Source organism: Cynocephalus volans, chromosome 12 (genome assembly GCF_027409185.1).
Source record: "Cynocephalus volans isolate mCynVol1 chromosome 12, mCynVol1.pri, whole genome shotgun sequence".
Taxonomy (NCBI): domain Eukaryota; kingdom Metazoa; phylum Chordata; class Mammalia; order Dermoptera; family Cynocephalidae; genus Cynocephalus; species Cynocephalus volans.
Window position 1 is genome coordinate 37,186,278 of NC_084471.1, and position 72,089 is coordinate 37,258,366.

The following is a 72,089-nucleotide window of genomic DNA, read 5'->3' on the forward strand; positions in this document are numbered from 1 at the left end:
TCAAACGAAAGAACTTTCTTTTTCTCTAGGTATACAAATTTATATAATTGCTAAATATCTTCTGAAACTATAGGGCATTTCCCTTTATAATTTACAGGTTTCTATTCCCAATTCACAAATTGCATGAGATAAAAGATTTCAGGGATAAATTCCATACTCTTCTAATGTTTTGTCTTTAACACTAAGATATATTAGTTAACAAAATTCCTTAATGAGGTTTACTCTGTCTCTATTTCTTCACTTTCCATTTTCTAATTTACTGCAATCTGATCTTGCCAAATTGCAAGTGTCCTTAATAAGAAGGCCTGAAACTGTCTTATCTAACAAACACACTTATTCCTTATCTTCAATGACTTCTCTGCTAAATTCAACTACACAGGCAATTTCCTGGCCTTATAACTCTCTTCTGTGCACATCTTTGAGACACCAGACTTCCAGTGCCCCCTCTCAGGCTCCTTTACGGATTCCTTTAGATGCTGGAGCTCCCAATTATACAAGTTTCTACAAGCCTCTACTCTCTGCCTGGTACTGTGCTGGCTTCTTATCATAGTCTAATAGATAAACACAGTTTCTTACCTCATGAGGATAGCAGCCTAGAAGACTAGGTATCATAACTTATCTTTACCATCTTCATCCTACTAAAGTCTCTTCCTCCTCCTGAATTCCTAAGTCACCCAGATGACATTGTGACCTGATCTTGACATTCAGTTAAATTTGGCTACTTATTTCCTAAGTACCAATATCTAATCAGAAGCTAGATCTAGTCCACCTCCTGCATATCTCCTTAATGTAGTTCCTCCTTTTCATCCCCATTGCAAACATTTTTCTTCACCCTCCATTTTGAACAGGAATAAGCAGACTTGAACGGAGTGACATACGTGCAAGATATCTTTGTCACCTGCCACAAGAGAAGAGGCACCTCCTAAACTCAACACCATTAACTGTGCTCCAAATCCCAACCCTTCCAAAGAATCTCTTGCCATCAGTTTTTCCTTTTCTACTGTATTTTCAGTACCTCTCAAAAATGAATTTTTACATTCCCCTCCAGCTACTTCTCTCTCTCCTTCTCTAATCAAATAAGCTTCTTGAACTAGTGGACAAAGCTCGGTCTCTGTTGACATACTTGCCATTCATGCATTAGCCCTTTGCAATATGACTTCCTCCTGATATCATTTCACAGGAACTGTGCACACCAAGATCATCACACGTCTAAATTTGGGGGACATTTTGAAGTTCTTATCTTACTAAGTCCTCTGCAGTATTATATACTGTTGTCCACTCCTTCCTTCTTGAAAGGCTTGCTTCCTCTGGATTTTGTTTCATTATACTCTGTTTTTTCCCAAACTTTGGACTAAATCCAATCTCTTTTAAGGGGTCCTATTCCAATATTAGAATTCTTGTCAGGGGTTATATCTTGGCCCCATCTTCTTCTTAGTCTATAATCTCTCTCTGTGATATCCATGTAAATTCCTCAATCACCAACTTTATCTCCTTCTGAGACATGTATCCAAAGCCTCTCCGCTTACATATCCCCCAGACACCTCAAACCAAGCATGACAAAAAGTTGAACTCATGTTTATTCTTCAACCATTCCTAGGTTTTCTATAATGCTATCACCGTCGTTAATGTATAACTCAGAAACTACAATGTTGTACTGAACCAGCATTTTTCCTGACCTTCCAATTGCATATTTACCTCCTAAAATCTTTTGAATATGTCAAATCTCCTCCATTCCTACTGCCACTATTCTAATTCAGGTTAATATTTTTTTTTCTTGTGAATTACCATAACAGCCTTCTCACTGGCCGTTTTGCTTTTGTTCTTGCTTCTAAATACACACACGTGCACACATGCACACACATATATATTGCAAATGATCTTGCTAAAGTACAAATCAAATTGTGCTACTTTTTAGGTTAAACTCCTGGTTCTCCACCGCCTTTAGATATTGTTCAATGTTTCTGGCATACCATGCAGACTTTGGTTTATACCTTCAGATATATCTGTTAGGTTTCTGCTTCAATCTTCCAGATATTGTAGTTACCGAAAATGTACTCTTTTGCCTGCAGACCTTTGCCCATACTGTTTTCTATGCTTGGGATTATCCACTTCACTCACGGTATTACTGTTTCTGGTCTTCAGGTCTCAGTTTAGAAATTCAGTGATTTGGGAGTAATCTCCCTGATCTTCCAGTACTGCCTAATTTAAATTAGATTAGGGATGCTCATTCCAAACAACCCTATAGAAACTCCGCAAGAGCATACATTACATTATATTTCACTTTCCTATTTGTGGGTCTGCTTTGCTTACTACAATATAAGCTCTTTAAGTGGTACACAGTAGGATGACAATCAACAAAGATTGGTGAAATAAAAGAATAATATTTATAATTGACTAATGTTCTCTGAGTGACCTGAGAAATGTAAAGCTGGAATGTAGAAATTTTTAGTTTAAAGACAAACTTGTACATTGTGGATGATAACACATGTCTAAACATGATTAACTTAATTATTGAAATAGAAACTTTAGCTTTGAAAGTCAGAATTAGATTGGAATAAAAATTTACAACTAAAGGTAGCAAATTAAAACACAAAACCAAAAAAAAAAAAAAAAAAAAGCTACGCCTTCATATATGGCTGCTTTATAAAATCACAACGTATGCAATCCAAGAGGAAAGAAGTTTAGCTTTAGGAAGTTCACCAAAAGAGATGAAGTACTTTTTTTTTTTTTTTTTTTTTAAGAAAATGTAATTTTATTAATATTATTTTTTACATTCTTGGATGTTGTTTCAGAGCAATTGGGAGGGAGAGGTAGAGGGGAAAAGGGAAGGAAATAGGATTGAAGAAGGAGGAAGGAATAGGAGCAGGATTGAGGCCGGTGGCACCCCCTTCATTTCCACAGGGGAGACCGGGGGGCTTCCAGTGGTGACTTGGTCATTGCCGGGCTGGGTGCAGATGTCAGGGGTAGGTGGCAAAACCTCTTGCCCCCCACCATCCCAGCTTGGGAACCCAGGGCCCTTCTTGCTGTGCCTTGGTGGTCATTGCTTGGCTGGCTGCAGCTGTCAGGGTGGGGCGTGACCAAGGCCCAAGGCCCCCATGACCCTGGTTCTGTACAGCAGCTTGGTGGTTGCCACTGGGCTGGCTGCATATGTCGGGGGGAGGGGGGCATGGCTGAGGGCCAAGATCCCCTCCACCCCAGCTCAGGAGGCCTGGAGTGCTTCCTGCAGCAGCTTGGTGGTCACCACTGGGCTGGCTGTGGGTGTTGGTGGGCACTGCTGAGGCCCCCAGCCCTTCCCCCTTTCTGTCCTGGTAGCCCAGGGACTTGTTCTTCTAGGTGTTATAGGTGCACTTTGGTAAAATGAGACCTTTACTAGTTAACATGAAGCTTTGTCTCTGGTTGGGGGTACTTTGTTTCTTCTTTCATTTCTGTGTTGAATTATTTGCTGTTCCCACCATTTAAGCTCTGTGCTGGAACTAATTTGTTGTCCTTTGCTTACTTCTAAAATGGGGGAACTTCTTGTGGGGACCAGTACATGAGCTCCGTGTTTGAGCTAAATTGCTGCTTTGTTGCTGATTCCCTAGGGAAATCTTTTTTATACAGGTCAGGTGTTTTTTTGTTTGTTTGTTTGTTTGTTTTTCTGTGACTAGTAAGGGGATCGTAACCCTTGGCTTGGTGTTGTCCGCACCGGGCTCAGCCAGTGAGTGCACCCCGGCCATCCCTATATAGGAGCACGAACCTGTGGCCCCGGCGCCCCCAGCCGCTGCGCTCCCAGCGCCGCACTCTCTTGAGTGAGCCCCGGGGTCGACCCTATAGGTCAGGTTTTAGTGGTTGACTTTATAGGTACTTCCGGCTCATGAGAGATCCGGTGCACCAGGGTTGTGTAGAAACTCTGGTCTGGGCCAGAGTTTTCTCATCAAACCTCACCCCACGCAATTCTATATTCCTGCCAGTCTCCTCTGAGTGGTCCTGTGCTGATTGGGGGGCAGATCAGCTGACCTTGCTGTGCCCCAGTGTTCTCCTGGTGGGTCCGTCTCCCGCACCACCCATGCTGCAAGCACTTCCCATGGGATGGGCCATATGCTGGTCCCTTGCTATGACTCACCAGCCTCTGAGTGGCTCCTTTTTTCACTTGTTCTGGCTCCTCACTCCTATGTGGGTCCACAGGAACCCTATTAGCGATCTTGCTGGCCTGGGGGCCACCATGGCCCTGTTCTCCCCTGCCACTTCCAAGCAACATCATCTGAAGATCACAGCTACGCTTTTTTCCGGCTCCTGCTCTGTGTGCTCAGCAGCTCCAACCTGGAAGTGGCCAGGGCTCCAAATGGTCAGAGCAGTTTTTTCTTTCTCTCGTCATGGCTTCTCCTGCCTTCATGCACTCTGTAGGTCTCTCCTCCTCTTCCCCTGAGCTCTAGCGGCCCTAGCTTCGCTGTTGTTGCTTTTTTTATAGTTGTAAATTAGTTGATTTGTGGGAGAGAGTGACACTGGGGACCGTCTATTCCATCATCTTTACCAGAAGCCAAAATTTGTTTTTAAAATAACTTATGCATACTGGCAGTGCACTTCTCCACTCCAGATCTCATGGGCGCTGGGGCCTTGAGGCACACAGAAGGGAGTACTTTTAAAATTAATAGGAATATTATTATTTTCTTCATGAAAAGCAAAATAAAAGTGTTCATTATATCTATATGCTTTAAATAAGTCACTTTTCTAAATTTTTAATATAGCATAATATCCTATACTGAGGGAGATAGAGATTCAATTATCATTTAGGGCAAACAAAAATAAGCTAAATATTTATATTCTAAATACATATGGCAACTTTCCCGTGACTATTTTCTTTTCGCTTAATGGCTTTTCTCAGTAATATAATAAAATACTCTTAGTTTCAGGTATAGAGATGAGTTCACTTCTTTACCAAAAGCTTTTGGAGAACATGGTTGCAGCTGAGAAAAACCCTGCCTCATGCTATGGAAATATTTTTGATAACTTTGATAAATGGCTAATTCTATGTATTTTATGCTGGAAATACTAAAAGTATACTTTACCTTATAAAGTACGAATGACTTGTACATGTTTATTAAAAGAAGTTATTGCATAATATCTCATAAATAAAGCACAAACAAAATTGGAATTTGGCATAAATGTTACACTAACAGAATTTTAATGTTATTAACATCTGTAAAAACACTTGCTGATAGGCTGGATTTAGCTTCTTCCTTAACCATCTAATCTGTTGTTGAAAAGCTGACAGCACTGGCATGAAACCAATAACTCTCTAAGAGCCATTTGTGTGTGACAAGCAACATCTCTATTCTTTAAAAATATATTTGAATGTATATGTAATTGATCACCAAGAAAAAATGACTTCATGTATAAAGAAGAGGATTGTTTGTACAAAAATTGAAAAACAGAAATTTTGGGAAAACAGCCAAAGATATATGTAAAGTCAAAGGCTAACCACAGCATTAATCATTCCTTTACATATTTCAGTATATTTTATGGCAGGTAGGGTTAAAAAAAAAAAAAGTACTAGAATGAAAGATACTTGCTAGTTTCTGACATTTAAGTTAACTGTCAAATATTGTTTGGGGGATGGGGCAGTACATAAAGTGAATGAATGACCTTTATGAAAACAAAGGAAAATAAAAGTGACTTATGAAAATATATCTTTTAAAATAGTTGGATTTTGCAAGACACAGTTTTCTATATAATGGAATTGCTAGACTTAAGCAAATCCCTCTGGAATAACAGAAACATCTTTTAACAAATTGGATGCAATTGTGCTTATTAATCAGTTATAGTAAGAATTCGGTATTCAATTTATACATAATCCCCTGAAAGAAAATGTTTTGCCATTTGTATTGTTTAGTTGAGCTGTATGTCCTCATTAATACCTTTATAGTGTAGTAGCAAATACTATATAAAGGATGATTATTCAGTTTCTTCCATGAGAGCCACATAACTCAGGAAAATCCTAGGTTATGTAAGTCATATTTACATTAACGTGTAATGTGTCTCTAAGCTTTTACCAGGGCTAGGACTACTGTAAGGTGAGTGGGACAAGGGATATACTTGCCTTAGGCACAAAATTTAAGGGAGTGCCAAAAAACTCCCTAATCAAGATGAATAATATTTTACTGTCATATTTTAAAATCAAAATTAATGCAAAAATCCATGATGAACAAAATACCGAAATTTGAAATGACAAGATCAGTAACAGTGCTGTGCCAAGCTGTATTGGAGCCTGAGGCAAAAGGGAAAATCATTAATACTGATCCTGTCTCTCCCCTGGTATTTGTACATTTCTAAGTAACATCATTTTTAGAACTACCCAGTAGCCATGGGGTTTAAGATTGTTTTCTATTGTTTCCTATGAATCCGGTACACCACATCATTTTCTATTAGAAGAGGTCCTAGAATTGTGACATGTAGGAAATTAATTATAGAATAAATTAATTCAGTCTATAAAAGTACAGGATATACATAATCCATTTTTGTATCTACCTACTAAGTTGCCTATAGTAAATTTGCTTTTTCATTTTATAGCTGGGTGATATTGGACAAATTATTCTCTTCTCTCTGCCTCAGTTATCTTCTCTTAAAATGCATATAATAATGATTGAACACTTATAGTTGCTAACATAGTATAAATATTTAGTAACTGCAGCCATATTGTTATTGTTTCTGAAAAATAAGTGAAGCGAATCCAGTATGCATGGCCTTAGTGGTATGCCAATTGTCACAGGCCAGAACTTACCTATCCTGGAAGTGAAGCTACCTGTATGAATCTCTAAATTCAGGTCAGCTTCAAGATTCTAGGGGGTCACTGGCAGAAGGGAAAGATTACATAATTAACCACAAAACTAGACAGAAACATTTTCAGGAGGTAAGTCCAGGAAGTCTTCCTTACCAGAATTTTAAATCTATAAAAGGTATTTTTAAAATGTATTTTATTTTATAACATATGAGGATTTTGGTGTGTCTTTTCTAAAGAAAAAAATCAATTTCCAAAAGATAAGAAGGGTCAATAGTCCTAACTGATTTTAAGTTATTTCAAATAATTTTTAGCAATTGCTTAGTAATAATGGCTACGAAAGGAGGCTCCACTGACATGACTCTCTCCTGTTTCACCCTCTCAATTTAATTATCCTTGGAAAATATTCCTCTATCCAACCTAGACTCCCTCAGGAAGTGTTAATACAGTAGGTCATCCAAACTTGGGCCCACCCAATAAAATAATGGAGAGTCTGGTGATGTGAGTAGGTTGGTTTCAGAATAATATGGTCATACTGGCCACATAAATATTACTGCCACTTATAATTCTGTTTAGTTTTAAACTTCAGGACCCTCCCTCTCTAAATGTTTTCACTCTTTGATCGAAAGACATCTCTAATTCCACCCATTCATGTGTATTTATTGAGGACCATGTAGGTGGTTTTATTTCTTTTACTAGTTTTATTTCTAAAGAAGCCTGTAAGTGGTGTTATATTGATACACTAAAAAAGTAGAGGCTTGAAGGACTCAATTAAAATTTTTTATATCATTGTAATCATAGTCTTTTATATAGCTATACAAAAAATGCTCATAGCACATATGTCTATACATTCAAAATGCATTTCCCATTATGTCTATTTATATTATATTATTGTTTTATTTATTTCTTTTATGATGATTTTTATATTTGTCAAACTGAAGTACACAAATATTCTTCTGTGACAGAGATAACATATGAAATACTGAATACATATTACCATATTGCTTGAATTATAAAAAACAATATGTGAAAATAACTTTCTTTTGCAATTTGAGTGATAACATACTAGGGACTAATAAACATGGCCCCAAACTTATTCTTTTCCATAAGTAAAAATATTAAGTAAGTATCCCCAGATCCTGCTGAAAATTTAAGTTTTCGAAGTGGATACCTCGTAATGCAAAAATTTTACCTTTTGTTATATTATCTTTAGAAAGACAAATTTTTATTTTTTATAGCAGAACTTCATTTGTAAATGAACCAGGTCCTTTATTCATGGATTTCACTTTTAATTTAAAGATAGATAAAAGCATTCCTGATCTACTAACACCTAGTAGAGTAAGAAGTCAATATAGAAATCATAGGTCCTCCATACAAAATTAATTTTTACCTTTTAACTACTACTTATGTAAATATTAATTTGTTGAAGCTCTTTCTAATAATTTTTATTTTATAGTGAGATATACCACATATACAAAATATTGCATATAGTACGTGTAGACAATTTTAAGATTTATAAATATATTTAAAAATATAATTATATAAATTATACATTGAGTAAATTATATATAAATTAAAATTGTAATTACATAAATAAAAATACAATAAATTAATATTCCCTGTTACCTCTGATCATTTCAAAAAATAGAACACTGACACTGCCTGCACAGCAGAAGTCCTGATCAAAAATCCCTTACTTCCCTCAGGGTTAACCACTATGCCGAAGTTTTATAACTTTCTTGATTTCCTTTATATTATCACCTATGTATTTAAGCAACACAGTGTCGCTTTGTTTTTGAATTATACATAAATAGGACAATTATGTTGGTATTCTTTTGTCTTCATTTGTTCAATATTGTTTGTGAGATTGTTCTGTTGCTGTGTGTAGATATATTCATTATTTTTTATGGCTATACTGTATTCCACTCATTCCATTGTTAAACAAGTAGGTTGTTTCCAGTTTTTAGCTATTGAGAACAAAATTGCTCTGACTATCCTTGTACAAAAGTTCCTACAGAATATCTGGGAGCTTATTCGAGCGATCGTAGGGTATGCATACCCTCAACTCTACTGAAACAATAAATTGTTTTCCAAATTTGGTTGTACAAATTATTTTCCAATCAGCAAAATATGAATTCCATTCATGAATATTCTAACACATAGTTCTGTTATGCTTTGTTTGTTTTTAAATTTGCAGTTGTAATTTTCATTTCTCTGCTTGCAAATGAGATTCAGCACCTGTTTATATGTTCATGAGTTATTAGGACTTCCTTTGTGAAATGTATGTTAAAACTTCTTGTTTTGTTTATTTTTGTCTCGGGATGTTTGTATTTTAATGATTTTTAGGAATTACTTATATATGATGGAAATGAGCCATTCGTTGGTTGTATGTGTGGCAAATACCTTCTCTCTGTGGGTTGTTGTTTCACTACTATTACATTATGGAATGTACAGAGGATCTTAATTTTAATGTAAATATAATTACCAGCATGGCCAGTACTGCTTGCATATTTTTCATGAAATAATTCCATATCCAAGGTTATTAATATATTCTTTCATTTTATCTTCTATAAGTTTTATATTTTTGCTTCTTACATTTAGGTCTTTAACAAAGCCAGAATTATTTAAGTAAGAATTATTAATTATGTTTAAGTAAGATTTATTGAAAAGCCTACCTATTTCTCATTGATTTGAAATGCAACCTCTATTATAATATTAACTAATCATATATGCATGGACCTCTATCTTGGCTCTCCAATTGCCATTTTCTTTCTCTCTCTCTCTTTCTCTCTTTCTCTCTTTCTTTCTTTCTTTCTTTCTTTCTTTCTTTCTTTCTTTCTTTCTTTCTTTCTTTCTTTCTTTCTTTCTTTCTTTCTTTCTTTCTTTTTTATTATTATGAATATTCATGAGATACAAATTACCAGAAATTGCTTTTTCTGTGCTATTATACTACACACCCTACCCCTCTCTACCCTACCTATCCAACATACAATTATCACCATACCATACCATTCTATATTCACTATCTTGTTTACTGCAGTTCTGTAATAAGTTCCAGTGTTGGGTAGGGCAAGTTCTCCCACTTCATTCATTTTTGTTGAGTGTGTTTTGCTATTTGTAGATTTTGACTTTCTACACAAATTTTAGTTTCTCCTTGCTAACTTCCATATACAAGCACCTTTTAGGATCTAATTCAAATTTCATTATATCCATAAGTTAATTTAGGAAGACTTTAAGTCTATGAAATTTAGTCTTCGAATTCATAAATATAACTAAAGCATTTTAAATAAACTTTTATAATTTCCTTCATAAGGTCTTGCATATCTCTTGCTTAAAAAATATTGTAGTTGGCATTTTTTTTTTTTTTTTTTTTTCCTGATTGCTTACTCATAGGGTTAGGTTTAAGAATAGAATTAGGGTCCGTTTTGGTAAGTTATATTTTTCTGGGGATTTTTTTTTCTTCTTCTAAATTTTCAAATGTATTGCCATAAAGTTGTTCACAATATTCTCTTATAACAGCTTTAAAGTCTGTATCATCTATCACTCTGATTCTTTTTCATTCCTGATTCTACTGGTTATCTGTGCTATCTCTTATATTTCCTTTTCTTTTTTTCTTTTTTCTTTCTTTCATTTATTTATTTATTTATTTTTGCTGCTTGCCCATACAGGTTCAAACATTTGATCTTGGTGTTATCAGCACCACACTCTACTGAGTGAGCAAACTGGCTAGCCCCTTTCTCTCATATTTTCATGATCAGGATTGCCAGAGGTGCATCGAATTTATAATTATTATCAAAATAATTTTTGCTTTATTGATGCACTGTATTACCTTTTTCTATTTTATTAACTATAATATGTAGTGTTTTTGTTATTGTTCAGTTAATTTTTAAAAAAATTATAATTTCTTCTCATGAATTTTTGTGTTTCTTAATTTTCAATCAAATAAAGATTTTCTAGTTATCTTAGTATCTTATTCATTTATGGTTTAATAGCAATTTTTCAAAAAAGGCACTGCACAAGATTTTAATTGTTAAGATTAAAATTTTAAGAAAATTTTTAGACCTGATTTAAGCACAATATACGTTCAAGTCCTGGTAGATGTTCTGTGTGGGCTTGAGGATAATGTGCATTCTTCAGTTGTTGAAAGTTTTGTATATGCCCTCTGGGAAAATATTTTTAAACCAGTTTATCAAAGGATGTCCTTAATTATTTTTGAGCACTTGATCTACACATTAACTGACAGAAATACATTAAAAAATCTCCCAAGAGTGTTGTGGAATTTTCTACTTCTTGGTACTTCTTTAATTTTTGTCATATTATTTTTGAGCCCATGTTATACTAGTTAATTAAAAATAAAAGTATCACATGTTCCTGAAAAATTGAATTTTTTCCTATTGTAAAATGATGATCTTTATGTTTAGTAATGCTTTTTAAATTTTTTGCCCTAACATCTATTTTATCTTATATAAGAACATCAGCTTTCTTTTAATCAGTACTTTTTGTTTTACATTTTCTTCCTCCTTTTACTTTCAAACTTACTGCACCTTTATAATTTGTCTCTTAGATTTTTTTTAACCTGAAAACAAAAATCTATTTTCTAGCTGGATTATTTAACAATTTACATGTAGTGTAAGTACCAATATATTTTAAATATACTGTCTTATTTTGTGCTTTCTATTTGCCCTGCCTGCGCTATGTTCTTTTTCTTTACTTTCTTGGCTATATATTGGATTGAGTACTTCTTTTTTCTATCATTTTGTTTCTTCTAGTGTGGAAATAATATTGGTTACACCTATTCATTTAGCTTTTACCTTATAAATCATAACATACATAATTGAACTTAACAGAATCTACAAATAATCTTTTTTCCCTCCTCAGAGGAAATATAAGAATCAGAGAATATTTTGACTCAGTTTAGCTCCATTCTGATTTATATATCAATATTTATCTGTACTTTTTTGTAATGTATTTAATTTCACAAGACATTATTATTGTTATTCATAATGTTAATTTAGGTTTGATTTTATTTATATAATTTCTTGTTTATAAACTTTTCTACCATCTTGCACTTTGGGTCATTCATATGGGATTTTTTGGTTGAAAAAAAAAAACTGTCAATTTTTAAAAATTTCTTTAATAAAGTTGTGCTGGTAGAAAATTCAATTTTTGTTTATTTGACAATGTCTATAATTTGTCCTTATTCTGAAAAGATATTTTCATGGTATACAGTTACAGTTTGGCAGTAAACTTCAATGATTTGTACAACTCTCAGATCATTGACAATCTTCTCCTCTCTTCTGTTGATTTTAAGACAGCTCTTAGTCCAATGGCCACTTCTTTGAAAATAACCTGACTCTTCCTCATTACTTTAAGATTTGGTTTTCTGCTGTACAAAGTTTTACTCTGGTGAAAGTTTTACTCAGCTTCTTGAATCTAGGGATTGATGTATTTCACCCAGTTCAGGAATTTTTTTAGCCATCATGTTATTAGGTATTACCTTTGCCTCATCCTGTCTTGCCTCTCCTCCTAGAACTCTAGTTGGACATAATTTAAACCATCTCTACTTTTCTCTATATTTTTTACCTCTTAAAGAGTCTAGATAAAGTTCTCCTTACATATTTTCAAATTCATTATTTCTTTAGCTTCGTGTAATCTGCAGTTAAACCCATATAATAAGATTTTAATTTCAATTATATTTTTCATTTACATTCAATTTTTCTTAAATCTGCTTCTCCCTGCACATATTTCTAAGAAAGCTTTTATTTGTTAAACAAATTATACATATATATCTTATATTCTGTGCTTAATAATTCTAATATTTAAAATATTTGTACCTCTGGGAAGATGGTGGACTAGAGGTGCCCAGGGCATGTTCCTCTAGAAGATTGAAATGGATCCACTGCCACCACCACACCTCAGTCGCCAGAGGCATTGTCTGGTCCTAGAAATGTTGCCCATCACAGAGCAGCTTCCTGCCAGGAGCTACAGCGGCAGACACCACAGACCCAGGGGGATGGCTGCAACCACTGCTGCTGCTGCCACCACCATTAGTAATCTTGCTGCCACCAAGGATACCACAGATGCAAGGGAGACAGTTGAAGCCACCAGCACCACTAGGTAACCCCATTGCCACTGCAGACACCGCAGAAGCAAGGGAGGCAGTTGCACCCAACAGTCCACTGCCACTATCACAAGGTAACCTCACTGCCTCTGTGGACACCATACTTGCATGGGCCACTGTTGCAGACTCCGCAGCCAAGCAGGCGGCCATTTTAACTGCCATTGTTGCAGTTGCCACCACCACTACTACCATCAGGCAGCCATCATTGTCATGTGAGCAGTCTGCCACTGCTGGAGCCATGCTGCCACACAGGAAGCCCACTAAAGCCACTGTCACAGCCACAACTGCTGCAGTGTTGGCTGCAATACCACTTGTGGTAATGTTAATGGGCATGCTGCCAGTATGGATCTGGCCTTCACATTTGGGGCATGAGGGGTGACAATCAGCTTTGTATTTCATGAATATTCACAATAAATAAAAAAAGAACAGAAAGATTTCAAATAAACAACCTAATGCTACAACTCAGAGAACAAGAAAAACAAGAACAACCCAATCCCAAAATTAGTAGATGGAAAGAAATAATTAAGATCGGAGAAAAACTAAATGAAATAAAGACTAAAAAGGTAACACAAAATATCAAAGAAACAAAAAATTGGTTTTTCAAGAGGGGAAACAAAATATACAAACCATTTGCTAGGCTAACTACAAAAAGGAGAGAGAAGGCAGAAATAACAAAAATTAGAAATGAAAAACAGAGATATTACAAGTGATGACATCGAAATACAAAGACTTCATTAAAGACTACTAACCTCAGGTATACGTCAACAAATTTGAAAACCTGGAGGAAAATTGATAAATTTTTGGACAGATACAAACCACTATGACTGAACCAAGAAGAAATAGAAAACCTAAACAGACCACTAACAAGAAATGAGATTGAAGCAGTAATCAGCAGTCTCCCAATAAAGAAAAGCCCAGGACTGGGTGGCTTTACTGATGAATTCTACCAAACCTTTAAAAAGGAATTAATACCAATTCTCTTCAAATTATTCCAAAAAATTGAAACAGAGGGCATTCTCCCAAATTCATTTTATAAGGCCAGCATTGTCCTGATACTAAAACCAGGCAAAGATACAACAAAAAAAGAAAACCATAGGGCAATATCTTTGGTGAACATAGACACGAAAATCCTCCACAAAATATTAGCAAACAGAATACAGCAACACATAAAAAAATTATACACCACAATCAAATGGGATTCATCCCAGAGATGCAAGGATGGTTCAACATACACGAGTCAGTAACTGTGATGTGTGTGTTGATGCACTACATCAGCAAATTCAAGAATAAAACAATATGATTACCTCAATAGATGCAGGAAAGGCATTTGACAAAATTCAACGTCACCTTATGATAAAGACTCGGCAAATTTGGTATAGAAGGAAAGTATCTCAACGCAATAAAAGCCATGTATGACAAACCACCACCAATATCATTCTCAATGGGGAAGAGCTGAAAGCTCTTCTCTTAAGAACAGGAACAAGACAAAGATGCCCACTCTCGCAACTCCTATTTAAAATTGTATTGGAAGTACTAGCCAGAACAATCAGTCCAGAGAAAGAAATAAAGACAATCAAGATTGGAAAAGACAAAGTCAAATTGTCCTGGTTTGCAGATCATATGATCCTATATATAGAAAAGCTTAAAGATTCTACAAAAAAAACTCTTAGAGTTGATAAATGATTTCAGTAAATTTACAGTATACAAAATCAACATGCAAAAATCAGTAGTGTTTTAATAGTGTAAAAATGAACAAGCAAAAAAGGAAATCAAGAAAACTAGCCTATTTACAATAGTTTCCAAAAAATAAAATACATAGGAATCAATTTAACCAAGGAGGTAAAAGATCTCTACAACAAGAAATAAAAATTAGTGTTGAAAGATGGAAAGACATTCCACGCTCTCAGATTGGAAGAATTAACAATGTGAACATGTCCATAATATCCAAAGTGATCTACAGATTCAATGCAATCCCCATCAAAATACCAATGACATTATTCACAGAAATGGAAAAAACAATCTTACCTTTCATATGGAAAAAGAAAAGACCCCAAATAGCCAAAGAAATCCTAAGCAAAAAAAAAATAAAGCTGGTGGCATGACCCTACTTGAATTCAAATTATACTACAAAAACATAGTAACAAAAACAGAACAGTACTGGCATAAAAACAGACACTCACTCCAATGGAACAGAATAGAGAACCCAGAAATCAACCCACATCTTACAATCAACTGATCTTTAACCAAGGCTCCAAGAACATACATTGAGGGAAAGACAGCCTTTTCAGTAAATGATGCTGGGAAAACTGGATATCCATGTGTAGAAGAATGAAACTAGACCCGTACCTCTCACCATAGATCAAAATCAACTCAAAATGGATTAAAAACTTAAGTATAAGACATGTAACTATAAATTCCTAAATGAAAACATAAGGGAAGTAGGACTGGCCAAAGACTTTGTGAATATGACCTCAAAAGCACAAGCAACAAAAGGAAAAACAAAATGGGATTATAACAAACTAAAAATCCTCTGCACAGCAAAAGAAACAGAGTGAAAAGACAACTTATAGGGTGGGAGAAAATATTGCAAATTATTCATCTGACAAAGGATTAATATCCAGAATATACAAGGGACTCAAACTACTTAGTAAAAAAAAAAGTAACCCAATTAACAAATGGGAAAAAGAGCTGAATAGGCATTTCTTTTAAGAAAGATAATACAAACGGCCAACGGACACATGTAAAAGTACTCAGCATCACTCAGCATCAGGGAAATGAAAATCAAAACCACATTGAGATATTATCTCACCCCTGTTAGACTGGCGATTATCAAAAAGACAGATAATAACAAATGCTGGCAAGGATGTGGAGAAAGGGGAACCCTCCTACACTATTAGTGGGACCATTAATTGGTGCAGCCATTATGGAAAGTGGTATGGAGGTTCCTCAAACAACTTCAGATGGAACTTTCATATAATCCAGCAATTCCACTACTGTGGATATACCCAAAGGAATGTAAATCATCATGTTGAAGGGATACCTGCATTTCTATTTTTATTGCAGTTCTAGTTACAATAGCCAAGAGTTGGAACCCACCTAAATGTCCATTGATGGATGACAGGATAAGGAAAATGTGGTATATATACACAATGGAACACTACTCTGCCATAAGAAAGAATGAAATTGTGCCATTTGAAGCAACATGGATGCACTTAAAGAAAATTATGTGAAGTGAAATAAGTGAGGCACTGAAAAAGAAATACCACATGTCCTCAATCAAAGTGAGAGTTAAAAAAATAAATAAAAAGGGAAAGAAAGGTACAACTACCAATAATATATCAAACTTCTGAAAAGAAATGTCAGAATTGAGGCCATCAGAGGTGGGAAAGGTGGAGGGGGAGGAAGATAAGGGAGGAATTGGTAAAGGGCCATGAAAAACTATTGCATTGTATAATGTTGATTATACTAATTATCCTGATTTGAGCATTACATATTGCACACAGGTATTGATAATCAACTTTGTGCCCCACAGATATGTAAAATCAACTGGGTAAAAATAAATAAATACATAATATTATCTTTTTTTTCTAAAAAAAAATTATTTGTATAGTTTTTCTGATATCTGTTGTTTCTGCTGGTCTCTACTCATAACACCTTATTTTTTTATACATTAAAATATAATTTTTACAGAAATGATATATTTCCAATTCTGCAGGTACAATGACGTGCTATCAGACTGGGATCATGTTATAATAAATTCACACTGTGAGTGAGACTATTTTTAAATTATATTCTGCATCTTTGTTTCAGCAGAGGATTAATATATCTTTGTTTATTTCCTCAAAATGGAAGTTCTGTATCATTTTTTAGACTTCCAGTTCTTTCAGTTTTTTTCTGTCCAAAATTTTTTCAGTATATTATAAAACTCATACAGCCTTCCTTTGCCCAGAATTATTTCTGCATTTTTAGTTTTACTTTTTTTTTTTTTTAACTTCTGCTTTCCTTCTAGGTATTCACTATGAGCATATTATCTGAAGCCAAGACATCACGTACAACTAAAAGGTTCTCCATCTATGTAGAAGAAACAACAACAAGAGTTGGCTTCCCATAAATTTCACTATATGGAAAAATATATTATTAAAATATTGCCCATATTTTAATAATAATCTAAATTTAACATAGCTTTGTATGGTGGAGAGAGAACTGAACTAAGAAGCAGAAAAATTGACTATCACTACTTTAAACCTTAGTTTTATCAAATGCAAAACAGGAATATAAGGGGAATTCAAAAAGTTCATGGAAAAATGGAATTAAGAGATAAAAATAAAAATATAAACTTTATTTCTCGACATAAGCTCCATCAAATTCAAGACACTTTTGTAAACAATGATAGCAGCCATTTAATCCATCCCTAAAGACCAAGGGTCACGCAAATATAACCATGTCAATGCAGCCATTTTTACATTATTAACTTAAGAAAATGAGTGCCTTTTAAATATATTTGAAAGTTAGAAAAAAGAAGTCAGAAGGTGCCAAATCAGGACTATGATGATTTTCAGGAAGCCTAATGATTTTCCATTGAAGCTCTTACCAAATTGCCCTTGTTTGATAAGAAATATGAGCAGAAGCATTGTTGTGGTGGAGAAGGACTCTCTGGTGAAGCTTTCATTAGTGTTTCTCTGCTAAAGATTTGGCTAACTTTCTCAAAACATGATCATAATAAGCAAATGTTATTGTTCTTTGGCCCTCCAGAAAGTCAACAAGCAAAATGCCTTGAGCATCCCAAAAATCTATTGCCATGACCTTTGTTCTTGACTGTTCCACTTTGCCTTGACTGAACTACTTCCACCTCTTGGTAGCTATTGCTTTGATTGTGCTTTGTCTTCAGGTTAGTACTGGTAAAGCCATGTTTCATCTCCTACAATTCTTCACAGAAATCCAACAGGATTTTGATATCATTTGTTTAAAATTTCCATTGAAAGCTCTGCTTTTGTCTGCAGTAGTTCTGGGCACAACAGTTTTGGCACCTATGCAGTGGAAAGTTTGCATAACTATACTTTTTCAGTTAAAATTGTGCAAGCTGAATCACTTGAGATGTCTATGGTGTTGTCTATTGATTCTGCTGTTAATTGTTGATCCCTTTCAACTAGGACACAGATAAGATTAAGGCTTTCTTTATGGATGATGTGGATGGTCTGCCACTTTGGGCTTCATCTTCAACATCGTCTTGTTCCTTCTTAAAACGAGTTTCCATTTATAAACTGCTGATTTCACTGGGGCATTCTTCCCACAAAATTTTCAGTAAGCATTAATGATTTCATCTTTCTTCCACCCAAGTGAGTCCATAAATTTGATGTTTGTTCTTGCTTCAATTTTAGCAGAATTCACTGATAGGGGCTCCTTTTAAACTCATGTCTTATCATTCTTAGTTAATATAAGTTTATTTTGGTGCAAAAATTTTTGCAATCGATGCATATTTTTTCACAATAGGCATTTTACATGAATTATTTGAAGACCCCTCATGTCTAGCTTATGTGTGAGGCAAAAATATAAAATAATTTGAGCACTATAAATATAAAGACTACCATCACTTTCTTATTTCTGGTGGATACAAACTTTGGATACAGCAATTTTTAGTTTTGAGCCAAGATCTGTGTGATTCCAGGATTTTCTCTCTCTCCACTATAGAAAATGGCATGTTTTCTCAGATGAGATTTGTTTGCACTAATTCATATAACACCTGTCTTAAAATCACATCAACAGCCAGATAAATATCACACATTAAAACTGTCCTTAGACAGAATACGAAGATGGCGGCGGCTGCGGCGGCTGGCGCGGAGTAGCTGAGGTGGAAAAGGTGGCCACTGGGCCTCAGGCAGCCAGGAAACTTGTGGTCCTTCCTCTGGCCATCTCTTAAGGGAGGACTGCTGCTGCTGGCCGGTCGCGGGGGCTCAACGCCACTTTGCCCCCGGCAGGAGAGGCTGCCTCATTTACCGGCAACAGCTTTGAAGTGTGGAGCAGGAAAAGAACTGATTCTTAGCTGCAAAAGCGAGTCTTGAAGCAGGGAGCACGGCGCCAGGGCTGCTGTGGATGCAGCCAGGATCCCGGAGGCTGGGGCCGCACTGAAGGCGGCCAGCTGCCCTATTCAGGATCCGAGGTTTCAGGCCGGCATTAAAGAAGATTCCTGGGAGCGCCCGAGCGGCGCGGCGACTGAACAGCCCGAGGCGGCAGCGCCGAGAACACGGAGCAGCGCCGAGAACACGGAAGGCAACAAACCAGAGACAGAGCGAGCGCCCGACCTGGCACAGCACTGTGAGTGATCCCTGGCACAGCTCTGTTCGGGGGGTGGTTGCCCACCCGGCACCCGCCTCCACCACCAGGCCACTCACTGCCCCAGTGCTGCCTCCATTTTCCCAGGTGCGGGCAGTTCCGCCCTGATCGGCCATCACTGAGCCCATTTGCTTGGCCTGGCGCGGGGCTTTCCGGACCCTGCGGGCCGGCCTCCTCTCCCACTCCCTCCGCGGTTCTCTGGCGGGGCTGGGGGTGTGGGGCGTCCCGACCAGTGTTGGGAGGGCTAGGAAATACGGGCGGGCCGACTGTCACTCCACCACACCCTGGACTCCGGCCCGGTAAACTTCCTGTTACTGGGAGGCAGATACCATCTCTGCGACCACCAGTTTGGAAAAAAGCCTAACGAATTTCTGGTTGGGAATAGTGTGGTAGGAGAGTTCCCAGGTCCGCTAGAACCTGCCGGAGAGCAGGCTGCAGGCGGGCACTAGACTCGGTTTATACTGGGGGGATACAAAGGTGAACAAGACCCGAGAAAGATCTACACAGTGCTACAAAGGCACCCAGAGAGACCGGTCGTCTGTGCCTAGCAGAATCCTGGTAGACTTCCTGGGCGAGGCGGTGCTGAGCAGGGTCTTGAAGGCCCAGCTGATAGACGAGGGGTGCAGAAGACACACCCCAGCCCAGCACAGTGTGCACAGAGGGGGGAGATGTGCGGCCAGGGAGGCGGAGACTCGACAGAAACCACACACCCGGTGGGGTCGCCACTGCACCATCTAACAGCCTGGGCCAGAGCACACGGAACGGGGAGAAGTCCTGTACAGAAAGTGAAAGCTCAACAGAGATCACACACCCTGTGGTGCGTGATCCACCAGCCCAGCAGAGTACAAGCTGACCAGAAAGGTGGATCCCCGGAGAAGCCCAAGACCCGAGGCAACCACACACACAAGACACTAGAGGCCAACTGAGCAGTCACGGCGGGAGCCATACCAAATTGGCAACCACAGCAACATCCTAGTTAGTCGTTAGTCTCAAACCGGTGGACTGTGAAACCCCCTGCCACAATGAATAAACACCAAAAAAAAGACACCAGAAATACAAAAAATCAAGAAAGTACACCACCAAAAGTTAATAAATCTCATACTCTAGATCCTATAGAACAAGAAGCCCTTGAAATAACTGACAAGGAATTTCGAGTGATAATTCTAAGGAAACTGAATGAGATACAAGAAAACTCAGCTAGACATCATGATGAAATGAGGAAAAGTATACAGGATCTGAAAGAGGAAATATACAAGGAAATCAATGTCCTGAAAAAAAATGTAGCAGAACTTGCTGAACTGAAGAAGTTATTCAGCGAAATAAAAAACACAACGGAGAGTTTAACCAGCAGGCTTGTCGAAGTTGAAGAGAGAACCTCTGAACTTGAAGATGGGCTGTTTGAAATAACACAAGCAGACAAAAAGAAAGAAAAAAGAATCAAGGACATGGAAGAAAATCTGAGAGAGATATCAGACAACCTCAAGCGCTCAAATATCCGAGTCATGGGTATTCCAGAAGGGGAGGAAAATGGAGATTCCATTGAAAACATATTCAACAAAATAGTGGCAGAAAACTTCCCAGGTATAGGAAAAATCACAGATCTGCAGATCCAGGAAGCTCAACGATCTCCAAATGTATTCAACCCAAAAAGGCCTTCTCCAAGACATGTCATAGTCAAATTGGCAAAACTCAGAGACAAAGAGAGAATCTTAAAAGCTGCAAGAGAGAAGCGTCAAATCACCTATAAGGGAGCCCCAATCAGGTTAACATCAGACTTTTCATCACAAACCCTAAAAGCTAGAAAGGAATGGGATGATATTTTCAAAATACTAAAAGACAAAGATTGCCAGCCAAGAATACTCTACCCTGCAAGGCTATCCTTCCGAAATGAGGGGCAAATAGTATATTTCTCAGACAAACAAAAACTGCGGGAGTTCACTACCACAAGACCACCCTTACAAGAAATCCTCAAGGGAGTACTGGGTTTGGTTCCTGAAAAATAACTACCACTGCCATAAAAACCTAAGAAAAATCTAAACCCGCTAGTACAATAAAAATGGCATTCATGAAGAGAAAACAAGCTAACAAAAACACTATCTACAACCTAAGGAACCAACAAACACAGAAACCAAACAGTAAATCAGAAAGCAAGGAACAAAAGACACCTAAGACAACCAAACAACCAATAAAATGCTAGGAATAAATCAACACCTTTCAATAACAACTCTTAATGTTAAAGGCTTAAATTCCCCAATTAAAAGACAAAGACTGGCTGACTGGATCAAAAAGCAGGACCCAACTATATGCTGCCTACAAGAGACCCACCTCACCCATAAAGATTCACACAGACTAAGAGTGAGAGGATGGAAAAAGATTTACCATGCAAACAGAAAAGAAAAACGAGCTGGAGTGGCTATTCTTATATCTGACAAAATAGACTTTAAACTAAAAACCATAAAAAGAGACAATGAGGGACACTACTTAATGATAAAAGGACTGATCCATCAAGAAGACATAACAATCATAAATATGTACGCACCCAATGTTGGAGCAGCCAGATTTATAAAACAAACTCTATTAGACCTAAAGAAGGAAATAGACACTAATACCATAATAGCAGGGGACCTGAACACTCCACTGTCAATATTAGACAGATCATCTAGGCAAAGAATCAGTAGAGAAACACAAGATCTAAACAAGACTCTAGACCAATTGGAATTGGCAGATATCTACAGAACATTCCACCCAACAACCTCAGAATATTCATTCTTCTCATCAGCACATGGATCATTCTCCAGGATAGATCACATATTAGGTCACAAATCAAGTCTCAATAAATTCAAAAAAATTGGAATTATCCCATGTATCTTCTCAGACCACAATGGATTAAAACTAGAAATTAATAACAAACAAAACTTTGGAAACTATACAAACACATGGAAATTAAACAGCATTCTACTTAATGACATATGGGTCCAAGAAGAAATCAAGCAGGAAATCAAAAAGTTTATTGAAACTAATGAAAACAATGATACATCATACCAAAACCTGTGGGATACTGCAAAAGCAGTATTGAGGGGAAAATTTATTGCATTAAATGCTCACTTCAGAAGAATGGAAAGATGGCAAGTGAACAACCTAACACTTCACCTTAAAGAACTAGAAAAACAAGAACAATCCAAACCTAAAGTTAGCAGACGGAAAGAAATCATTAAGATCAGAGCAGAACTGAATGAAATTGAAAACCAAAAAACAATTCAAAAGATCAACGAATCAAAAAGTTGGTTTTTTGAAAAGATAAATAAAATTGACAAACCATTAGCATGGCTAACAAAAAAAAGAAGAGAGAAGACTCAAATAACAAAAATTAGAAATGAAAAAGGCGATATTACAACTGATTCTTCTGAAATACAAGGAATCATTCGAGACTACTATAAACAACTATACGCCAACAAATTTGAAAATCTGGAGGAAATGGATAAATTTCTGGACACACACAAGCTCCCAAAACTGAACCGTGAAGACGTAGAAAATTTGAACAGACCAATAACAATAAAGGAGATTGAAGCTGTTATCAGAAGGCTCCCAACAAAGAAAAGCCCAGGACCAGATGGATTCACAGCAGAATTTTACCAAACATTCAAAGAGGAATTGACACCGATTCTTTACAAACTATTCCAAAAGATTGAAACGGACGCAAATCTCCCAAACTCATTCTATGAAGCAAACATCATCCTGATACCAAAACCAGGTAAAGATATAACCAAAAAAGAAAACTACAGGCCGATATCCTTGATGAATATAGATGCAAAAATCCTCACTAAAATACTAGCAAACAGAATACAGCAACACATACGAAAAATTATTCATCACGATCAAGTGGGATTCATCCCAGGGATGCAAGGTTGGTTCAACATACGCAAATCAATAAATGTGATACACCATATTAATAAACTCAGACACAAGGACCATATGATCATCTCTATAGATGCTGAAAAAGCATTTGATAAAGTTCAGCACTCATTCATGACAAAGACCCTCTATAAGTTAGGTATAGAGGGAAAGTATCTCAACATAATTAAAGCCATATATGACAAACCCACTGCCAATATCATCCTGAATGGGGAAAAGCTGAAAGCTTTTCCTTTAAGAACAGGCACTAGACAAGGATGCCCACTCTCACCACTTCTATTCAACATAGTGTTGGAAGTACTAGCCAGAGCAATTAGAGAAGAGAAGGAAATAAAGGGCATCCAGATTGGAAAAGATGAAGTCAAACTGTCCCTGTTTGCAGATGACATGATCCTATATATCGGACAGCCTAAAACCTCTACAAAAAAACTGTTGGAATTGATAAATGATTTCAGCACAGTAGCAGGATACAAAATCAACACACAAAAATCAGTAGCATTTCTTTTCTCCAATAGTGAACATGCAGAAGGAGAAATCAAGAAAGCCTGCCCATTTACAATAGCCACCAAAAAAATAAAATACTTAGGAATTGAGTTAACCAAGGAGGTGAAAAATCTCTATAATGAGAACTACAAACCACTGCTGAGAGAAATTAGAGAGGATACAAGAAGATGGAAAGATATTCCATGCTCTTGGATTGGAAGAATCAACATAGTGAAAATGTCCATACTACCCAAAGTGATATACAAATTCAATGCAATCCCCATCAAAATTCCAAAGACATTTTTCTCAGAAATGGAAAAAACTATTCAGACATTTATATGGAACAATAAAAGACCACGAATAGCTAAAGCAATGCTCAGCAAAAAAAATAAAGCTGGAGGCATAACACTACCTGACTTTAAGCTATACTACAAAGCTATAATAACCAAAACAGTATGGTACTGGCATAAAAACAGACACACTGACCAATGGAATAGAATAGAGAATCCAGAAATCAACCCACACACTTACTGCCATCTGATCTTTGACAAAGGCACCAAGCCTATTCAGTGGCGAAGGGACTGCCTCTTCAGCAAGTGGTGCTGGGATAACTGGATATCGATATGCAGGAGAATGAAACTAGATCCATACCTCTCACCGTATACTAAAATCAACTCAAAATGGATTAAGGATTTAAATATACACCCTGAGACAATAAAACTTCTTAAAGAAAACATAGGAGAAACACTTCAGGAAATAGGACTGGGCACAGACTTCATGAATACGACCCCAAAAGCACGGGCAACCAAAGGAAAAATAAACAAATGGGATTATATCAAACTAAAAAGCTTCTGCACAGCAAAAGAAACAATTAAAAGAGTTAAAAGACAACCAACAGAGTGGGAGAAAATATTTGCAAAATATACATCTGACAAAGGATTAATATCCAGAATATATAAGGAACTCAAACAACTTTACAAGAAGAAAACAAGCAACCCAATTAAAAAATGGGCAAAAGAGCTAAGTAGGCATTTCTCTAAGGAAGATATCCAAATGGCCAACAGACATATGAAAAAATGCTCAACATCACTCAGCATCCGGGAAATGCAAATCAAAACCACATTGAGATACCATCTAACCCCAGTTAGGATGGCTAAAATCCAAAAGACTCTGAGCGATAAATGCTGGCGAGGCTGCGGAGAAAAAGGAACTCTCATACATTGTTGGTGGGACTGCAAAATGGTGCAGCCTCTATGGAAAATGGTATGGAGGTTCCTTAAACAATTGCAAATAGATCTACCATACGACCCAGCCATCCCACTGTTGGGAATATACCCAGAGGAATGGAAATCATCAAGTCGAAGGTATACCTGTTCCCCAATGTTCATCGCAGCACTCTTTACAATAGCCAAGAGTTGGAACCAGCCCAAATGCCCATCATCAGATGAGTGGATACGGAAAATGTGGTACATCTACACAATGGAATACTACTCAGCTATAAAAACGAATGAAATACTGCCATTTGCAACAACATGGATGGACCTTGAGAGAATTATATTAAGTGAAACAAGTCAGGCACAGAAAGAGAAATACCACATGTTCTCACTTATTGGAGGGAGCTAAAAATTAATATATAAATTCACACACACACATACACACACACACACACACAAACCGGGGGGGGGGGAAGAAGATATAACAACCACAATTATTCGAAGTTGATACAACAAGCAAACAGAAAGGACATTGTCGGGGGGGAGGGGGGGAGGGAGAAGGGAGGGAGGTTTTGGTGATGGGAAGCAATAATCAGCTACAATGTATATCGACAAAATAAAATTTAAAAAAAAAAAAATAAAACCGTCCTTAAATATTGTTAGTGTTTCTTAAACTGCTATATGGTCAGTAACAGCAATTATACACTCATGGTTACTAACAGCATTCCACAAAATGAACTAATCAAAAAAATGTAAAAAAAGTATATATAAGCTTTAAAACAGTTTATAAAGCAAGAATGATTCATTATATAGTTTTACGTACCCATTAATGGGTACATAAGTTGTGAAATTAAATTTTTCTATTTCAAGAACACTGAAGGTCAGAGTTTTATCCTACTTTCAAGTAGAAGTTAGCTCGACATAGTTTTATATATGTTTGCAGAAGATACAAGACTCTTTAAGTCAGGGACAAAGGGATTTGGTCACAGCATAGCAAGTAGCATGAGTGCCAGCATATTTGTGTTGGTTCCTTTTGCCTCCCAATCTCTACAACGGTGAAGTGAAGTCTAGGTGGATACCATGCACATGGTTGGTTTGTGTCACACCTGAGAAATCCCAAGTTTAGGGAGTTCAAATCTTTTATAAGTGGCTGTAAACAAAACTGCTCTTTGCACTAGAGGAAAATATTAACTTTCCTATATGTTGGACAGCAAGAAAATTTGACCTTTACTTCAGAGGCAACACTATCTCTGTCTTCTAAGGTTGTTTGATATACAAATATTTTTGAAAAGATAGTCTGGATTTAAAGGGCAGTTACAGGATGTTCTGAAATGTAAGAGACCCATGAGGAATTGTCTTCCAACACCACCAGTAGGTCAATTTAAAATATGAAACCAATGACCTACTTCTCCTTTACTTCTATTAAAATTCAGACTATAGTAACACTATAGACATAGTTAATCTAACCAAAATATGCCTTTTTACTGTCTATGATCTCGAGTGTTCAATTTGTAAGAATTTCCTCTGGATAAAAATTTTTTCCTAATTTGGAATACAATAAACTAAGCCAAACTATACAGTTAAGGTTAAAAGGAAAAAACAAAAAAGGAAAAAAAAAATTCCAACAAATTCTACTATCTTTAAATCCCAAACATGCTATTTTGTAATTATTTTGCAGCATGGGAACACATGTAGCTAAAAATTATTTTAGTTTTTCAGTGAGCATTGACAAGAAATATGCTGTAAATAGTAACAAATATATATATTCTCCAAATGTGTGAAAAAGCTATTCTTCAGAAAGTACAGTAATTATCGTAGGAAAAGTACAGAGTTATAGAATACTGTGGTTTTTGGCCAATTCATACATAATTTCTTATGACTAGAATGTTCATTGTGCTTTGCCATTCCCATAATTTAACATCTGAATAGGTTTAGTAGAAATTTACAAATTCCTTTGGGATTAAATATGGAAAATTTTGTTTCAAAATTATTCCTTATTTTCCTAAAGTTATCCACAAAAGAAAAAGAATTCTGCATTATTTATTACAGCTGGTATATTAAGAACATTTTAAAATGTCATTTATTTCCATATTCAGAAATATGATGTTAAAGAGAGTTTCATGGGAAAATATGGCTTCTTGGTAAAGTGGAAACACTGTGGGCTTTAAGCCAGACAGATATAGGTTCAAATTCTGGTTACTCTTACATAAGTTCAAAACCTCAATTTTATTCTCCGAAATGATGAGAATTACACACACACACACACACACACACACACACACACACACGTGTGTGTGTTTATATATATAAAAAGTTTTAGGGATGTTGTGAAGATGGGAGGCATATAAAATCCCTAGTTAGTACTCTGCTTGCTCAACAAATAGCATGCTATGCTCTTTTCTCTCGTGGCAGCTACCCCCAAATATTAAATAAATCTTCAACACCAATTTCTTAGACACAGATATTAACTAGAGCTCCTTATCATAGTGTTGGACTATGTAGGGAAATAGTAGGGAATTTGACACTATTTATTTACTATAGCCATACTTAGATAGATAAACTTACACATGAAAATGAATGTTTAAAATAATAAAGAGAAAACACAGTCATTTTCTTTCCAAATGAGAAGAATGATATTTAGAAAAGTAAGTGATTTCCCCAGGATGTAACAGCTCATTAGTGGCAAACTGGGAACCTTTTTCTAAATCTCAGACTAGTACCCTTTTCACTATACTGCCAATCATATGGCAACTGTTAAGTTTAGAGTTTTCTGAGACCACAGCTGAGTGTTCTACACGTTCATAGGGGTAAAGAATAATTGCTAATATATTCTTTAGAGTATAGCGTCAGAAGACAGAATTTAAGTTTTTAGAGAAAGATGTCAGTATTTTAGGTTATGTGAGTCTAGGAATATACAAAGTTTATAATATTATGTACCAATCCAAAATAAGAATGTGTTGCCTTTGGAGCTTAATATATAATTGCACAAATAATGCAAACTAACAGTAGACCAGGCTCACTATTTATTTGGTCAAGCTAAATTTCTCTATCCATCCACCGATAGTCTCGATTCTAGAAAAATGACTATTCAGTTTTTTTGGTTTTTTTTTTTAAGTTTTCTAATTTTAGTGGTCTCATTGCTTCACTACATTTTCAAATACATCAAACTAAAGATACTTATTTTATATTATGAATCTGATAAATCTACTACCTTCAGGATTCAATGGGCTGCTTTTGTGGTTTGTTTTTTCTGTTGACTCTCACTCTTGTGGCTTATTTCCTGAAGGATTTAGTAATCTTATTATCTTTTAGTTAGTTTATGTTTTTAAAAGCTGTATTAATACAAATTTTCAGAAGTGTGTGTTTAAACTGTTTCAACTCTCAAAACTTTTTGACTGCATCTGCCAGGCACATGGAGGCACATTCTTCCTCACTGTGGACAGACAACTGCTAAGCAATCACTTGCTTAGCAGCCTATGTATTGTTTTTTTCACTTGCTTAGCAGCCTATATATTGTTTTTTTCACTTGCTTAGCAGCCTGTGTATTGTTTTTTTCACTTGCTTAGCAGCCTATATATTGTTTTTTCCTGTCATAGAATTCTGAGTTCTGAGGAATTCCCTACTTTTGTTCTCAAACTTTTATTTAAAACTTTTTTTGGACAACTGATGCTACCCAACTTCAAGACCTGTTATAATGCTACAGTAATCAAGACACTGTTTTAATTAGATAAATGTAATCATTCCACAATGTATATATACTTCAAAACATCATGTTATACACAGTAATATATGCAATTTTATCTGTCAATTTAAATGAATAAAGAGAAAAGAAAAATGAGGAGGTAAAGGCCACTGCAAAAAGAAACATATTTTTCATATGCAAATGGGCATCATTTCAGATAAAGAGTGTAAAACAAAACAAAAATTTTTAAAAAGACAGTGTGCTATTAGTGAAAGAATAGACAAATAGATCAATGGAACAGATTAGGCAGATCAGAAATAGACCTAAACAAATACAGTCAACTGCAATGACTAGATAAGGAAAACGTGGTATATGTACATAATGGAATACTACTCAGCCATAAAAAAGAATAAAATTCTGCCATTTGCAGCAACATGGATGAATCTGGAGAAAATTATGCTAAGGGAAATAAGCCAGACAAGGAAAGAGAAAAACTGCATGTTCTCACTCATAACTGGGTTCTAAGAAGGAAGGAAGGAAGGAAGGATGGAAGGAAGGAAGGAAGGAAAGAAAGAAAAAAAGAAAGAAAGAGAGAGAGAGAAAGAAAGAAACCAACAACAACAATAGGTCAAGCTTTCAGAAGGAAAGAACAAACCTAAGGATACTAGAGATGGCAGGTGGAGGGAAGGGGTTTGGAGAGTGATAGGTCAGGTAAAGGGAATAAAGAAAAACAAGATTTGTAATAATAAATATGCTAATAATTTAAAAAACACAAATATAGTCAACCAATCTTTGACAAAAGAGAAAAGGAAATACAATGGATAAAAATATTTTTAACAAATGGTGGTAGAACAACTAGACACAACTGGACATCCACATGCAAAATTAGAAATAATAGTAATAATTTAGACACAGACCTCACACCCTTCTCAAAAATTAACTCAAAATAACCATACACCTAAATGTAAAACACAAAACTATAAAACTCCTAGGAAATAGCAGGAGAAAATTTAGGTGACCTTAGGTTTGGTGTTGCCTATTTAGATACAACATCAAAGACACAATCTATGAAAGATGTCATTGATAATCTAGACTTCCTTAAAATTAAAAACTTCCGCTATGTGAAAGACAATGTCAAGAGAATGAGAAGAAAAGCCACAGACTGAAAGACAACATTTGCAAAAGACACATCTGATAAAAGACTGTTATCCAAAATATACAAAGAACTCTTAAAACTCAACAATAAAAAAATGAATAACCTGATTAAAAAACGGGCAAAAGTCCTGAATAAACACCACACCAAAAAAGATATACTGACAGCAAATAAGAACATGAAAAGATGCTCAACATCATAAGTCATTAACGAATTGAAAAATTAACAACAATATGATACCACTACATGCCTTCTAGAAAGGCAAAAAATCTAAAACAATAGACACAACAATTGTTCATAAGGATGTGGCGCAACAGAACTCACAGTCATTGCTGCTGGGAACACGAGATGGTACAGCAACTTGGTAAGACAGCTTGGCTATTTCGTACAAAAGTAAACATGCTCTTCCCACATGATCCAGCCATCACACTCTGGTTTTTACTCAATTGAGTCGAAAACGTATGTACACACAAAAACATGAAAATGGATGTTTATAGCAACTTTATTCATAATTGCCAAAAGTGGAAACAACTAGGATGTCCTTTAGTAGGTGGGTGGATAAATAAACCATGATACATCCATACAATGAAATACTATCTAGCAATAAAAACAAATAAGTTATCAAGCCATGGAGGAACCTTAAATGTATGTTAACTACACAGACATAGAGGAAACTTAAATGTACATTACTAAGTAAAATAAGCCAATTTGAAATGGTTACATACTGCATAATTCCAATTACATGACATTCTAGAAAAGGAAAAATTATGGAGACAGTAAAAAGATCATTTATTGCCAGGGGCTGGGGGGAGGAAGATGGATAGGCAGAGTACAGATGATTTTCAGGACAGTGAAACTATTCTGTATGGCACTATAATGATGGATACATGTCATTAAACATTTGTAAAAACTCACAGAATGTACAGTACCAAGAGGGAACCCTAATGTAAACCATGAACTTTGGGTAATAATGATGTGTTAATGTTGGTTCTACCACTCTGTTAAGACATGTTTATAGCAGGGGAGACTGTGCATATGTGGGGTATATGGGGAAAAAAGTGAGAAGTGTACCTTCTGCTCACTTTTGCTGTGAACATAAACATTTTTTTTAAATTGTCTGTTTATAAAATACATTTTTTTCAGTTCAGCACTTCTAAGTGAGCTGTCCATGAACATTTATTTCACCACATTGTCAGAAATAGAAATCTGTTTAAAATTTATTGTGAAAGTAGAAGCTCAACATCCCAGGAACAATACATGAGAAATTTTAGTGAGAGAGAACATGCCTGATGTGGCTGGAAAAGACAACTGTAGGTAGGCATAAGAAAAGATTCTAGCACCAACAGGAGTTGCAATTATCTGCTGAGGATTTACTGTATGCTCAGAAGTGGTCTATGTACTTCTAATACATTATCTCACAAGAACTCCGAGAGGTCCACATTATTATTGCCATTTTTAAGATAATAAGAATGCTTCAGACCACAGAGGTTATATTTAACATCAAATAGCAAGCAGCAGAACCACAAACTTAAATTTTTCTGAAGCTCCCACAATAATATTTATTAACTACATAGTCATAATTTTTTTTATTTATTCAGCAGAGAAAGAAAGTCCAGTTCTCAATTTTATTTAGCTTCGTATGTAGTTTGGGAATCAAGAATTGCTTGTAACTTTGTATCAAAAACTAATTTTTGATTTAGTCACTAATATATTTTCTATTTTTCATGGCGACTCTCAGAGGCTGAGTGGTATTGGAAGGATGTAATTTTAGGCTTCTTGATGTCATAATCCATATAATTTATTTCATTTTTCAATATTTCTCTTAATTCCCCAATTATTTCCCTTTTCATATTTACTCATTTTCTAGTTTTTCCTACCTTTACTTCTGCTGCCTCTTTTCCTTTGTGTATTTTCCTCAGTGCTCATATTATGGCAAGAATACAGACGATATCTCCAAGAACGGTGAAAGAAGCTTAGTTGCAGTCTTTAAAGGCACTCTTGGAGGGCTCATTTCATTAAAAGAGTAACATCGGGACTGTTAAGAGAGTGCTGATATTCAGTGTGTCCCTTGCTATCAAATCTAGCCATTTGCCTTTTCTTGGCTTCATCTGTAGGCCCCAAGCTAGTCATTCTTGGATATGGAGCTACTTTGCTAACAGAAAACATACCTTGGCATTCCCTGGAGGAGGCAAATCATTGAGTTAGTTATCTGCTTATCTTTCTCTGGGGTTTTTGCTTATTTTTAATATGATCTTTTAGCCTCAACAAACTTTGTGCCTGTACTTGCTTGGATTTGAGATTCTCCACCTCGTTCAGTCTCTATTACTTAAGGCATCAGTTCAGAATAAGGTTTACAGAACTAGATAGGTAACATTGTCTTGTTGAACCTAATTTCTTCATCTATAAAACTTAGGAATCAAAATTCCTTTGACCTACTCTCAGAATTGAATCACATCAAAATTTTTGTGTGTGATAGGGGTGATAGTGAAAAATTTTAAGCTTTTGTGACATGAGCACTGACCAATCAGAAAGGACACTGGCTTTGAACTGGAGCAGAGTTCTGCAGAGCCCCTGCTGTGTAGGATATTAATATTTTGGTTACTCAATATCATGAACTTAGGAGGAGGTTTCAGGGGAGGAGCTGAGGCAGCTGGAGTGGGTGGCGGTGTGGTAGTGAGGAGGGGCTCAAGGAAGTAGCTATTTACCAATCAAATAAAAATGTACTTCGGTATTTTAACAACTGTTTCAGCCATACATACATATGCCAGGCTTATATCTGCTCTATTCAAGTATTCTGCAAATTTTAGAGCACCATATTATTTCATAGTATATAAAATGTTTTGATCTTGATCTTGCTGGAAATGACTGTCAAAGGCTTTCATATAATTTGTCAACTATCATCAGGCCGACAGCAACTCTAAACTGCTATCTGTGCATCTTGAGATCAGGGAAGTTAAAATGAAAAAATGCATATCTTGTAATCAATGAAATACCAACATATTAATACCTTTATTAGCACACTGTATCTGTAATATTAAATGTAATTATCCATAACAGTCAAACTTGTATCATTAAATTAGCCTAATAATACAAAGAATTATGCTACATGATTTTGATTGTTTGATATAATTTTGATGTATTTCGCATGAATTGCTTGATTTTTTACTGGGTGCCTACTACATGCCACGCATTATTCTAAGTAGTACTGAAGACCTAGCAGTGAACCAACAGAGTCCTGAACTTCAAGTAGCATATAGAATACCATTATTTTAAATATATATTTCTGCCTGTGATAAGCACTAAGGACATGTAGGTTGGTCCTGAGTTCAATGACAGTATACAAGAAAGGGTTTATTCTTTGGCAAGTCTAATCGGGTACACTGGTTTTAAACTGTGCCCTGTAGAGCCCTAGGAGACTTTGCAAATGCATCTCAGTGGCTGCTATGAGAAGTAGCCAAAAGATCAATCCTACCTCCTAAACTAGAGCAGATGTACTCTTAGCTGGTTTATATACTATATTGAATTTTGGGTAATATTTCACTCGAAGAAAGAGGTTTTCTACTAAAACATAAAGTTTGAAAACCATTGATCTTGTGGACAAAGCACTAAATCTCAGCATGAAAATGTTTAAATTTCCATCTCTACTGCCCATTTATAATTTTACTTGAAATAACCAAACCATGTTTAAACACGACTCACAAATGATTCCGAATGATCCTGATCCTAGTTTTCAGTTAAACTGTAAAGAAATCTATGTCAATTATTCTATTCGGGTTGCTGTGTATGGAACAACCTTCACCCCATGCTGTGATTACAAGAGTTCAGAAACTATCCTGTATCCACTGATGTGTAGGTTACCTATGTTTTTCCATCCTTTGGGAGGCATAATACTCTTATTTATAAAAGTATTTGTTAAAATATAATAATAATAATAGTAACAATATACGCAGGGAGTTGTGATATGCCCTTTGCAACATTAATTTTTATTTAATTCTTATGAAAAGTCTAAGCGGTGGTCCCCATTTTTAAAGTGAGAAAATGGAGGTGCAAAGAATTAAGTAGTTTGCTCATGGTGAAGCTGCGATTTAAGGGCAGTTTTAAATTTGTTTTCTCTAATCATTGTCCTCATAAAATAATGCAATCTCTACATCAACTCTCTATATTCTAGATATGGTAGGGCTAAGGAGGTATGGGATGGGAAGCAACGTGTACCTCTTTGAAGCAGGCAAAGGTACACAAGTAAGAAATTGTTACATACATATGAACTTTTAGAATCCACTAAAACAATAAATCTGCTTGAAAATAAATGCATATTTGTTCTACGGACTAAAAAATTACATGGACTTCTTATTTGAAATTTTTTTTGCATATTTCACTTGTTGTGAAATGCTACTATTAAAGTACTCAGAGAGATGCATATACGTAAAATAACATAGTAATATACCATGGCAGGATAGATAGCATATGTAACACAGACTCAGGGGGCTGACAAATCCATGTAGGCAGACCAACCTTCCTGGCTAAGAACCAGGAGTTACGCTTGTTACACAGAACTCTCAAGGGTACTATGCAATCAGAGGTCACAATCGAGGCAACAGAAGCAATGTCACTATATCAGAGAATGGGCCAATTCAGATCTGGTCCCTGACAGTCACTGAGGTCAAAGCTTGCAGCAAATAATTGTATTAAACAGGAATATTCCCTGCACACTTTTAGAACTGTCATCTGAACAAACAAGTCCAGGTCATCTGTAGGTTAAATCTGAGTTCTTTTCCTGGTACTTACAGCTTACTTTCTAGTCTTAATCTCTTACAGTCTTTAGTCATACAACTGTAACTTCTTTTGATCAAGTAGATGCTTAATAAATTTTTGTTGTCTAACCTTAAAAACAACAACAAAACAAACCTTCATTTCACTGCATGCATTTATTGCTTAGTTTAATTTTTATTATTTGCTATGAGTGTTATTTTAAAATTGTGACTACAGTGATGATATTCACAATTTAAACTTCGTAAAATAACAAGGAAAATAGTTTTACATTCAAATTAAATAATCTCAAATGTTAATAATCACTATTTATGTATCATTGCATGAACTTTGTATATAAGCAACTAAATTCAGATAAGTAATTTTTGATAAAAGATATGAAACTTACAAATAGCAATTAATATATAGCAAAAGGTGTATTTATAAATAAGTAGCTGAAAAATTTATTTAAATCAAATAGCAAAAATAAAATGTATGGGAAATAGAGTTGCATTCGTATTTATATGAGATAAATAATGTACAGTATTAGTTCACATTTTCCTCACAACAATTTGGAATGCATGAATCATTACCACCACTTTTTCAGAAACCTCAGATCACATCTGAATACTTACTTTATTCTCAATTTTATTCCATGTTGCTAACTTAATGATAAATGTTTAAAACATATCTGTTATGCTATAATTTTGATATTGCTATAATTCAAATATACAAACCTTAAGATTATCATCTTGAGTACAAATTTTATTTCTATACATATTTTCTACCAATCATGCTTGAAAAGGAATACATTCTAGGTGCTCTCTTTTTGACAGACACAAGAAGTAAAAAAAATAAATATTTTGAAACTTGGTTTTATTTTATATTAACTTATATTTCACTTTTGAAAATCCTTGTATTTAATATTTAAATTACACACACACATACACACACACACAATTCCATGACATAGTTCCAAATGAAACACACCATAAATCAAATTATAAAACTGTAAACCTGAAACTGGCAATAGTTCAATATTCAATTGAAGAAGAGTAAAGTTCTGCATTTTTGTGACTGTATAATTACTAAATTACTATATAAGAGAAAAGCATGGTCCTTATGAGTAATATGGCATGTCACATTCTAAAACAGTATCTAAGATAATGCTTTTGCACTGTTTGATCAACCCTATAGTTTTCAGTTGCTTATTTTATACTTCTTTAGAATGTGTGAGATAAAAACTGAGAATTTTTCTTGTTTGATGAATTATATGATCCTTGTGAAAAGTGTAAATCTCAGCTTAGTTTAAACAGCTCAGGCTAAGTGTCAACTTCAGAGACTTTTCTTAATATTTACTTTTTTAAAATCATATTTTTAAGTTTAGTTCTAATATATTTTTAATTCACAAGGAGACAAAGTAACATACGTATGTTAAACATTAAAACTGTTATTTTAAGGAAACACTTCTTGACCTCATTAAAATAATTAACATTTCATAACATTATATTTCACATCCAAGTTATGGAAAAGTAAAAAAAAAAAAAATTATCAAAACAAACTATAGTCAATTACATTTTCAGATCAGCAAAATGCACTTGTAAACGTCTTCCTCCCCTAATCCAATTGCCAAAGGCATTTTAACAGCTCAAATAAGTGGTTAGAAACATTCCTGCCATACTGTCTGAAATATACAGGGATTTGCTGTTGTTCTTCTTTTATGACTTTCAATTTTCTGTAGCTATAAATATTAATAAGGTCAGAAGATTATACTCCCATACACACATACATATACACATACACATACATATACACTTGAGGTTAATTTTTAACATCACTTGTTTCAAATTATTCTGAGTTATTCAAATAGCAATATTATCACATGTGATTTATTTACTTATGTATTTTGTAATCTGAATTACCTTAAAGGGTGGGAAATGAGGAATTGTAGTGCAAGTTAATCTTTTAGAGATAACTGGTGATTTATCAACTTTAATGGGCAACAAAATCAATGATTTGATAGTTTTAAACATGAATAAACAGAAGGTAATACATTTCATTTTAATTCTTTTATATTTTAAGATACACATTTCCACTTTTAAAAGGAGAATTTTAGTCAAACTGTCTTCTAGTTCTTTAATTCTATGGCATTTGACTTGTTTCTAAAATTATCTGAGTTTCGCACTCTAAGACCTGGGTCACAACCTTATTTAGGGACAGGAAATAGTTATCAGGTCACTGAGTGGTCAAATTAAAAAGGATTTGAAATGCTTCAGCACTTAGAACCCTATTCATTGAAAAAATTGACTTCTATGTTGCTTAAAGATTGAAGTTTTTACTAGGACTAGTCAGCTTATGCCTAAATGATTACACCAATTTTAAGAAAAATCTACAGTTAGAGTATAAACAGATTATAAGAGTTAAGAGTACAAGCAAACAGCCTTATATGTCTACATAAAGAATGGTCTTTAATACGTGCACAGATATTTTAATTAACAATTTATCTGAATTCAAATCCTGTGGCAGTTGGATACAATAGAATTTGATGTAGGAGGAAAGGGAGCTAAAACATTTCTTTATGCTATTTTTGCTTCTAAAATAGATCTAAAAGTTACCATAGTAATTAAGTAGCACATTTTACTATCATACAGGATAAAATCATATAGTTATTCCTATTGCTAATAATGATTATTAACTCAAGCCCATGATAGATTTTTTTCTGTTTCAACTGATATTATTTCAAGTGAACACAATCTATCTGTGATGATGGAACTAGGAAAACTAGGGGGAAGTTGGGACCAAAAAAAAAAATATTTCATTTGAGTTTTTTAGCACTAGACCAGTTTCATTGGAGTTCACAGTCATTATTGATAATTAAAGTACCATTTTTTCCCAGTCCAAAGGCATGTAGTATCAAGGTTTTTATACAGAGAAAAACTCGTGGCTGAAAAAACAAACAAACAAACAAAAAAAAACTTCAAAAATGTATGAAAAGTGATAGAAGAGAATTAACCCAAAGTGTTGCTTGATACGTCACTTTCCAAAGCTTAAGAATAGAATGTTACAAAAACTTAACCAAATAAAGATATGCCATATTCACAAATACTTTTCTATATGATCACTAAAACTTAAGAAATTGATGTTTTATTCCACAAATGTTGAAGGAAGCAATCCTATCATTGATGGAATGAAAGTTGGAAAATTAGGCGCAGATTTTATTTTAAAGTTTTATTTTATAATAAGAAACTGGGCCATTAAAACTATGTAACCAAAGCTGGAGTGCGTGCACTGGAAGGCCCCTGCAGTCTTTTACAACTTTTCAGAGGCCGCGGTTGTGAACTGGGTTTGCACTCTGCCAGGAGAGCAGCTCTGACCCATGGAGAGCACTCCTTCAGATCAACACTGCCTCGGGCCTTTCTGCTTTCTCCAAGAAGTCTTACATTTCAGGCATCAAGTTGAATTTCTTCTGGAGATGATTAACCCAAACCCATGACAGATTTTTTCCAAGATATCCAACCCCTTATGTTTATTTTATCCTAGCTCTTTTTTGGATGTACTGGACACAAGTAACTTACTCATTTTACATGTTAAAGGGCTGGTGGAGAGCCATTAATTCCCTTAAAAATGAGAAAATATTTCAATGTGCAGGGCTCTATTGTCTGAGCTCACTTTAGCTACATGAGTTAGAATTTTAGGAAAGATGTTTCTCCTCTACTATAGAATTATTTAAAACATTTCATCACTTCTCAAGATAGGGATCTTACAGTTTTTGGGAATTGCATTCTCATGGTGTATTAAAAACACAATGTTAGAAGGATCAGTTACTGTTTCCATAAGCAAGTTTGTAGGGGGTTTTGACTAACCTAAATCTTGGCACACACAATTTTAGTTAATAGTCAAATAAAATATATATAAAGGGATCTATTCTCCTTCTATTATACTAACCACTGTCATTGTTTCTATTTCTGCCACATTTTCTTTTTATTATGGGTGAGATGAATTGTAGGAAAATGATTCAGGTGTTTTTACGTACTTCTTAAAGTAAAATATGTTAAACTCAGAGATCATTAGAAGACTTTTTTGGATATAACTATCAGTATTTTAAAAATAAGACCAGTTTTTTTCTTCTTTGAAATAACTCAGAGCAAAATGGTAGGATATTTATAGATTTTTTGAGAACATATTCAAACCCCTTAGGACCTAGATTCCAATTGCAATGGGATTTTTATCATAAACATTAGGATTATTTTAAAATATTTTAAACATTAAAGTACTTCAAATATGTAAATTGCTAACATATATAGCAATAGAAAAGCTTATTCAATAATATATTTCAACATTTATTCTTCTAATACTAACAGAAATACATCAAAGGAAAAACACATGAAAATAAATTTAAAGGATATTTTAATATAAAATCATGGTTTCAGTATAGAACCTGATAACCAATGCAAGCAATTTAAAGATGAGGGTATAAAGTCCAATTTAACTTTGCATGCCAAGAATAAGAACTCATTTCACCAGATGGAAGTACGTATGTATGTATATATGTAGATCCATGAGAAAAGAAATGAGCACAACTGAGACTGGAGAGCAGCTTAACTGTATACACAACTACAAACACAAATAAGTCTATTTGAACATAAGCATGTCATTCATAAGTGACAATTCCGAGAAACTTGCAACGTTGAGTTTAACATTAAGATGATGATAAAATGTAGACTCCAAATAAGTTTTAATTTCTTAAAATTAAGTCTAAATGTTACTTATAACAGTAATTCTCACAACTAATTTTTTAAAACCATTCTCTTTAAAGAGCAAAATCTCATGTACAATTTGAGGTCACTTGTGCAAAGAACCATAGAATATATCTTAGAAAACTTCAAGGAATAATTTTATTTTCCCATAAAATTAGTAAACACCTCAAAATTGTTAAAAAAATTATAAGTCCTAGAACCACAACAATTACAGAAAATCAATTCACTGTTCCGGCTTAGCAACTGTAGAATTATTAATTTTTTCTATTCTTCTTGAAAAACAACGCAATATAAATTTTATCTTTACAAAACATATATCAATATCCGAATCAAAATATTTTATCTCTACGTGGGGGATAAAAACTAAGTTAATTTTTATAATTAGATTTATTACTGGAATGTTTAAAGATATCAATTTCTTCTTTAATTCATGCTTCAGTGGGCTACCTAAGTTCAAGACCTAGTACAGGGTGAAGAAAAGAAATGACAGGGATAGTATATGTATTGGGGGTGGTAGGTTAATGCTAGAAGTGTGACTGACTGATTGATTGATTGATTGACATCACCTTGAGAAATATGGATTAAAGCTGCTTATCAAATTTGTCCAGCTAAAATTAGAGTACAATGGATCACTGACCATAATCTGCATCTTGTCTATTCACTCAGGTATATGCATTTTCTATCACCTGGAAAATTCCTTTCCATTGAAAAATGATTGACTAAGCAGAATAATAAACTTCCCCAATGCACACTCACACCATATTTTAAAATATAATATTTTAAAATGTATCCAGTTACTAGAACCAATTATTAAATTTGAACAAATTTTATTGCAAATGGGCTACTATTTTATAATAGTGACAGTTTAAATATATTGAATTTGCATTGTATTCAATATGCATTAGGTACTGTTTCCAGCATTTTACACGTGCTGATTCATTGACTCAACTCTGTGAGTTTTGCATTATTTTACTTCACTATACCAATTTTTCAAATGAAGAAACAGACACAGAAATGTTAAAGATGTGATTAAAGTCATATCCCTAGCAAGGGGCAGAGTTGGGATTTAAACCTAAGTACCCTGGCTCTACAGCCCACTCTCACTTCTTAACATGAGGTATCATTTATTAATTAAAAAGCGATCTTGAAGAATCTTGCAGAAGGTAGTGAGACTCTGGAAAAAACACATGGGATTCCAAAGTTCTATTGAACATATAAAATCTCTATGGAAAACATTAATTATTTAGATTTCTAAGAAACATAGAAGTATATATTCACTTTAGCATATTACCTATCTCTATTCTTTCAGAACATGTTTCAAAAGCTATGAAACCTTAAAATAATGGAACAATGTTTGTAATAATTAAGTTTTTCAAGATCTACAACCTCACAGCTGGTGGAGCTTCAGTAGGAAATGATTAAATGAATTCCAAAGTTTGCTAAATAGATCTCAGGGGTGGGTGAGACAGTGGGACTTATAGCTTGAATGTGAACACTGAATGAGTTGTAAGTTTAAGTTGGGAATAAGCCAATATCTGACTTTGAGTAATAGCAATTGGCAGGAAGAGTGTTTCTAAGAATTCAAAGGTTTTTTTTTTTTTTTTTTTGTCAGAATGTTTATTAATTCAACAAACACTTATTGAGTGCCCAGTATATATGAATCTAATACTGTTGGTAGATTCTGAGGATGGGAGGAACAGAAATATGACTAAGACCTGATTCCTGATCTTGAAAATATTAACAGTCAGGAGGGAATAAAACACCATGTAGTCACAAGACAATGTTGCAGAGGCACAGACAAAGGCGTATGGAAGGCTTGGCAGTGTTAGGAATGACTTACAGATGTAATGGCATTTGTCTGAGTCATGAAGGATAAGTGGAAGTCTGAAACTAGAAACATGAGGAAGGGCATTACAGATAAAGGAAATAGCATAAGGGTATGAAGAACAGGACATGTTCTGGAAAAAACAAATAGTTCATTATAGTTGCAGATACACAGAAGAAGTCCAATACAATTAGGGAATATTTCAGGGGGTAGGGAGGAAAGTTACAAGGTGATTCTGGAAAAGTAGGCTGGGGACAGTAAATAAAGGGCAACGCATATTGAAGGACTTCGGAATTTGCGCTAAAGGAAACAGAAAGGCATTACGAGATTTTCAACAGTGGTGTGCTGTATGCAGAATTACAGTTTAGAAAGACAATGAGGTATGGGTTGATGACAGTATTTGCAAACTTGAGATATGTGTGGATATTAGAAAGAGCCTATTAAAATATTTCAAGGCAAGAGACAGAGAAGGCAATATGCTATGTGCAGGTAGTGCTTAGTTAGGGAATGAGAAAGAAAACAGAATGAAGAATGATTATGATTTTTCTAAATAGCTAATGCTGCTATTAACAGAGATGGAATAAAAAATGAATCAAACAGGTGGGGAGAATGGAGTAAATACAATATGCTTCATGGTGGAAATACTGGTCTTGAAGTACTTGGCAAAAAAGTCAAAGGGGAAGGATAGAAAGATTTGGTTGTTATTGCCTACAAGTGTAAGTTAAATAAGAGAATGAAGTGTTCTGTCTGATCCATCCATCATGCTATGGGAATAGGTCTAATTTGTACTTCCACAATATTTTGTTTTGCCTATTTATGTAAGTCTCCTCAACTGGACTCATGGGCACTTTTTTGATGACAGAGACTATGTCTCATTCAACTTTGTATCCCTATATTCATCTTTGTATCCCTAGAACCTAATATAATATAATGTCTGACAAAGTAAATACATCTGCTGTATGAATAATAAATATGTGTACTGAGTAGAAAACAAGGTCAGAGACAAACAAAATTCTACAGAACATTGATACTTAAAGAACAGAAATAGGCAGAGAAGACTGAAAAGGAGTGGTCAGATAAATAGGAGGTAAACTGGAAGAGAGTGGGAATAAAGATGTAAAAGGAGGAGAGAAGTTCTGGGAAGAGTGTAAAATACTGAAGAAAAAACAAGTGGAAGGAGGACAAAAAAGAGGTACCTGAATTTAGCTATTAAGAAGTTAACATTGATTACTGTAATGAATGTAGTCTGAGTAGAATGATGGGAATGTGACCAGATGTGTACACTCTGCATAACTTTATAAAATAATTATATATCAGCTAATAAATTGAAGTTTATTAGTTTGTCTCTCTCACTAGACTGAGCTTCTGAAGCAGGAAACATTTTCACTTGTTCTTCCTGTCTCTAGTACAATGAAAGAAAATGGACTCTCAAAAATGCTTTTTGAAGGAATCAAATATGCAAAATAACAGAAGGTGGGGAATAAAGACACTGATTATTCTGCCTAGGAAGGTTGGCAATGAAAAAAGAGAGATGGATAGAGTAGTAGCTTGAGGAGCAGGTAGAATCACATTTTCAGTGGCAAAAATGCAGCTTTCCCATATGCTGATTTTAAGAAGTTAAGGGAAATAATGGAGACAGAAATTTAAGGAAAAAAGACAAGAGATATTTACACATGGCATCATCATGAGAGAAAACCATGAGATAAGCAATATAACCCTGCCAAGTTCTCCAGGTTCATCTTACTCCTTGTTCTCTGGCCACACCAGCCTTCTTTCAGTTCTTCAAATGACCCAGGCTAACCCTGTCTTCAAAGTCTTTCAATAGGCCCATGTCTTTGTCTGGAACACTCATTCTACATAACTTCTCCCTCAGCCTACTTACTTTTACTCAGCCTTCAAATTCAGCCCAGTGTCATCACTTCTTCCCTCATCTCTCTGGGCTAGATTCATAAGGTGCTTCCCTTACTTTTCCTCCATAGAACTCTACTCAGTTATGTTATTATATGTGTATACTTAAATGAGCATTTATACATGTCAATCACCCCCTGCCCTCTGCCAGATAGTGAACACTATTACTCATGGTCTGTGTTTATTTCTTCATCACTGTATAATCATCTCCTTGCACACTGACAAACTCATTGTGGATATTCAATAAACATGTGTTGGTAGAATAAATACAGAAGATAAGGAATTAAATCTTAATTCCAGAATTCTAACAACTCGCTCTAGTTGCTTTTAAACATTTTAATTCAATTTACCCAATTTTTTTATGTGGTGTGTTTTTTATTCGTTCCAATTTGTTGACAAGGAAAATCATTAAACAACAAAGCTATAGTAACCAAAACAGCATGGTACTGGCATAAAAACAGACACTCAGACCAATGGAACAGAATAGAGAACCCAGAAATCAACCCACATACTTCAGCCAACTGATCTTTGACAAGGGCAACAGAAGCACATATTATTACCTCTTCAGTAAGTGGTGCTGGGAAAACTAGACATCCATATGTAGAAGAATAAATCTAGACCTGTATCTCTTAACATATACCAAAATCAACTTAAAATGGATTAAAAACTTATATAAAAGACCCCAAAGTATAAAACTATTAAAAGAAAACACAGCGAAAACACTTCATGAAGTAAGACTGGGCAAAGACTTTATGAATAAACCCCCAAAAGCACAGTCAACAAAAGAATAAATAAACAAAGGGGACTATATCAAACTAAAAAGATTCTGTACAGCAAAGGAAGTAGTTAACAGAGTGAAAAGATAACCTACAGAATGGGAGAAAATATTCACAAACTATGCATCTTACAAAAGATTAATATCCAAAATATACAAGGAACGAAAACATTTTAACAGGAAAAAAACAAGTAACCCAATTAAAAAAGTGCTTGAAGGGGCTGAATAGGCATTTCTCAAAGGAAGATATACAAATGGCCAACAGACACATGAAAAAATGCTCAACATCACTCAGCATCAGGGAAATCCAAAATCAAAATCACATTGAGATATCATTTCATGCCAGTTAGACTGGCCATTATCAAAAAGATAGAGAATAACAAATGCTGGCAAGGATGTGGAGAAAGGAGAACCCTCCTACATAGTTGGTGGAACTGTAAATTAGAGCAGCCATTATGGAAAATGGTATGGAGGTTACTCGTTTGAGGAACTACAGATAGAACTACCATACGATGCAGCCATCCCGCTGCTGGATATATACCCAAAGGAATGGAAATCACCATGTCGAAGGGATACCTACACTCCCATGTTTATTGCAGCTCTATTTACAATAGCTAAGAGTTGAAGCCAACCTAAATGTCCTTCAGTGGATAAGGAAAATGTGGTATATATATACAATGGAATATTACTCTGCTGTAAAAAGGAATGAAATATTGCCATTTGCAGCAACATGGATAAACTTAGAGAAAATTATGTTATGTGAAATAAGCCAGGCACAGAAAGAAACATCACGTCATCACTCATATGTGGGAGTTAAAAAACAAATAAATAAAGGAAACAAAGAAAGAAGAATACAACAATCACAATAATTTGTTGAACTTTCAAAAGGAGAGAACAGAACTTTCCTAGAGGTGGCAAAGGGGGAGGGAGAGTGGGTTAGTGAGAAATTGGTAAAGGTCCACAAAGAATGATTACATTGTGTAATGATAAATATAGTAATTATCTTGATTTGACGATCATGTATTGCACACAGGAATTGATATTCAATGCTGTACCCCACAGATATGTTCAATCAATTATATTCCAATGGGGGGGTGGGAAAGCTTAAGTAACTTAACCAAAATTGCATAGGTTTGGCTAGGATCTAAACTCAGTTCTATATAATTCCAAGCTAGTGCACTTTTTTTTTTTCTTTTTTTTTTGCTTCACCATTGGAGTGGAAATAACAAAAATAGAAAGAAATATAAAACTCATCCGAAACAAACAAAAAGCAACAAAAAATTATCTTGGGCATGACAAGTAATTTGATGCAAAATTAAGAAAAACAAAGTATAATGTTATTATTACTATGTCTATAAATATCATTAACCCATCAGAAATTATTATTGTCGTTAGACCTCCTAGACTAAGCCAATGTTCACTTAGATTTAGCCACATATTCATTCTTATTTGGTCTTTATTACTTCCTATACCAAGATTTAATCTGGAAGCCTTTTCTTTTTTCCTGAAGAATACCCTTTATTTATTTTAGAATTGGTCTGCTGCTGATGAATTCCATTTTTACTTGTTTAAAAATGTCATTATTTTACCTTAATACGTTTTCATTTATTAACTTTTTATTAAATACCAGGCCCTTTAATGGGTGACTTCAAACTCATCTCATTTAATCATTTAAAAATAATATTTCATCAAGATTATATATGTACATGGTTTTAAGAATGGAAAACTGTGATCCCCAGCTCTATTTCTTCCCATTACCAATTCCCACTCTTAAAGGACAATCACATTCAACCATATTAGTAATTTCTTCTACTACTGGCCCTATATACCTTGATTTTTTTTTTATTTTGGAATATTTTATATTACCTTTTGACTTCACAATACAAAAGGTAAGTTTTAGCCCTTTTATATTAATTCTATCATACATATATGAGGGTTCTTCAAAAAATTTGTGAAAAAAATAGAATAAAAAGAAAACACGAGGGGCTGGCCAGTTACTCAGTTGGTTAGAGTGCGGTGTTGCAACACCAGCATTGAGGGTTTGGATCTCCATAAGTCCAGCACCAAACAGCAACAACAAAAACGATAATACAAATCTTTCCATGAACTTTTTGAAGACCCCTCATATATACTTCTTCCCGCTTCCTAAGCAAATACTTATTTTTGGTTAGATCACTATTCAGTGTTTACGTAATTATGTCAATGTATATATTTACAGGTGAGACATGTAGGGTACTGGAAGGGAAGAGTTAATAGCTTGTTCTATGGGTTTCTTCTAGCTTCAGGAAAGTGTAAGTATTTGATCCTCAGGTCAAGAAATTGCTAGAATTTAATCTATACTGAATCCAAGATCAACGAGAATTTGGCTGTACCAAACCAAACACTTTCACCTCATTGCTGAGATTGTTCTTTTGAGAAATGAGTAACCAATTTTGCTGAAATGCAACTCAACCAGAGAATTGGGAGGTAATTACATACTCCTAAGTGGACTAGGTAACTAGCTGGTTATATACCTGAAAAGATGCATGACTAATTATAATAGTCACTGGGATCCCAAGAGGTGATGGTTTCCCTGTTGTCCACACAACCTAAGTGGAGAATGACTAGTTCACCAGATGCTATATGCATGCTATGTAATGTCTTCTCCTGTGTCCTTCCTTCAAGTTAAGTAACTTTAGTGTTGTGTAAAGCCTATTGTGTTTCATGAATTTGATTATTGATTTGAACTCAAAATGCTAATGGAAAAAGTGGCAAAGCAGTTGCAGATTATATTTTCTCGTATAAACATTTTGTTTTCTCAAATTTAGTTATCTCATTTTTTATATTTAGTTTGTTTTCTATGTGCTATAATTAAACTCCAAATTCTGTTAGAAGGGTACACATACTGTGCATCTACTACATACATATCTACAGTTCACCCCAAAACTCTCTTCCAAAAGAGCATATCATCTGCTATCAAAATATTCAATCATTGTCTGATATGCTTGAAAATGCTGATAGGAGATACATTATTTTGGAAGAGAGTGTTTTTCCCTATAAGAGAGTCTGCTCACAGTGTTCTCTCTGTCATCATGAAGTGATTACTCTCTAAGCCTGTGTGAGCTGAAATCCTGGGGTGTTTCTTCACCATTATCATAAAGATTTCTTTGCTTCTTTCTATTGCTGAATCTCATGTATTACTTTATATTGATTTACCTCTTTATTTCAGTGGAGCAATTACTGCAGTATCTTCCTGAGCAAGATTGCAAATGAGATAAATTAAGGCTTGACATATTTTTATATTCTTAAATTTTATTAGTTTCTCTGTTTATAGAATTCTAGGTTGAAAATAACTTTTCCTAAGAATTTTGAATATTCTGTTCCATTATTTTCTAGATTTTAAGATTAATGTTGGAATAGCCCATGTATTCCAGTTCACTGATCCATTGCACATAATCTGGTTTTCTTTCTTTTCTTTTTCTTTTTTTTTTTTTTTGTGATGACCAATCAATAAGCATGTTCATCATTACAAATCTTAATTACTTTTATGTCCCTTGCCCAATTACTTCCTATCTTCCCTCTGCCTCTCCTTTTCCCACCCCTAGTAACTCTCTCCTTCCGAAAGTTCAATGTTTCATTATGGTCTCTCTATTTCTTCTTGCTTGCTTGCTTGCTTTCCTCTCCCTCCCTCTCCCCCCCCCCCGCCCCCACCGCTGTCCACTTATGAGTGAGGACATGTGGCATTTCTCTTTCTGTGCCTGGCACATTTCCCTTAACATAATTTTCTCCAAGCTCATTCATGTTGCTGCGAATGGCAGAATTTCATTCTTTTTTCTTTCTGGGTGACTTTAAGGGTCTTTACTTTCTCCTTGGCTTTATGACATTTTTTGTCATGAGTTTCATCAAAAGATGTGTTTATTTTCATTCATTTCCTTTACATTCAGTGGGTTCTCTTGATTTGGAAACTGGTGTCCTTTAGTTTGGAAAATTTTTTGGAAAAAATTCTTTGATAATTTCCTTCCATGTATTTGTTGTTGTCATTGTTGTGTTCTCTCTTTCTGAAACTCCAATTATTTACCAAAGATTGGGCCTCCTAGACTAAGTCTCTCTTCTTTATATTTTCTTTTGTGTCTCCTAGCACTTCATATTTTCTTCTGCTTTCTGGAAAATTTCTTTAACAATATCTTCTATAACTTTAGCTTCTGCCGTATTTTGATTTCTGCCATCATGTTTTTATTTTCAGAGAGATATTTTTGGCTCTCTGACCTCTTTATTATTATAGCATCTCACTCTCATTTCATAAATGTAATTTTTTCCTATGTCTGTGAAAATGTTCATGGTATTTTTGAAGATTTTTTCACTTGATACAATGTCTAATTCTTTCAAGTTGATTATTACATTTGTTACTTTTTTTCCTCTATTTTTTATATTATATATTTTCTTCATGTGTTTAGCAATCCTCGTTTGTATGGTCACCTTTTAGAATGGGGATCTGTAAAGTTCATAGGAAACTGCACAAGTGAGTAAGGACTATTGTCTGAGATTTTCACCTCAAGGTGACCTACCTGAGTCCTATAGTGAAAATACCTGATGTCAATATTTAGATGTTTCCTCTTGGTCTAGTAAGAATCTTCAGAAAGAGTCTTCAAATCTCTTGCCTGGAATGTAAAAACATGGTGCTATGGAGTGAATGTTTGTGTCCCCTCCCCACAAATCCATATGTCCTAACCAGCAACGTGATGGTCTTTAAAATGGCATCTTTAGGTGGTAATTAGGGTTAGATTAGCTCACGAGGATGGGGTCCCCCTGATGGAATTAGTGGCCCTATGAGAAGAAGAGAAGAAAGATATCTCTCTCTCTCTCTCTCTCTCTCTCTCTCTCTCTCTCTCTCTCTCTCTCTCTCTCTCTCTCTCTCTCTTTCTCTCTGAGTGCACGCACCAAGGAAAGGCTATATGAGGAAACAGCAAGAAGGTGGCTGCCTGCAAAGCAGGAAGGGAGCCCTCATCAGGAACTGAAATCAGCCAGAACTTTTTTCTTGGACTTCACAGCCTGCAGAACCATAAGAAATAAATTTTATTTATTTAAGGCACCAACGTATGATATTTTGTTATGGCAGCACAAGGTCATTAAGACATGATTATCAGCATTCTGGGAGCTATTCAGGGGAAGGACTTCAGGTATAAGCATTCAGTATATATACCTACATTTACCTTCTTACTTTCAAAAAGTTGCCAAAGATCTCAAATAAGCCTTTAGCTCAGGGACCCAGGTGCCTTCCTTCTTTTTCCTTGTGGCTATCCAGAGAAGCAGCAGGTGGGGAACTGGGTGATATGAGTGCTTTGTTTTGTTCTTGAGTACAGAGACTCTGTTTCACCCTATTTAAAGAATTAACTTCAAGAATTTTTTCAAGGTAAGACACGCTTATTTATTATGATACCCTCTTCACCTCACATCCAGAGGGCCTAATTCCATCAATCCCTGAAACTTTGACATTGAGTCTGTTCTCATATTTTCATATTGCTGGTTTATGCTTTTTCTTTAATTATTACTAATATATTTATTTTCTAGACTATAAAGTTTTATTGCTATTGCCTCTTCCTAATATTCTCATATTTGTTCATATGTGTCTTAAAAATATCTCTACTGAAGTTTTAGTGAGGTTTTCAAATCCATCATCTTTATCTGGAAGCCACTAGATTCTCAATTAATTTTCAAAATATCATGAGAAGTGAAGATTAGTGTTTGGTTTTACAATTGAGAAAAACCAAGATATGGATCACACAGCTAGTGAGTGTTTAAGCAAGATTCAAACCCACGATTTCTTTGTCCAAATCCATTGTTACTTCATTATCTCACATAGCCTACTTCAGATGTAAGACTAATATCCTTGAAGATAATGAACTTTTCAAGGTGTTGTGATAATTCTTTGAGACCTTGACAGGATTACTAGTTATCCCAGAAATATAGAAAGTGTCCTATGTAGCAAGCCTGTGGGCTTGACACAGGCAGCAGACAAGTTTCTTACAGGGGGCAAGGGGCAACATAGATAAAGAAAAGGTTGCCATACGCTTCCCTCAGGGTCACTACTCTTCCCTAACTTTTATTGTGAAAATGGTGCAGGGACCCAGATGCCTTCCTTTTTCTTCCTTGCGGCTGTCCAGAGAAGCAGCAGGTGGGGAGCTGAGTGGTATGTGTGATTTGCTTTCATTTTTGAAGGAGAAAGTTTGGTTGGATATAAATTTTCATGGTGGAATGCATTTTCTTTTAGCACTTTAAAGATATTACCACATTTTTATATTAGTCGGCTTGGGCTGCCATAACAAAATGCCACAGACTGTGATGCCTAAACACAGAAATTTATGTCCTCAGAGTTATAGAGACTGAAAGTTCAAAATTAATGTTCTAGCAGGTTTGGTTTCTCTTTATACCTCTCTCCTTGGCTTATAGAAGGCCACCTTTCTCTGTGTCCTCTCACATAGCCCTTCCTCCGTGCACACACATTTCTGGTGTCTATTCCTTTTCTTATATGTATACCAGCCCTATTGGATTAGGGTCTCATCCTTATGACCTCATTTATCCTTAATTCCCTCCTTAAAGGTCCTATCTCCAAATACAGTTACATTGGAGGATAGAGCTTCAATCTATGAATTTTGGGGGTACACAATTCAATCCATAACAATTGCCTTCTGCCTTTCATTGATCCTATTAAGAAGTCAGCTATATAACTGTTGCTTCTTTGAAGATAATAGACGTTTTCCTAATTAATTTTTTGTCTTTATATTTGTTTTTTAGCAGTTTTACTATGATGTGCCAATGTATGATTTTCATTGGGTATATTTTCTTTGTAGTCATGAAGTTTCTTGCACCCATAACTTTAAGTTTTTCTTCACTTTCAGTAAATTCTCAACCATTAACTTTTCAAATATTACTTCTACACCACTCTCTCACACCTCTCTTCATTGGATCCTAAATGTGTGTCAGATATTTTTGCTGAATCTCATATGGCTCTTCTCATTTCTGTATTTTCCATTTTCTGTGTCTTCATGCTCCATCATGAATACTTCAGAGCTATATTCCAGTTCACTAGTTCTCTTTTCAGTTTTTATTAATCTGTAGCTGAATATTTCCATTGAGTTCTTAATTTCAGTTGTTGTGCTTTTAAGTTATAGACTTTTCATTTAGATATTTTTATAGGTTGAATATCTCATTGAAATTCTCAATTTCCTCTTCTATATTCTCAAAGATATTATGTATATTTCTTTTAAAGTCTCCATTATCCAAAATCTCAGTGGCTGTATTTCTATTGTCTTTTGTTTCTCCTGGTATTCAATGATTTCATCTCATCCCTTTCTATGACTATTTTTTATTGTGTCTCCCAAATATTTTATATAAAATATTATAGAGATAAATTTGAAGTCTAGAATAATGTTATCTATTTTTGGAAATGATTTATGCTTGTTTCTGGTAAGAGGCTAATAGAACGTCTATTTCCAGTTCAACTAGACTGGTAACATCAAAGAGCTTTGTCCAGCTTCTCAGCTCTCTAAATTTCCTTCTTGACAAATAATTCTTCATTTTTCAGTTCCCCAATGACTTCAATAAGATTTTTCAGAAATAAATTTTCCACCTTTTGCAGTTGTTCTCTGTAATAGGGTTGATCTGAATTACACAGTCCTCTATTACTAAAAGTAGAAGTCCTCTTGTTTTGTTTTGTTTTGTTTTATGAAAAATAAACTAACAATGTCTCATAGGCAATGTCTCACATATAATGGTCCACGTCAAAAAACTCCAAGAGCTCTGAAATCCCTTCCCATTTTTAAATTAACCATGTACACGCCATATACTTATGAAATACACTTATATAAAGTGTATATATGCCAAATATATAGCTTATATATTTATATGTAATATATGTAAATCACATATATAAAGTATAAGTGATATATATATATAGTGCATGTAAATACACACTTTGGAACAAAATACATATACTCTATTATAGCTGAATTAGGGGGAAATAGAGAAGATACAAACTATTTATAACTGATGTGGATAAAGAAGAGTTGAATAAGCTGCTCTCTGACTCAAGATTGCCATTCCCTGAACCTCCCTTATTCACAGATAAATAGTTTTTTAAAAATTAGTTTGTTTTATGCTTCGCTGAACCAAAATCAGATTTATTTTTTCCTGCAGAAATTGAAATTGATTGCAATCCTTACATTATTAAATGGTGTGATATTGCCTAGTACATATTTAGGGATTTTTAATTATAAGCATGACATGTACATTTATTTTCCTTCTTATTAAAATATTTTTGAGTACCAACCATTTACCTGGCATTCCTCTAGTGCTGAGGATATAGCAATGAATAAAAGAGATTGGTTCTCCTTTCATGGAACTTATATTTTATTTGTAGAAACACAATTTTTGCTAACTATACATCTGACAAAATATTAATATCCATAATATACAAGGAACTCAAACAATTCAAGGAAGATATACAAATGGCCACCAGGTACATAAAAAAATGCTCAACATCACTAGTCATCAGGGATATGCAAATTAAAACTACATTGAGATGACTACTTCACCCCAGTTAGACTAGCTATAATCCAAAAGGCAGTGAATAACAAATGCTGGTGAGGATGTGGGGAGAAGGGAACACTCCTACACGGTAGGTGGGACTGTAGGTACAACCATTATGGAAAACAGTATGGAAGTTTCTCAAACAACTACAGGTAGATCTTCCATATGGTCCAGCAATCCGACTTCTGGTTATATACCCCGAGGAATGGAAATAATCATGTCAAAGGGATACCTCCACTCCCATGTTCATTGCAGCTCTGTTCACAATAGCCAAGACATGGAACCAACTTACATGTCCATTGATGGATGATTGGATAAGGAAACTGTGGTATATATACACCATGGAATACTGCTCTGCCAAAAAAAAGAATGAAATACTCCCATTTTCAACAACATGGGTGAGCCTGGAGAAACTTATGCTGAGTGAAATAAGCAAAGCACAGAGGGATAAATACCGCATGTACTCACTCATATGTGGGAGCTAAGACAGAAAGAAGGGAAAGAAAGACCACAGTATTGTGTTGGACTTGCAGAGGGAGAGAACATTCTATGGGCTACAAAGTGGAGTGGGGAGGAAGGGGGGAGGGGGAGGGAGGTTGGCAATAATTGGGTAACAGGGTACAAACACAATTTGTGATAATAGGTATGCTATCAGTATGAGTTTGGCCCCCACATCATGGGCATGAGTGGTGACAATCAGCCTTGTATTTCATGAATATTCATAAACAATAATAAAAAAAGAAACACAATATATAAGTAAGCAATTAAAAGATAAGACGATAGCAAATAAATCCCATGAATAGAGCAGGTGTTGTGAGAGAGAGGAACTGGGTAGAGAGGAAAAGGCTACTTTAGTGTTATGGGAGAAGACTCTCACAGTGGACCAGAAGTGAAAACTAAACAATGAGAGAGCCACTTATGCAAAGTGCTAAAGGCACAATTTCTAGGCAGAAAGAAGACAGAAGTGCAAAAGCCACAAAGTAAGAAAGTACTCATCATACTTGAGGAACAGGAAGGGGGCTTGACATTTACAGTCAGGGAGGCCGTATGGAGTCTAACTGTTGTCTGCAGTGTAATGGGAGGCCATGAAAAGATTTTAGATAATTAGTAGTATCAACTGCTACCATATTAAATTTTCAAAAAAGAAATTAAAAAGTAGCTCTTGATTTTCAATTATCTAAGAACCTCCAACTTACTTTTTAATTTTATTTATTTTTGCTACTGACTTTTTCCCCAGGTCCTTTTCTCCCTACAAGTCAAGTTAGGACATAAAAAACAATCATACAAAAATCTAATTACAGCACTTTGCCATTTCATCTTTTATTTCTTACAAATGTAGACATATTTTCACTTACAGTAACTTTTCAAAAAAATGAAGTTCTGTCTTCTGCCTCAAAAGGTTGTTGTGGAGATCTCATTAGTTATTATAGATAAAATAGTTGGAACACTACCTTGTACAAATGGTAAATATCAGGCAAGAGTGAAGAAGCTATTATATTATATTGTATTATATTACAGTATATTATACAATAGATAAATGTTTATTCAGAATACTGTAGAAACACAGTGAATGGTGTTCCAAGCTAGAATCAAAAAATGTCTTCTGAAAGAATTAATGTTTCAGATGACAAGAATTAGCCAAGTGAAGAGATTTTCTGTGTTGCATATGACAGTAAGTGCAATTTGGCAAAGGAAGCAATGTATCCAAAAATGTTATGTAAGCATATTGCAACACTATCTATATTTGAAGCTATTTAAGGGCAGGGTCCTTTGAGTTTTTATTTACTCATTCAAGAAACATTTTTTAAGCATTGAATAGGCATCAGGCAATAAGCTAAGAGCCAGGGATACTAAGGGAATACATGAAGCTCAAAATTTAGTAGGAAAATATTAATTCAAAGTAGAATGATTGTTGGAAACTGAGATACTGATTGACAGAGAACATTGTATAAATCTTTGTGTCCATGTCGATTTTGACTGATACTGAATCCTGCTCAATGGAAATAAGATTATGAGCATCTCTTCTTAAAAGGATGCCTTTAGCCTTTCTTTGGTTACCTGTTCATATCCTGTGGCATTTATTCTGCCAGCTCTTAATACATAGTCACTGGCACTATTACTGAGTACTATGTATAGCTATGGAAATACAAGACCTGCTTTAAAGAAATTTATATAATGTGACTCTGTGCTCTAAGCTGGCATTGAAAGGGAAAAGGCAGGAAGAAATGCTTATAATTATAAAATTAAAGGTACCACAAAAGAAATGCTCTGAAATAAAAATTATAGAAAATAAATGTTTTCAATGCCTTCAATTTAATTCAAAATTTAATACAAAAGTATTTGAACATCTATGATGTCTAAGAACATATGGTATATGTAAGTGTTCTGTTTTATAAGAGAACAAATAGGAAGCATGTTAGTGATGATGATACCAGACTGGGGATTAAGAAAACTGTACTTTTAAAATCAATAAAATTGTCCCACGCAATGGAGGAGCTAAGACTAAACCTGTGTTTCTGGGAAGGTTGTTGGCCAGATCCAATTTTTTTCCTGGCTTGCCTCACTTCCTTCCTTGGCCAAAGCCAGAAGTCTGAATTTGGCATTGACTTTAGAAGTAGCAAATTTAGAAGTTTTAGTAAATTATGGCAGGAAAGTCATTTAATTTATGTATAAATAAAAACAGGAAGAAATGATACAAAAATATAGTGTTTACTTTGGGGCTGTGTATTTAGGTTCTCATGTATCTGAAAATTAACATATGTGATTCAAAATATGATCACTCTTTATGTAGATTCTAATAGATTTGGTACTTAATAATATTAGGTTATCATAATAATATTAGCTGAGGTAGCAGCTAATTATATGGAACAAATCAAATCTTTACCACCATGTTGGCACAAAACTGTTTTCTAAATTATATTAATGCAAGCTATGATAAAGAAATACATAACAATTGACTATTAGTCTCCCAGACTTTTGTTTTGCCTACTTTAATAATTATGCTTTATATTTCCTAAGTATTTTAATTCTGTTTGTATACATTTCATAGTAACATAGTCATCTTCCCTCTTTAACATTTGCATTTTATTTTGATTTTGCTAGCTTTATTTTGAGAAAGAAATTATCCCCAATTCCCTTCAGCCACTTACTCTCTGTATGACCTTGGGCGTGTCACTAACTAAACTCTCAATATCACAGTTACCTCATCTGTAAAATGTTGACCATGATAAAACCTTCCTCAGGGTTTCTGAAAGGATTGCATCAGACAATATAAGAAAAACTCTTAGCATGGTACATAATTTTTTTAAAAAACAATAAATACTACCAATTATAAACAAGAAAAAAATAAAATCATATTTTTTAAATGGCTTTTGTCAATAATTGTAAGTTTTGAGCACTTACTATGTACTCATACTATGTGTTCCAAGAACTCCATAAGTGGGATCTCTTGTAATTATCATCATAGTACTCCCAACAACGAGGTACTGCTAGTATCCAATTTCACAGATGAAAATTAATATACATGGGTTTATTATATATAGTAATACATAATATTAGAGAAAGTAAATAACCAAGGTCAAATAGCTAATAAATGATGAAGTCAATATTCAAAATGTTGGATGAACTCCAGAATCTACTTATATTCATTAAGCCATGCTTCCTCTTATATCAGTGACGAATACAGAAAAGTGATGTCAGGGCTCCAAACTGAATACTTGAAATAGAAAAAAGAAACTTGGTTGGAGATCTTCAAGGTAATAATCAAGAAAGTGTTTCAAGTTCTAAGGCAAGATTGGATATTGAAACCCAAATAGAGATTATAGGTGATAACAAAGGTAAACCAAGACTGGTACTTGACTCTAAACAAGTATCAGTGAACAAATAAAAAAATAAAGTAAGTCAATGTTAAACTGTAAAGTATTCAGGCTCTCAGTCTTTTCTCATAGGAAGAACTGACTTTTATCTGACACATGGCATACATAACTTGGGAACACGTGTGGTCAAAGGTTCCTCAGCCTTGATTAGTTTTAAGGTCAATGTCGCTTTTTAATAGTAATATCTATGGGGCTGATATTGATTTCAGCAGAATTCATACTTTTCCTTTTAAAAACAGTGCAATGAAGTTAAGACTGTAACAAGGAAATAAACCCTGATTAAAACCCAAGCCTTATTTCATATTAGAAATATATTTTAATTCTACTAAAATATTAATTCATAAATAACTTTTGAAATAATATTGAGTTTTGATACCTTTAATGGCCACCAATTTTTAAAAATGTTTTACTGTGAACAATTTTAAATATTAAAAAATAAACAAACACTTCAGGAAATAGGACTGGACACAGACTTCATGAATACGACCCCAAAAGCATGGGCAACCAAAGGAAAAATAAACAAATGGGATTATATCAAACTAAAAAGCTTCTGCACAGCAAAAGAAACAATTAACAGAGTTAAAAGACAACCAACAGAGTGGGAGAAAATATTTGCAAAATATACATCTGACAAAGGATTAATATCAAGAATATATAAGGAACTCAAACAACTTTACAAGAAGAAAACAAGCAACTCAATTAAAAAATGGGCAAAAGAGCTAAGTAGGCATTTCTCTAAGGAAGATATACAAATGGCCAACAGACATATGAAAAAATGCTCAACATCACTCAGCATCCGGGAAATGCAAATCAAAACCACATTGAGATACCATCTAACCCCAGTTAGGATGGCTAAAATCCAAAAGACTCTGAACGATAAATGCTGGCGAGGTTGCGGAGAAAAAGGAACTCTCATACATTGTTGGTGGGACTGCAAAATGGTGCAGCCTCTATGGAAAATGGTATGGAGGTTCCTCAAACAATTGCAGATAGATCTACCATACGACCCAGCTATCCCACTGTTGGGAATATACCCAGAGGAATGGAAATCATCAAGTCGAAGGTATACCTGTTCCCCAATGTTCATCGCAGCACTCTTTACAATAGCCAAGAGTTGGAACCAGCCCAAATGTCCATCATCAGATGAGTGGATACGGAAAATGTGGTACATTTTTCTACACAATGGAATACTACTCAGCTATAAAAACGAATGAAATACTGCCATTTGCAACAACATGGATGGACCTCGAGAGAATTATATTAAGTGAAACAAGTCAGGCACAGAAAGAGAAATACCACATGTTCTCACTTATTGGTGGGAGCTAAAAATTAATATATAAATTCACACACACACACACACACACACACACACAAAACCGGGGGGGGGGAGAAGATATAACAATCACAATTACTTGAAGTTGATACGACAAGCAAACAGAAAGGACATTGTTGGGGGGGAGGGGGAGAGGGAGAAGGGAGGGAGGTTTTGGTGATGGGGAGCAATAATCAGCCACAATGTATATCGACAAAATAAAATTAAAAATAAATAAATAAATAAATAAATAAATAAATAAAAATAAAGTAAAACAAACCTCCACATCTATTGGATGTATGCATCATCTATTGATCCAACAACTTTAATAATTTGCCACACTTCCCTTACTTATGTTCCTATGTATATGCTAAGCACTATGTACTTTAAAGAAAATTCCAGATTCCATGTCTTCCACCCCTGCATACTTTAGCAGGCATCTCTAAAAAAGTATACATTTGGTGGCTACCAAACTTTTCTTTAGGTTGAAACATTACTGAATGGAAGTGCAAATCTAAATGTATCTATTTTCAATAATGCTATGAAGCTGCAGAAATTTTAAGATTTATTTAAAATTTGCAGAAGACAAAGTATTGAAAATTCTAAATCATTTTTCTTCATTCAAAAATACTTGACTCCGTTTTTTCTATTAGAAATTAATAACCAAAAGTATAGGTAAAACTATAAAAATTTTAGTATTATAAAGAAAGCAAATGGCAAACTTTAAGTCAGGCTTGCAGCTCTACTGCATTTAGATATTTGTTTAATAATACAAATCCATAATTCTTCTGAATGATGAAATCAGAAATATAATCTATCCCTTAGGTGTGCAAATCCTTACCCCAAAAGTGAGTTGGGCAAGCTTCAAATATTGCAAAATATTTAAAATTCCAGAGCATAATTTATGCTATTTTATGGAATTATGCATATTGGCAGTAAAGTAAATATATTGGAATATCATTTCAATATGTGATCACTTCCACTGATATAGGCCAATATATCTGTCTTGAAAAAATTTGAACCAAGTTAATAACACTGATGATACAGCATTATAATATTTTTACATAGCAAGACAATGAATGTAAATTTCTATGAGCATTGATACAAGTGTTAAATTACTATAGTAATGTATTAATACATTAAATTAGTATTTTAAATCTAAGAGCCATATTTTGACTTTAATTCAATAATTTTTACATGCATACTTTGTGACTTATGGAGGATTTAAAAAATATTTTAAATACAATTTTTGATCTTTATCTTTTTACCTTCTATGCTTCTGTTATTAAATCATACCTTCAAAATAACCATCTCTTCTGGGCTGTGCCTTCTTTGGTGGTTTTGCAACAGAAACTTTATTTTCATTATGCTTGAATAGTGCTAGGCGCACAGTGGGATCTGGACAAAAAAAGCAAGATAATTGGAAAGTTCAACTCTGTTTCATTCCTTCTCTGAAATGGCCATATATTTCTTTTATGATGGTATTAAAAATTAATATTCACTCTATAAGACTCTAAGAAATTGATGATGATGTTATTTTAAACTTCATAATATAAAAAGGTAGCCAGTCACGCATAAAACTTGGTTATCTGATTAATCACATAGCCAATATCTAATATGAAGGACAGAAATAACTTTATTGTTTCTCCTCTGAACTATGGGGAGATGGGATATAGAAGATGGAAGCAAGACAAGTAATGGGATGAGGAATGAATAGAACAAGATTATTTCATTAATTTAACACATAAAATAATCGTTTTTCTTTTGACCTAATATATTGTATCTACATAACAAAGAAGATGTATGAGTTCTCTGTATTTCTTAAAGCCGGGAACATTCTAAATCTATTAATTTTACAAAATAAATGGGATTATTGTGAATGAAGAGCCTATAATTTTTTATTGGTAATGAATGGTTCTATAGAATGTGAAAATGATGTTTGGGTACTGTTGCATTAAGACAAAGAGTTTTTGCTCATTGAAGAAATGTAAGAGAAGAAGATAGTGATGTAAGTATCAGGAGGTAAAATAAAGAGTGAAAAGTGATGCATTTATACCAGGGTAACATAAAACCACAATTCAGGGCAGAATACATTTTCTTAGTATCTTCCATCATCTGGCAAAAATAAAAAGAATTTAAGAATCTTTGACTATTATCTAGTGTAACAGAATTGAGTATGCTAAATAAAAACAAACAATATTTTAAATGTCATATGCCAAATTATATATATTTTAATTAAATGCCAAAGTATCATGTTTTTTGAATGTGAATTAGAGAAGCACAATAGACGATATCTTCACAGTTATTCTCCAGCATGAACAACCTGACAATTTCCATTAGGCTTCTAGTAAGACTTATCCTTACTAAGTATTATTTACATGTTTCACAGAGATTATATTTCTCAAGATCAGGGAAAATATTGCTCAATGTTTGGGTACATCCCGTAAAAATATGTGACCTAAGGTATTATAATGGTTTTATGTTTCTATATGAATTCAATATCAATTATCAATAAGAATAATAAAAAAAGTGTATATATAGGGCTGGCCCCGTGGCGCACTCGGGAGAGTGCTGCGCTTGGGAGCGCAGTGGCGCTCCTGCCGCGGGTTCGGATCCTGTATAGGAATGGCCTGTGCACTCACTGGCTGAGCGCGGTGCCGGCAACACCAAGCCAAGTGTTGCGATCCCCTTACCGGTCACAAAAAGACGGAAAAAAAAAAGTGTATATATATATATATAATTCATAGAATAAGTATTATATATCATCTAAGTCTTTTATAAAAAGAACTGACATGTCAAAAGAAGGATCAGTCATTTAGGGAGACAGATCACCATGGGTTTACCTACCGCATGGTATGGCATAACATGCTGTGGTACCTTATTACCATCTTTCTACTCTCCTATGCTTCTTGCCTTTCTATTTTATCTATGTGTTTCCTGAGCAATGACATTATAATTTGACACACTAGGTAGATCACAGTTCCAGCTTTTACTAGTTGTATGATTCTGGACAAATTGTTCTCACCCTCTGCCTCCTCCTTTGTCCAAAAGAAATAATATTGACTTTAAAACAATAAAAAATAAATATTGACTTTGAAGTATTACTGTAAGAATTAAAGAGATAAAGTGTGTAAAACATCAAACCACGTGCCCACATAAGCATAGGTGCTCAACAAATAGAAGCTAATAAACTTATAATTACAACATAAACAATGTTAACATTTCCAGCTAATTATATTCTTGGAAATGACCTTAAATCCTTCATAAAATAAGGTGTGTTATGTAAGAAATATATATGGATCCATAATTGGCTCCTTTTATTCAATAGAGCACACTGAACAAAAGCTGTGAATCTTTTACAGTTCTTTGGCACATCTTTGGGCAAATAACAATCTCTCTATGATTTGATCTCTTAATATGTAAAACAGGGATAACAATAGCACTTTCCTCATACTATTGTCAACATCAAATAATTTAATTCGTGTAAAATATTTAGAAGGGTTATCTAGCTCAGTTTACTCAATATAATAATTTTATTCTCCAAGAGCACATAGGAGTGCTACATTATCGATATTCTTTCATTTCAAAATATTCCAATTGAATCACTTTATACTGATTTAAAAATTAGCTCATTATTTACAAAGCTATAATGATAGAAAGCAAGAAACACAGTAAATTTAGGTGGAAAAAAAAATCACTTGATTTTAATAGTCCCTGAAAATGCCACTGTGAATAAGACACTACTTTTAGCCTCAAAAAATACAGAATTCGATAAGAAAGTCAGGATATAAGGATATTGTAAAGAGTACAGTTTGTGACACCTTTTTTGAGCATTGTAAAGTCAGTTTTGTATATTTAAGTCTACTCCTCTGTAACCGTCAACAGCAGATGTACGTTGCTTTTTTATTTTATTTTATCTTTTAATCTTTGTATCTCCCAGTATGACTTGCCCAGTGTTGGGGAAATAGGGATTAAATACACCTTAAAAAAATATTTCAAGAAACCCCTAGGTAAGTAACAGACTTCCTATGATGTATGTGGCTCTATACTGGACACTTTATATCCATGATCTCCTCATCTCCCATATCATCTCTTTTCAGTTTCCATAATCCTAATTTTAGCTCACTGGTTTATTTTATCTTTCTTTTTATATAAAAATGTGATTATTACTTCCCATTTTCTTAGGCACAGAGTACATCAGCACTGCAAAATAAGTTTTATGCTAAGGTTGAATGACTGACTATATTTCATCTTATGAGTACTATTTACTAATTTAAATTTGCCTTCCCAAATATAAACATATACTTAAACGACTAAAATACACACACACAATCATACATATGCATACTGTCAAAAATGTATTAGTGACTTTCATCTAATTTATTACTGAGTCAGTTAACAGTTATTTATTGAATATCTACCAAGTGCTAGGTATGGCAGTAGCTTCTAGGAATTCAATGGAATTCAGCCCTCAAGGATTTTACTATTTAAATTGGTGTTGTTATTGTTTAGTTGAGAGCACTACAAAGTAACATTTGATAAAAAATTTTTATAGATTCTTTCTGGAAATTAGTGAAGAAAAAAAATAAATTTTTAATAAACTTCACTTTGTTGGAGTTGTATCTATACTGTTCTCTTATGGGTCCTACCCCTTAGCAGTCCTTAGCTGCATTATCATTTGGCAACCTGATTGCTTTCCTATATAGCCCATGAACTGCCTAATTTACATAAAAAATAGCCTTTCTTAATTTTTTTATCTGGCTTAATTCTTGGCTATGATTAAATGTTACCAACACAGTCTCAAGCTATGTTCTTCATGGAAATAAAATCAGGAAATATTTATTGAATGCTTAGTGTGTACCTGACACTGTGCTCGGTGTTACAAACTGCTGTAGGACGATTCTTATCCCTACTTATGGCTCTACTATCACAACTAAATTAACTTGTTTGCTTTATCTTGCCCTTCTTTTCTCTAACTGTGGAATTTTATATTTGGCATATATAAATATAATAAATACAGAAAACCCATATTATGTCTTCATCCTACGTTCTTAGCCTTTAAACTTCTTATCAACTACACTCCACCAAAATCCCTATACTCAGACCTCATCCTCTCTGAGGAGTGCTCCACATCAAAACCAACCCAACCACCCTACTCCCTTTTCCCATTGAGCTCATCTGAGTCTCGCTACCGATTATGCTTACTACTCTTAGGTTATTAACCCTGCATATTTTCAATAAACCAGTCACTCTCGCCTTACAAATGATATTCTTCATTGCAGTACTGAAATCTAACCTTACCTGGGTATCTGCTAGATCCCAGTGAAAATTACCAAATTTTGAAATTAATTCTGTGCATGAGGTGACAGTAAAAACAAACAAACAAAACCCACAAAAACAAGACCAGTCATTACTGGTTCGAGCTTATGTTGATCATGAGAGAAATAGCAATTACTTGGAAAAATGAACCCAAACATAAACTTAGTGAATCATAACTCCTCACAATTCTAGATTCTATCTTGTGGCTTATAAGAAATTCCTCCTTCTACTTTCCTGCCCTGCTCCTTGTCTTTAAAGCAGATGGCCTCCCTGTACCAACAGAAGTCATCCATACCAGTCTCTCCTAATAACTGCCCACACCATTTGGTTCCTCAGTTCCTTTCTTTACTAATTAGCTTTCTCAGCAGTATTTTTTCTCTATCTGCAACTGATCCCACCACATCCCATATTCTTACACGAATTGACCCTCTGCCTTTTATCCTATTTTCATTCTCACCTTAAATTAAAATGTTGTTGACTCATATCCCTTGGCAAATAAAATATGTACAAGATATATACAGGAAATACTATTAAGTGCTTGCTACTGAGCTACTTGCTCTAAGGTTTTTTATGGCAGAAATTTTAATTAAAGCTCTCATGCCTCATGCATTTATGCCCTACCTCCTTGAGGATCACTGCTCTGTTAGACGACAGGACATAATTTATTCCGTTTAATTAACAGTTTCTATTCTACAACACCCCTCCTGCTGTCCTCCCTACCCCCGTAAGAACCAGTTAGTCTCACAGCAGTTTTATGGACAATGTTGCCCTCTGGTGGCTTAAAATTTTTAAATTGGCAAGTTGTCCATGTAAGAAATATATCTCCATGTATATTTGAAAATTACTAGTAAATTTTTAAGTGTTCAACAGAATTTAAATATTTAAAACACTGTTTTAGCTCATTAATGAGAAAAACTTTAAATTATGGCCATTATTTCGAATAGATTTAAGTAAATAGACAAATAAATAATATATCACAGATTGAATTATAGAACTAGAAAAAGTACTGGAAAATTTTTTATTCTGTAAGAGGAAAACCCAAGGCACAGAGACTTAAATGATTTACTCACAGATACAAGATGACATAAGCACTACATCATCAACCTAATAGAATATAAATAAAATGTGATAATTGAACAAGGTCCCTCTGATTTCCTTTTTCATGTATTTCACCTTTAATCCTCCCTGGAATGTTTCTGATCTGTATATCTGTTGTGAAGGGGAGTAGAGGAAGAGTAAGGAGATTATAAAGATCATCGTTGAATTTTAGATGTCAGCATTCAAAATTTTTCTAAAATTGCTTTTGTTTCAGTAATCTAATACATTAATGAAACAAAAGCAAAACAAAAGTGTAATATATAGATACAAAACCTCGCACAGTAATAAGAAGGCAAGTTGGATTACAATCACATAATTAGAGTAATAATCCCCCCAAAATCATACAACTGTCATTTAAGATTTTTACCTTACAGGTCTTTCTTAATGACCACTGACAAAATGTTAAGTTAAAGATGTAGCTGTTGAATTGGAAGCCTGGTTGTCCTTTTTTATTTGTTACCTTATTATGCCCCCTTGTGACTGATAGGAGTTTTTATTTTTGCCTGATAATTATGTCAAATCTTGGCCATTAATGATTTTTCTGTGTGCACATATATTCCTTATTGAGTCCTTTGCTAAAACCATATTATCAAAAATATACTCAACCTAAAAAAAACGGCAGCAAAAAACAAACTCTCAATTACAAGAATCAGCAAGAAAGACCTGCAGTATATATTCCCAGAGACAGAATCATGGAAAGTCTGATAAGAAACTTTTCCTTATCTTTCACTTACCAGAGGCTATTGCAAACACTACAAATATCTTTTAAAAAAATAGATCTAGCAAAAGTTCTTGAACATAAATAGGTAATAATTATATGTTGAACACTGACTGAATCAGTTCTTAAACCGCTTATGATATTTGAACTTGTTCCAGGAGTTTCAGAAACTTAATTTTCTCAAAACAGCTATTTAAAGAATATTTTTTGATACTTTGGAATATGGGTAGAAATATACATCAAAGCAATAAAAGAGTTTATCAGACAACTGTGATTTACTGTACTGGATGCCACATCCTGAGAACTGAAAGAAAGCCTCACCATTGTTAAGCGTTTGCAGTTACTATTTGACTGGGGTAACCATCACACAGCATTCAGTTCACAGAACGCTGATAGTTAATAGGAGTTTACAAAATGATAGTGCAGGAGGCACAGACAAGTTGAAAAACATAGCAGTTATTTATATTTTCTTTTAAAATGCTTAAATTTTCAATAATTTAAATCTGACAAATTTTTAATACTCCACAAAGAAATTTTGTTATCTCAATCAAAAGAAAATATTAGGAAATCACTAATATAACACCAAGAAAGTTGAACAGTTCTGAATATAAAAATGAATTACTAGAAATTTATCAAGACTAGTAACAAAAAATATCAGTTATTCCTTGGAAATCAACAGTATTTTGGCTATTTTTGTTTCTGTTTTTTTTAAATTAATACATATATATGGTTCTTAGAATTCCAAAGCATTAATAATTAAAAATAAGAAATAGAAAAATAAATACAAAAATAAACTTTTGAATACTTCTTTGTATGTTTACATAAGTTAGAAATATAGAATGAGTATACATGTTTTGTTCTCAGGAGTAATGGTACTTTTATAAAAACCATTTTATGGACAATAAGATATTTACAAAAAAAACTGATAAACGAAAGAAACTCAGAACAGTTTTTTTTAAATGGTCATGTTACTTACATTGAGCCTCTGGGTCTTTAAGTAAATATTTATAAAGTTATAAGTAAATGCAAAGTTATATGCAAATGATTTTAAATAGTGTTAGAGATAAAAAGTCATAACAACCTGTTATTTCTTGCCCCGATATCTACTCCATTTATTGAGTAATTACACTAAAATGATGAAAGGTGTGCAAAGAAAGACAAATGATTTAAAGAGTAGCCTGGCAAGTGAGACAAGAAAAGACATCTTTGAATATTTTCCAAGTTCTACAAAATCATAAAATATATAAATTGTACTTATTTTCCAAGGTGTCAAGTTGTGAAGTCTTCATAGTTAAAATCCATGGAACTGATTAATTTAAATGGCTTGTTTAATAATCAAGCAATTTAAAAACACACAGAGGAATAAGCACAGGGAGCAGATACTCTTTAGAATCAACATTCCCCAAAATGAACCAGTTTAAAAACAATTTACAACATAATTCTCAATGCACTGTAGATAGAATAATCAATAGCAAAGTAAATAAGAAACAGAGGGGAAAAGCAAATAACATTTAAGAGTAAAACAAATTATTCATAGCAGAATTTTCTTTTTTTCTTGTTTATTTGTTTCGGAGTCATTATCTTAGACATAATCATATGTGTATTAATGTTTTTTTCTCATTAAACATAATTTGGAAAATATATTTTGAAAGAATTTATCTTCAGTATCATACACATAGTTATCATTCAAAGAGCATTAATTACTCACCTAATTTTTTCTTTAATTTCTTTGATTTCATTTTCTGTGCCCTCTTCAGCATTTGCTGAGCAGTAGAAATATCCTTAAAGCCCCTATTAAAAGATTCAATTTAATAAAGGCAAAACATTCATCCGTACCATATTTAGATATGCTTATACATAAAAACATACATATCTGAAATATATCATTCAACTCTTTGAATCTGCATTTAAGAAACTGAAATTCAATCAGATGTATAGTTTCTTAAAAACTAATAAAGCTATTCTTGAAATCTTAAAAAATACCTGCCTAGAATATTTATGAGTCTCTCAGTTTTTAAAATTTTTTTGGTGTAAAACAGACCACATACCATTCTTCAGAAATTTTTTCTTCTTTTACAGATTTTAACAAACTCTTTCTACTGGTCTTTGATTCAGGTGTCCAGGATAAAATTCTATTTTCTGGTCTGGCAATAGAAAAAAAAAAAAATCACTTTAACTGAATCAACACAAATGTATCAGCACTTTTTATAACTACAAGCTGTTTATGTTGTATCAAACTTGGAAATAAAGTCCATTTAAGTTACAGAAAAACTTTATCTTGAAAAGCAATAAAAGTCTGCCATTAATTTAAAATGTTTACATTTCAATTACTTGAAGCATATTTCAACCCTTTTGTCGAAAGTAATGCAACACTGGGATTTTTATTCTAATCCTTATCTCTACCTATATGGCAGTATTTAAAAACCACTTGTTTACAACAATTAATTACATTATTTCATTGACATGTTAAGTTTTGTAGTTACTTTAATGCATCTACCTCACACATTTTTTTACATTGAAAACTCCATAAAATCATGAAGATATGTTTAACACTAAATATCATTCATCTTCTAAACAAGTAAATCCATATCTACTTTTTAAATCATACTGCTTTTGTAAAGAAAGTAATGTTCTTGTCATTTATAGGTTGATTCTCTAAAAGAGCAATTTAGCTTACCTGCTATTAAATTGTGAGTGTTCTGATGAAAACAAATTTTCTTTCTCATTACATAGCCATGCTTGAGCTGGATGACTTGGTAAATTAAGTGAAGTCTCATCATATTTTAAAGTTCCAGAGATCTTATTAGGAAAAAGTAAAACTAAGTGCAAAATAAATTGAAAAGTTCTAAAATTTATATTGCATTTCTTTATATGCATATTATCAAATAGCCTCCTAAAGGAAACTCATTATAAAATTAAAAATTATAATAAAATAAAATTTATAAAATACACACAAATATCCTTTGTTGTAGTAGTGAAGAATATGCTTTTCGGTATAGCTTGCATATTCAAAATGATTAATTGCAAAGATCTTAAAAAAATCTCAGAAGACAAAACTTCAAAGATTACCAGATAAATAACAAATATTGCAGTCCATTGACCTCTGTCTGAGAATCTTCAGCTGTTGCACTCTTAAAGCATATTTTTGTATTATTAAAGGGCTGTCAACTAGTGATTTTAGTCTACTGCCAAATATGCAGCTGAAGCATATCTTTTTTTTTTTTTTTTTTTTTTGCTACTGTGAAATAAAGTGTTGAAAGAAATCCAAAATAAAGAAAAAAATCGGGAGCAAATGAAAGAAAAACTACATGAAAAATTACATCTGGGGATGAGGAGGAAGTCAGAGGCTTCTAAAAGTAATTATGTTTTTCAAGTCAATAAATTGTATTATTAATCACTGCAGCATAGCATAACCTTAAGAAATGAGCAAAGATCGAGCACTCAGAAGTTTCCATGACATGTTACCTTTGGCCAGTGCAGCTGGTCTGAGAGAAGTAGTGTTTGTGAAGGGAAGCGGACGGAATCTAAAGCTAACCATTCTTTCTCTAAGGAAGCCTGCACAAATAATAACATTAAAATGTACATAATTTAGTTTGCATAACTTTTACAAAAATTCTTTTAAATTGTTTTATATACTACATATACTGACAAAGTAAATGAGAATTTTTATTTACAGGAAAGTTGCTACTTGCTATTGTGAAGTGATATGTATCTATTTAATCCAAACATATTGAAAAATAAGATAAGACTTTAAATACCTAAGTTTTGGAGGAAGTGAAAACCTGAATATTCAAGTGCTATAAAAAACGAGGTGCAGAATGTTCCGTATTGGTAACTGTTTACAACAATGACTCTAAGCCAAGTCTAACTGTTACTGAGGGAAAGCATGTTTTAGTTCTTTACAGTGCAAATTATTATTTTCTGTCAAGCATCATTATTGAAAATTTACAGTACCTTAATATATTATCAACTTTTCTATAAATACTGCCTATAAATTAACTTTTTCTTAATTTTGTTTCAAAATTTAACACATTTTCCAAATACATGGGGAAAAGAATGTTGTGGAATGAATAAACAATATAAAAAACAACGTTCTTGATATTATATTCCTCAATTCAACTGTTTGAATTACAAAAATATAAATTTAAACTGAAAATTTGAAATTCCTATTTTAAATTCCCTCTCTCTTCATTTTAAGACATCTTTCTTCCATTTATGAAATTTCCAAATTTGTTCTATTTTTCTAAAATGAAACTATACTAATTATATTAGTGTTCTATAATTTAGTATATAATTATCTGAATTTTATTTGATTGGATTATCTAATATGACGTAGAAAAAATTGTGTTTCTATAATGTTTTTTAGATCTTCATTTAAAATAGGATAATCAGAATACCAATTAATTTGTTTTTAAAGCGTTTCTAAAACAATCAAACATATTTATGAAATAAAAAGTAGATCTATTATATTTGGAGGAGCATAAATACAATTTTCCATTTATTCAATTTCAGTGTCTTTTAACTACCTTTTGAAAGACCATTGGCAAGGTAGGACTAAGAAAGACTGAATACAGCAGGCAGTGCAATGACAGACCTTTGTGTATAGCATTTAGTCTTAGGAAAACTGATCAAACTCATGTTATTTGAATATCGTGTAAATAAGGCACCTCTACTCCGTTGTTAAGTACATTGTCAGATTACTTCTTGGTAGGGATTATTAACACATACATCACAGTTATATTGGGTTTAAGAATGCATATCTGGTTTAAGAATTACTATTTGTCAATTAGATAGAGGAAATAAGTTGAAAAGATCTATTGTACATCATGGTGACTATAGTTAATTGTTACTGCATTGTATTCTTGAAAATCACTAAGAGAGTAGATTTTAACTGTTCTCACCACAAAAAAATAAGTATGTGAGGTAATGCATATGTTTATAAGCTCAATTTAGTTATTACACAATGTACTAGCATATATACTTCAAAACATCATGTACACAATAAACATATATAATATTTGTCAATTTAAAAAAAATCAAATTTCAGTATTGCTAAATAAACCATTATCGAAAAGAGAGAGAGAGAGAGAGAAAGCTCTCTCACCAGAACCATCCGTGATCCTGCTTCTCATCCTCATAGAGAGAAAAAAAAATGTTTGAAAATGGCAGTCCAGAAACAATGACTACAGTTCAAGGGGACATTACAATAAAAGGAAAGAAAAGACTACACGTCAAAATTTTAAATAAGAGTTGACATGAAGGGTACGTGCTTTGGTACATCTGGGAAAATACAGGAAAATAAGATATTGCGATATATTTAAGTTGCTTACGTTGATTGCTTGTTAAATCAGGCTGGGAATTCAGTACCCTCCTATTGACTTATACAACAAAAATCGTCTGTTTACCTTACAATGGACAACAAATAAATCTAATGATAGATCTGTTTTTTTTTTGTTTTTTTTTTTTTTAAAGGAATTGCTATTTGATGCAAAATTGCAAAAAAGGATTCAGGGCTCAGATTTTTCAATTCTGATTTCAATTCAGTTCTCAGAGTTTCAATTCAAGATCTATCCCAAAGGCCATGACATATCAGCTATAATCAAATTAGCACTCTTATTCTGATGAAAAGTGCTAAAATGATGAGAAGATGTAAAGATGTGAAAGAGACAATATTAAAAAAGGCAACACACCACCTGAGGAGTGGCTGTGGAAAAGAACCAGCATTGTCAGGCAAGGAGCCTGACTTTTACACTGCTTTTATGTAGACAGACAACTTTTTTTTTTTTTAACACCTGCCAAACCACCTCTTTTTAAAATTCTCTGGATATGCAGCTGTTTTCTCTCTGCAGCAGGACAAGGTCCTGAAAAACACAATGGCCTTTTTGCCATATCGTAAAGATTTTGATGGAGTGCTCTTCCTTGGAAATGCTATGTAAAGTCTGGGAAGAAAATTTGTTTTTTAAATTGATATCTAAAAGTCTAGAAAATGCTGAAAATAGTTTTTCTTGGTTTGAATGTAGGGTCACAAACTTTTAAAGGAATCCAGAACAATTACTTAACCACTGTCCCTTAGAAATTTCTAGAATAATAAAGAGGTTTAATATAAAATACTAAAGCTACTTTTAGTAATTATATAATCACAACCAAAAAGAATTACCAAGAATACTGATTTATATGAGTTAAAACTTATTAGTATAAAGTATATTTGGTATTACCTGGTTTGTTGAAGTAAATAAAATCTCAAAATGCCCGAAGGAATTGGCCGAGTGTTATAAACATACCACTGTTTTAAAAAATGTAAATTAATATATCATGCTTACCTCTGCATATTTATACAAATATTAGTTATTGATTAAGAAAACCTTCTGTTCAGATATTCTTTAACAACTGAGGATCTGGAAAGCTTTCTGGTTACTAGAATACTATTATCAAATTTACCTATACATTGAAAATCAACTTGAACTTGGATACATTTGTAACTGTATGTTCACAGTCGAACATTTGATCAGACACTCATACATTTGGCTTTTGATCAGAGAAGAAACCATTCTGCTATGATCTAACTTTGAGAGACTAGAAAATAAGGCTATCAGAAAGAGGAGCTGAAAATATCATAGATGTTAATGTATGTATTTACATGCAAAATTTTTTGTCACCTGGTATAATCTTTTCATTTGGCACATGACACTAGGACCAGACAGACCCTAAGCCACCAGTCAGTTAGTGCTGAATAGGTCCTAGAAATCCTAAAAGTGATGGCTTAATCTCTTTTCTACTCTCTTCACTTACCCTCCCACCCTGCCCCAAAATTTTCCTCTTCGTCCCTAGTTGACTCTTAGAATTTTTCTAATATTTCTTGATACCTATTATAACATCTCATAATCCTTACTGTTCAAAAACTTGGCCCATTATGAATCCAAATTTCACTCTCTAAACCCTCTCCTCAATCCACAATGTAAAAGAATAGCTGTCCACACTGTTGGAGATCACTGTTACATCCCATGCATGTCTCTTTTCAGTACAGCAAATATACCACTTCTCTTTAGTCTTTGATTCTACTAGAGGTTTTATTTGTCCATTTTCCCACTATGTACCATTATATGTAACTCTCCGTGAAGTTAATTTGAGATAGGGTTTAAACATAAACTCCAGAGCTGAAAGTTGCCCAGCTTAACACATTTTGCCTCTTCTCAAAAAAGTATTCCTGCAAATTTATTGAATTTGACTTTGGGCTGAGACAAAAAAAACATTCCAAATTTGACTGTTGTGGTTTTCTGTATCTATGGTATGGCAGATATTAGTTTTTCTCACCTTCTCTGGGTTTTAAAAACTCAAAAAGTATTGGTTGCTTAAACTTAAAGATAATTGTATTTGTTCTTTATATGATGGGCTCTAAATATCATAAGTAAAAGAGAAAATAAAATTTTTAAAATTAAGTCAACAAATAAAAACATCAGCTATACTTACTTCATAACTTAAAATGTAAAATATGAAAGTGCCACATCAGACTATTCACACCTGTTATCTTAAATATTTATTATG